Below are 72,089 nucleotides of genomic sequence, written 5' to 3'. Positions count from 1 at the left end.
CTGTCTTCCTATTGTGTGACACAATTTCAGTTTGTCTCTGGCAGGGCCCCTGGCCTACACTCTTTCTTTATGGACACATGCAGTCCTATGCAGACATGAATGCTAAGAATTATGTCTGGCCACATATGTCCTAGACGTGACTGGTAGATGTTTATGTATGCTGGACACCACCTGCTAGATGCGCTTTCTTTGGAATTCAACCTCCTGCTGTGACTTTGACCAGGGTGCCTATGAAGACCCTCTGTGAGGCAGGATGAGGACAGCATGTCAATTACCTCTACTCCCTCCAAAGATCCATTTTTGCTCCTGTAAATAGAGAACTGGTTACTTCTGCTTCTCACCCAGCAGGGCCCATATTGCCAGTGGCATCTTGTCAAAATGAAGGCCTGTCTCTTGTATTACAGATAATGCCAGACAAACTACATTTTCTACTTCCTGACAATACGATTTCCTGAAGATAAGGTCCAGGGAGAGTTCTTGTAGATTTAGCCTGACTTGAATCCTGTTATCAGGAAGATAGATTTTAGAGATTGTTTCTGTTAAGGTAAAGGACAAGAGGAGTGGCATCTTTTATTCAACTGGAAGTACGATAGTGTGTGTGATGTGAAACTGAACTGGGAAACACAAGGAAGACGTGTAGGTATGAAGGCTGCCAACAGAACGAGAGGCTAACCTTAGAAGTTGTGTTCTGCCTGCATCTGTTGTAATTAATTTTTGATAGCTTACCTCTCACTTTACTGTAGGCCATCTTATGTGCATGCCATGCTCTCTCAGCTACCAGACATTCGGACTCTACTGTTAACACTGTATTTTTTTTTTTTTTTTTTTTTTTGCTCCATTGCCTAGTATTTTTCTTTAATTGTCTTTCACTTCTTCTGAGAATAGGTGTCTGAAATCATGAGTGTGATGCATCTGTCATGTATATGAAAGCATGCCAAGTAAGTATATATTTCAGAGTATGGTCCCATTTAGAATTCAGTCTGTCATGGGTACCATTGGGTGATATTCACTAATTCCTAATTTTAAGTCATACGTTTTGGAGAGGAGATGGGTGGATATTAAATTTTTACTAGGAATACTCTATGCATGCACACACATATGCATATATATACACATGACTATATATATTTCTACACCATATTCCTCCTCACATATATGAGAGACAGTGAGAATTTGATAATGGTAAGAAAATAACTCTTGCCTTCACACGTTTTTACTAATTACATAAGTATGTTTTTAGACATTCATTTACTTACACATCCATCCATCCATCTGTCCATCCATCCATCCACCCACCCACCCATTGACCCATCCATCCAACCATCCATCCATGCAACAAATGTGTATTAAATTCTGCTCTGCTAGAGACAAATTACAGTGACGTTTTAGGATCTTCCTGACTTTATGGAGCTCAGAATCTACACTCACAATGTTGTAAATAAAGTACTTCTTCCTGGTTGGAAAAGGCTGAATCAGAAGGGTTGAGGGACACAGGACTTGGTGATTGACCATGCTCAGGATTGTCAGGCCATGAAAGTCAGGGTGCTGGCTTAAATCAGAAAGTAGAAAAGCAAGCAAGCAAACAAACAAACAAACAAACAAAGCCCTCTCCTTTTAGTTCTGTCTTTATATCATACAAAATCATTTACTTCTCAAGGGGTCTAGGACGTTGAATGCTCTCTTTCACCTGGATGGACCTGTTAGGTCTTGGTACAAGTCTTTTTAGTAACTCTTCACAGCTCACATGCTGTTACAGCCATGAAAAAGGCTTGAATTGTCCATCCATAAGATATTTCCCTGTTGCTCCTTCTAAATCTCATTCCTCCTCCTACATTGCTCTTGAGAAAGGCTCATCAAATCAATGCTTTTGTCACATGCTTAAAGAAATACCCATCTAGATAGCTATACAAAGATGTGCATTCAAATTTATTCATTGTAGTACTGTGATCAACAGTTGGCTTTATAAGCCATTCTGGAATTATTGTAATATCTAACTCTTCTATAAGACTATGAATAGAGTGAAGCATGGTAGTATGTATACTTCTGAGTACAGCACTCAGGAGGCTGAGTCAGGACAATTATTAGTTTAATGTAATCTTGGTGTACTAGTAATTTCCTATCTCAATATGAATGTGTGTGTGTGTATATGTGTGTGTGTGTGTGTGTGTGTGTGTGTGTGTGTGTGTGTGTGTATTAACTATGAAGGATCTTCCCAGCACATGAAGTGAAAATCAAAAGCAAGTTCTAGAAGCACATGTGTAATATTGTATTATTTGAATAAAAATGTGAGTTAACATACTCATGCGAACTTTGCCAGCAAGTGGTTCAAGCCATGAAGAAAAGCTGTTGTGTAAGAGGTGGGAAATAAAGGACCCCCAAAGTGATTATATAATACCTCCCATGTTTTGTACATTTTCTGTAATTTTTTATAAGTGGCAAAAACATCCAACAACTCTAAAGACATTCATGAGTAAAGAGGAAAAGGTGAAAGGTTTCACACAGAGGAAGGGTAACTGGATGAGGGTGCAGACCATGGTTTTGCAAATGCATGGGACTGATGCTTGTGTCTTACTACTTAGTGGCTGGGTGAAAGACACACTAGATTTGTCCCCTTCTAATCAATCCCAACAACTTTTGACAAATCCTAGTTTCCAGCCTTGGTGTTGCTATGCAAGAACAATTTCCCTCATCTCACCTTCCACATCTAAGAACCAAATGCCTGCCATGCACCGTTATTCCTTCCTTCATAGTCTTTGCTGTTTGGCAAGCATTGGCTTGGCCCATGCCATGGCCTACTTCCCATCCATTACAGATCTGTACTGGCAGCAGACCCAGCCTCCTAAAGCACAAAAGTGATATTTTTTACAACTTAATTAGAAACCTTAAATGAATATCTTAGTAATGGAATAAATACCGAGTGGGTTGCTATTTGAGTTCTCATGACACTGCACAATGAGGCTTGATTGCTTCTTTTTAAAAAATTTTTTTTATTAATTTATTCTTGTTACATCTCAATAGTTGTCCCATTCCTTGTATCCTCCCATTCTTCCCTCCCTCAGATTTCCCCCTTATTCCCCTCCCCTATGACTGTTCCTGAGGGGGATTACCTCCCCCTGTATATGCTCATAGGGTATCAAGTCTCTTCTTGGTAACCTGCTGTCCTTCCGCTGAGTGCCACCAGGTCTCCCCCTCCAGGGAACGTGGTCAATTGTGAGGCACCAGAGTACGTGAGAAAGTCATATCCCACTCTCCACTCAACTGTGGAGAATGTTCTGCCCATTGGCTAGATCTGGGTAGGGGTTTAAAGTTTACCGCCTGTATTGTCCTTGGATGGTGCCTTATTTTGAGAGGGACCCCCGGGCCCAAATCTGCCTATCATAATGTTCTACTTGTAGGTTTCTAGGACCCTCTGGATCCTTCTACTTTGTTATTCTCCCATGCTTCTCTCCTCTAGAGTCCCAATAGGATGTCCTCCCCTCTGTCCCAGTTTCGTGGTAAGTGAAGGCTTTCGTGGGACATGCCCCTTGGGCTAGTATGCAGATATAAGTGAGTATATGCCATTTGAGTCTTTCTGCTTCTGGGTTAACTCACTCATTATCATAATTTCTTGCTCAATCCATTTATCTACAACTTTCAGGAATTCCTTGTTTTTAATAGCTGAGTAGTATTCCATAGTGTATATGTACCACAGTTTCTTTATCCATTCTTCTACTGATGGACACTTAGGCTGTTTCCATGTTCTGGCTATTATGAATAAGGGTGCTATGAAAATGGTTGAGCACATGTTCTTGTTGTGTGGTAGTGCATCTTCTGGGTATATTCCAAGGAGTGGAATAGCTGGGTCTTGAGGCAGCCCTATTCCCATTTTTCTGAGATAGCACCAGATAGATTTCCAAAGTGGCTGTACTAGTTTGCATTCCCACTAGCAATGAAGGAGTGGTTCTCTCTCCCCACATCCTCGCCAGCATGTGGTGTCGCTTGAATTTTTGATCTTAGCCATTCTGATGGGTGTAAGATGGGATCTCAGAGTTGTTTTGATTTGCATTTCCCTGATGACTAAGGAGGTTGAGCATTTCTTTAAGTGTTTCTCAGCCATTTGATATTCGTCTGTTGAGAATTCTCTGTTTAGTTCCAAGCCCCATTTCTCAATTGGGTTATTTGGTTTGGAGGTGTTTAATTTCTTGAGTTATTTATATATTTTGGATATTAGACCTTTGTCAGATGTAGGGTTGGTGAAGATCTTTTCCCAGTCTACAAGGTGACAAATATGGGTCCAGTTTCATTTTTTTTACACATAGACCTCCAGTTAGACCAGCACACATAGACCTCCAGTTAGACCATGCTATCCTTTTTCCATTGAATGGATTTAGCTTCTTGGTCAAAAATCAAGTGACCATATGTGTGTGGATTCATATCTGGGTCTTCGATTTGATTCCACTGATCAACCAGCCTGTTGCTGTGCCAGTACCATGCTGTTTTAATTACTATTGCTTTATAGTACAGTTTGAGATCAGGTATGGAGATTCCTCCGGAGCACCTTTTATTGCACAAGATTGTTTTAGCTATTCTGGGTTTTTTGTTTTTCCATATGAAGTTCAGAATTGAACTTTCAATGTCTTTTAAAAATTGTGTAGGTATTTTGATAGGGATTGCATTGAATCTGTAGATTACTTTTGGTAGGATGGCCATTTTTACCATGTTAATTCTCCCGATCCATGAGCAGGGAAGATCATTCCATCTTCTCAGGTCATCTTCAATCTCTTTCTTTGGAGTTTTGAAATTTTTTTTCAAACAAGTCCTTCACTTGCTTAGTTAGAGTGACTCCTAAATATTTTATATTGCTTGTGGCTAATGTGAAGGGTATGGTTTTCCTAATTTCTTCCTCTGCAAGCTTGTCATTTGTGTATAGGAAGGCTACAGACTTTTTTGAGTTAATTTTGTATCCAGCTAATTTGCTGAAGTTATTTATCAGCTGTAGGAGTTCTCTGGTGGAATTTTGAGGGTCACTTATGTACACTATCATATCATCTGAAAATAGGGTATTGGATTTTATCAAATGCTTTTCTCTGGATGTAAAGAGATGATCATGTGGTTTTTATTTTCAGTTTGCTTATATGGTGGATTACATTGGATTTCTGTATATTAAACCATCCCTGCATGCCTGGAATGAAGCCTACTTGGTCATGATGAATGATATCTTTGATGTGTTCTTGTGTTCATTTTGCAAGTATTTTATTTAGTATTTTTGCATCGATGTTCATAAGAGAAATTGGTCTGAAATCCTCTTTTGTTGTTGAGTCTTTGTGAGATTTAGGTATCAATGAGACTATGGCCTCATAGAATGAATTTGGTAATGTTCCATCCATTTCTATCTTTTGGAGTAGCTTGACGAGTATCGGTATTAGCTCGCCCTTGAAGGTCTAGTAGAATTCTGCACTGAAACCATCTGGCCCTGGGCTTTTTTTGCTTGGGAGACTACCAATGATTGCTTCTATTTCTGTAGGGGAAATGCGACTATTTAGCTTGTTTATCTGTTCTTCATTCAACTGTGGCAAGTGAAATTGATCAAGAAAATTGTCCATTTCCCTTAGATTTTCAAATTTTGTGGCGTATATGCCTTCAAAGTAGGATCTTATGATTCTTTGTATTTCTTCAGTGTCTGTTCTTATGTCTCCCTTTTCATTTCTGATTTTGTTTATTTCAATTCTGTCTTTCTGCCTTTTAGTTAGTTTGGCTAATGGTCTGTCTATCTTGTTGATTTTCTCAAAGAACCAGCTCTTGGTTTTGTTGATTCTTTGGATTGTTTTCTTAGTTTCTAATTTGTTAATTTCAGACCTGAGTTTGATTATTTCCAGACGTCTACTCCTCTTGGGTGTTTCTGCTTCTTTTTTTTCTAGGGCTTCCAGTTGTGTCGTTAAGATGCTTATGTGGGATGTTTCCAATTTCTTTTTAAAGGCACTTAGTGCTATGAATTTTCTTCTTAGCACTGCTTTCAATGTATCCCACAAATTTGGGTATGTTGTTCTTTCATTTTCATTGAATTTCAGAAACTCCTTGATTTCTTTCTTTATTTCTTCCCTGACCTAAGTGTCATTTAGCAGAGAGTTGTTTAGTTTCCACGTATGTGTAGGCTTTTTGTTTTTTCTGTTGTTGTTGAATTGCAGCCTAAGAGCATGGTGATCTGATAGGACACAAGGTATTATTTCAATCCTCTTGTATCTGTTGAGGCTTGCTTTGTGACCTACGATGTGATCAATTTTGGAGAAGGTTCCATGGGGTACAGAGAAGAAGGTATATTCTTTCTTGTTTGGGTGAAAGGTTCTATAGATATCTGTTAGACCCATTTGACCCATGGCATTGCTTAATGATGTTATTTCTTGGCTTAGTTGCTGTTTCAATGACTTATCCTTCAGTGAGAGTGGGGTGTTGAAGTCTCCCACTATTATTGTGTGGGGATCGATGTGTGGTTTAAGTCTTTTTAGCAGATCTTTTACAAATGTAGGTGCCCTTGTATCGGGAGCATAGATGTTCAGAATTGTGATTTCATCTTGGTTGACTTTACCTTTGATGAGTATGAAGTGTCCTTCCTCATCTCTTTTGATTAATTTTGGTTGAAAGTCTATTTTGTTTGATATTAAAATGGCTATGCCTGCTTGCTTCTTGTGACCATTTGCTTGGAATATTTCTTTCCAACCTTTTACCCTGAGGTAATGCCTATCATTATGGGTGAGATGTGTTTCTTGAATGCAGAAGAATGTTGGATCTGTTTTATGCACCCATTCAGTTAGCCTGTGTCTTTTTATTGGAGAATTGAGACCATTGATGTTGAGAGATATTAATGACCAGTGACTGTTAAGAGTCTTAATTTTGATGTTGTTTCCAGTCGAGCGTTTGTGTAGTTGTGTTTTTGCCATGGGATAGTTACCTTTTTCCTGAGTAGTTTTGGTTGTAGCTTGGCCCTTTGGGATGGAGTTTTCCTTCTAGTACCTTCTGTAAGGCTGGATTTGTGGATAGGTACTGTTTGAATTTGGTTTTGTCATGGAATATTTTGTTTTCTCCATCAATGGTTATTGATAGTTTTGCTGGGTAAAGTAGTGTGGCCTGGCATCTGTGGTCTCCATGGTTTGCAGGATCTCTGTCCAGGCCCTTCTGGCTTTTATGGTCTCTGCTGAGAAGTCGGGTGTAATTCTGATAGGTTTGCCATTAAATGTTATTTGGCCCTTTTCCCTTGCTGCTTTTAATATTTTTTTCTTTGTTCTGTATGTTTTATGTTTTGATTCTTATGTGACAGGCAGTTTTTCTTTTCTGGTCAATTCTATTTGGTGTTCTGTAGGCCTCTTGTATGTTTATAGGCATCACTTTCTTTGGATTGGGGAAATTTTCTTCTATGATTTTGTTGAGAATAGTTTCTGGGCCTTGGAGTCTGATATCTTCGCTTTCTTCAATGCCTATTATCCTCAAATTTCTTCTTTTCATGGTGTCCTTAATTTCTTGGGTGTTTTGTGTCAGAAGTTTTCCACATTTGACATTTTCTTTAATGGTTGCTTCAAGATCTGTGATTGTATCTTCTAGAGCCGAGATTCGTTCTTCCATCTCTTGGATTCTGTTAGAAAAGCTCACCTCTGTGTTGCTCGCCTTCTTCTCTGAGGTCTCACGTTCTCGTTTTTCTTCTGTCTCTGTGTTTATCATTGAATCCATTTTCATATTCAGACCTTGAACTGATTTTTTGATTTCTTTCATCTGATTTTTTGTACATTCCTGAGTTTCTTCCATTGCCACTTTATAGGTCTTCAGAGCTTGAACCATTTTATTCATTTCTTTCATCCGGTTTTTTGCATTTTCCTGCAATTTTTCCAGTTCTACTCTATGTGCTTCTTTTATGTCTCACCTGTTTGGCTGCATCTTCCTGTATTTGATTAAGAATTTTATTTGTTTCCTCCATTGTCATCCTCATTACCAAGGATTTGAGGTCATTTTATTGTATTTCCATTGTATTTGAGTTCTCTGAGTTGTTTTCTTTGGGATAGCTGGAAACTGGAGACGCCATGTTGTTTAGGGGTTTTTTGCATATGCCTTTTCACTGTCCTTTAGACATCTTGCTGTTTTTGTTTTTGTAGCGTAGCTTTTAGGGTTGAATGGAGGGAGTTTGATGATAGATTCACTTGTTTTCTCATGATTTCCCTAGGCTGGAAGCTCTGATGCTTCACTGGTGTGGATGGCAGGAGGTTAGCCCTGTCGTTTTGGGCTCACACTGCCATGGATCCTCAGCTCCTCTGTGCTGTGGGTCCTGCAATCATTCTGGGTCTCTGAATGAGCGTTGGGTCAGGCCAAGGTATCCACAGCCTTCTGGGTCCCCTGCCGAGTCCAGCCAGGGATACTGGGACCGACCCAAGCATCGAGCTCAGCTAGATTCTCAGGGCCTGAACCGTCTGCCGAGCTCAGCTAGGGATTCTGGGCCCAAAATGCACACAGGGTCCAGCCAGAATTTTTGGGCTGGGACCGCGCACCAAGCTCAGCGAGGGGCTTTTGGCCCAAGGTGCATGCTGTGGTCAGTTGTTGACTCAGGACCCGAACTGTCCGCCAAGCTCAGCCAGGAATTCTGTATTCAAACTGCACAGTGTGTCCAACCAGAGTCTTAGAGCTGGGACTGTGCCAAAAGCTCAGCTAGAGTCTCTGGGACCATTTGTCTGCCAAGAACAGTTAGGGACTCTGGCCCCAAACTGCACGCCGACCTCTACCTGAGTCTTCGGGGTGGAATTGTGCACTGAGCTCAGCCAGGGACTCTGGACTCACACTGCGTTCTGAGTTCATCCCGGGACTCCAGGTCTAAACTGTGTGAATAGTGCAACCAGAGTCTTAGGCCCGCCGAGCCTGTGTGCACAGCTCAGCTAGAGTCTCTGGGCCCAATCTTCCCGGCAAGTCCAGCTAGGGCCTCTGGGCTGAATCTGCATGCTGACCTCTGCCTGCGTCAGTGCCCCAGAACTGCCTACTGAGCTGAGCTAGTGTCTCGGGCAGAACTGCTCGCTGAGCTGAGTTAGTGCCTTGGGTGGAACTGAGCGCTCCGCCCAGCCTGTGTCACAGCAGGAGAACTGTGTCTGTGCTGAGCTAGCGCCTCCGGTGGAACTGCGTGCTCCGCCCAGCCTGCATCACAGCGGGGGAGCTGTGGCTGTGCTGAGCTAGTGCCTCGAGCAGAATTGCTTGCTGAGCTGAGCCAGCTTCTCCACAGCACTGTGCACTGAGCTGAACCCGAGTCCAGTTTGGGTCTCAAGGCACCACGTGACCCAAATCCTGTCCAGAGTCCCCTCTTCCACAGCAACTCCCACTGGCCACCACACCAATCACCTCCACCGGAAGGATCTGAGCTGCAAACCTCAGCCACGCTGCTGCTGACGATGGTGCCGCCGCCACTACTGCTGTCTCTGCCGCTGCTGCTCCGATCCGAGAAAATCCGCGCTCCTCTTGTTTACAGGGGTACGCAGGTCCTCCGCACCCTGGTCCCTCCGAACTGTGGAGCACTCCTGCTGCCGTGGTGTGGAGACCTTAGTGTTCCTGGCTCAGAAATCTGTGCAATTTCCCGAATTGTTCACTGGAGCTTCCAAACATGGTCCACACTGCTCGCCGCCATCTTGGATCCCCCGATTGCTTCTTTAAGAACTATCTATGTAGCTTCCTTTCCCTCCTTGAGTCTAGATTTATGCCTTTTCCTCCTGACACTTGTTTCTTATTTTTCCTATAGTATAAGGATGTAAGAGCTATTGTCTTATGTTGTAGCTTTTGTAGTTGAATTGATCTTTATTCATTTAGTACACTATAGCATGGCTTCTGCATGAATGGCACTGAACTACATGTAAAAAGAGGACTCTGTATAGCACAGACCATTGTACAATCCCTTCCAAGGCTTGGCAACTCCCAAGGAGACAAGAACATAATATTATAGAATTGGAGAGGGAGGCTCAGGTGAGAGAAAACTTGGGATCAAGAAGGAGAGTGATGGGCCTGCTGGTGGGGAAGAATCAGGAAAGATAGTAGGCTTGGATAACAAATAACCTGAGGAGGTGATGTTTAAAAGAGCCAGCCAAGGGGTGTGTTCCACCGTGGAAGAATATGACAAGCAGAAACTGTCATAATATAAGGTAAGACTATATTCAGGGACCTCAGAGGCAAAACAATTGCAAACTCAAACAAGTAAAATAAAACAGTCTTCTTGGGTAAGGGTCTGACAGAATTAATTCCCGACAGGAAATTAATTCGAGAAAGTCAGTCGGTGGAGTGGCAGTAGATGATGTTGGAGAAGTCAGGGCTTCAAAAATTAGGATTTCAAAGTTACTTAAATTATTTGGGTTTTATTACATTACAATCCCGTGTGTGTGTGTGTGTGTGTGTGTGTGTGTGTGTGTGTGTGTGTGTAACAGAATGATGAGTCTGTTAATCCAACATTGCAGTTCCCCTTACCATTCCTCTTAGCACCTGGCTGAATGTCCCACTCACAACTGTTTCTGTGTCAGTGTGTGCCACATTATTACCCCCTGTGGCTGTGATTAAGACTTTACCACACTTCAACAGGTATTTTTTCTTGTCGCCCTTATCCACATTTTACACACATAGCAAGCTAGTTAAGTATGGAAAAGGCAAACTTTTAGCAATGTATTTTCAGTTCATTAGTCAAATACTCAATAAAGGCTCTTCAGATATTTTTAATTTTCATTGAAAGGATTATTGAGATTTTCTTCATCAAAAATGTCTATTTTTTTCTGTATATATATATTTAAGCGCTCTTGTTATCCCCAAAGAACTCAATTGTTGGTGTTTCAAAATGTATGACAGTTGCAATTTGTAGATGTGGAAAACAAGACTCTGGAAGTTACATTATTTGGTCAAGGTCACTTATTCAGATGACACTCACTTTCTGGGTCTTTTCTTTGCTTGGATTTATTGTTGCTTTTAGTGTCCCAGGGAATACCTTCCATTTAGGTTTTCACCTAACACACTATCACTGCTGACGAGATGCCTTATAGTAATTTGCTTTATTTTCTTTCAGTGAAAAGTAACTATTTGATTTTTAATTTAAAAAATTCTTTGATAATTTCATAAATGTATATAATAAATTTCAGTCATTTTAAAATCCATAGTAACCTCTTTCCTCTCATTTTTATCTCTTCCACTGAAATGCTTCTTTCTCCCTTAACCCTTGCCCCCGTGCTTTCATTTCTTTCTGTGTATGTGACCCACTGGTTTAATTAGAGATGAGGAAACTGAATGAGAAATTTACTCCTCTTTATTTCTTGGCTTAAAAGCCATGTACTACTTAGAAATCATTGCTACCTGATGAAATCCAAATTTAACTTTAGCAATATTTTGTTTCTCTGTTTGAATCTTAGGAAGTAGGGTTGGCAAGAGGGACTGCAGGGTTTCCAGAACTAATTGCAGAGCTGTGCCCTTATCAGGAAAGGAAACAATCCTTGTTCTGCAGATAGGTAGAGGGATGGTGGCTTATAGTATATGTGTTGAGGGATGGAGGGAGTACAACCCTGAGCAAGTTGTTTCCAGGGTAAGGGAGAGAGAGTGACAGGTAAGCTCTATGAGGCAAGCACACTTCACAAGCAGAGCTCTTAAGGACAGTGATCCTTATAGAAATGTGCATGTAACACTTTTGGTTATTTTCAATATTCTGTTATCTTATCTTCACACACACAAAAAACCTACCAGGTTTCTAGGAGGAGTGTCATGGATGGAGACAAGTAAGTAAAGATGAGAGGATGCAGTTGTGGCATCAGGTTGGTCCAGGGAGAACCAGATTGTGCAGGCAGTGGTAGAATTCCGTAACCCATGACTTGTAACCACATATTGTTTCTAGATCCTCCGTTCTAGCAACTCCTTACCCTCTGTTTTGTGTTGGTGTTTTTTAGAAATCACCCATAGGTGTCCAAAATCAATCCTTCCATGTATAGTAGACAATGAAGATAAGCAGAAAGTTGTGGAGACTGGTTTTCCATTTCTTAGGCAAACTGTAAAAGTCTCCATAGGGCCAGCAAGATAGTGTACCAGGCAAAGGTATTCACCGTACAAGCCTGGAGATTTGAATTCAGGTCCCTGAATCCTCATAAACATGGAAGGGAAGGACTGATTCTAGAAAGATTTCCTCTGACCTCAATATGTGCATCCACATAGTGACACATACATGCTTTGGAGTTGGCACAGTACTTAGCATGGAGGGTCAAAGGTGAATAGGGTGTGGTAATAGTAAAGAGAGACCCCCATTAGTGCAGATATATATTTGCAAAGGGTGGATATATTGATAACTCCTAAGGAAACTGTTATAAGGTGCTATAGGGGAGAAAAAGCAGGGAGCTTCTCTGGGAGTACCTCAAAAAATGGCATAATAAAAGACACTTCTGCATTAAGTCTTAAGTAATACTTATGGTTTAGTGCCTTGTTCTAGGTTTGGGGTTGACTGAACTAAAACAACAAATGGAAGAAGGATTCAGCAATCAGAGAACAGCCTGAGCAGAAGCAGGCAGAAGGCAAAGCAATCACACGACCAGAGCGTAAGATGAAACTGGGGAGGTGGTGGTTGTCAGTTATCTAAAAATGCCAGCGTGAGAGGAATGTGTTCCTTGCCTCTTCACCCCAGTCTCCTTTATTGCTGGTGGGAGTGCAAACTAGTACAGCCACTTTGGAAAGCTATCTGGCGCTATCTCAGAAAACTGGGAATAGGGCTTCCTCAAGACCCAGCTATTCCACTCCTTGGAATATACCCAGAAGAAGCTCCAGCACATAACAGGAACATATGTTCGACTATGTTCATAGCGGCCTTATTCATAGTAGCCAGAACATGGAAACAGCCTAAGTGTCCCTCAGTAGAAGAATGGATAAAGAAACTGTGGTACATTTACACTATGGAATACTACTCAGTTATTAAAACCCAGTCTCAATTAAAGCCTGCAGCATGCCTATGACCATTTGTGTCCTAAATGCTGGATGAAGTTTAGGCACAGATCTTCACAATTCTGCCCTATGTCCTGCCTTCTGATTTTCAGTTTAGAATTCATCTTTCCCTAGACAACAAACATGTCTTCATGCGTTAGGACCTTGGGTTTTCACTTGGTCCACCATCATGGTCCAGTTTTCACTACCTTATGCTTTCAGGAAAAGGTAGCATGGCAGTTTATTGTAGGGCTGCCATGGGGGAGGTATTTTCTTGAATTTTTTTTTTTTTTTTTTTTTGCCATTGCTGCCCATCTGTGTGTTAGTTCTGATTTGGAGGTTAGCAAGGTGTGCTCTACAAACACCCTTTCCTTTCCGGTGTAACTATAGGAGCAGAAGATAACTGGGAGGCCATTTTCCCTTTGTCTCTGCTGTAGACAAATCCTCACAAGCAGAGCTGCTTTCAACAATGTACATAATCCTCTTGCTGGATGTAAGGTGCCTGAAATCACATTTTATCAGCTTGAACTTCAAGTGTTCAAGACTGTCTTTAAATTTTATTTATTTATTTATTCATTCATTCATTTATTTATTTAGTTTTTCTTTGGGGGGTGGGATTGAGACAGGGTTTCCATGTTTGTAGCCTTGGATGTCCTGGACTCACTTTGTAGACCAGACTAGCCTCAAACTCACAGCGATCTGCCTGCCTCTGCCTTCCTGGGTGCTGGGATTACAGGTGTGTGATACTGTGCTCCACTTTTAATTAATTTATTTATTCATTCATTTTGCATTCTGATCGCAGCCCCTCTCTTCCCAGTCCCACTCCCCACATACCGCTTTCCTTATTCTTCTGTATCCTTCCCCTTAGAGAAGGAGGAGGTCCCCAATGGGTATCAGCCCACCCTGGCACATTAAGTAGCTGCAGTGCTAGGCTTATCCTCTACCACTGAGGCCAGACAGTGCATCCAGTTAGGGGAACAAGATCCAAAGGAAGGCTTCAGAGTCAGAGAGGGCCCTTACTCCAGTTGCTGGGGGACCCATATAAAGACCAAGCTGTGAATCTGCTGCATATGTGCAGGGAGACTAGGACCAGTTCATGTATGCTTTTTGGTTGGTGGTTCAGTCTCTGTGAGCCCCCTGAACTCAGGTTAGTTGGCTCTAGGGGTCTTGTTGTGGAGCCCTTGACCTCTCCAGTTCCTGCAATCATTCCCTTAACTCTTCCATATGACTCTCCAAGCTCTGTCTATGTCTCTGTGTCTGTTTCCATCAGGTGCTAGGTGAAGCCTCTCAGAAGACAGTTATGCTAGGCTACTGTCTGTAAACATAGCAAAGTAACATTGTTAGTATCAGAGATTAGTTCTCTCACATGTCCTGAGTCTCAAGTAGGGTCACTCACTCTTTGGTTGTCTATTCCTCAATCTTTTCTCCGTCTTTGTCCCTGCGCATCTTGTAGGCAGGACAAATTTTGGATTGTAGGTTTTGTGCATGGATTGATGTCAAGACTTGTTCTTCATGGACCTTTTGGAATGACATTTTTTTTTCTTTGCGCCTTACTGCATCTAGTGATTCAAGGCCATTCCCATCTCTCCTGCTGTTGCCACATGCCTCTGCCTCTGCCTCTATAATGGAGGAATAATCAGGATCATTAGATGTTCTGGAGCCATCTATCTCCCACCTCATCTCCTAGACCTCATCTTATAAAAGATCCCCTCTGCTGTGTGGGGAAACAGTCACACGTTCACAAGGATTGAATTAAGAGAGTTTCCGGGGGTGGTTGTTCAGTAACACTCCTGTAAATCTTTTCCCAGCTTATAAACCATGAACTTTGGGATCATCTGTTCTCTCAGTGCCTCTCTCATCACATTGGTGCCACGCACATCTCTGGGGTTGATGGTTTGTGCACAGCTTTTCCAGTGTGTACCTAATGGTTCTGAATTTGCCATATAGAAATGTGTCATCAAGACATGCCACGATTTAAGCTTAACAATGTTTGCAAGCATTGTTTAGGAAATACTAAATAGTGAGATTAGTATTTAGAGTGGTCATACCTTAAAGAACATCAGACAAATCAAAGAGACAGAATGACTCATTTCCAATGATGTCATTGTTCATGTTGCCTACTGTATATCGTATATTTAGATGTATATTGTATATTTAGATGATTTGTATACCTGGTCTATCTTCTTGCTGGATTGTAAGCTTTCTGGGGACAGAACCCTTTTCTAATTGTTAGTTTATCTGGTAGAGTACAAAAACTACCTTATATAGATGCATTGCATGTATTAACTTTTAAAAGAGCATTTACAATCCTAAGAGTGAGTTTCATGGCAGATTCAAACCTCAGCCAAAATAAGACAACTAATAAGATACAGTGCTGATGTTCAAACTCTCTGCCTTCTGGGCCCATGCTTTTATCCATCCCATTATGATCATTTTCACTTCTACAGTATGTGCTGAATGAATCATAATTATTGCTTTATAGCTAACACAGCACTTTTACATGCATTATCTTGTTAGATCTCCATTTAAGAAAAGGCAGGCAACCATCACCTGCTTCTCCATTTTAGCAATGAGCAAACAGGTTCAGAATGGCCAAGTGTATTCATTAATTTACCCATTCAGGCTTCATTATGCAGACATTTACTGAGCCTCCATGAGGTGCCAAGCTTGGTTATGCCTTAAGAAACAGTGGTAAGCCAGAACAGTAACTTGTTCCTCTATAAGTCCTATGGCACTGGATTATACATGCTGCGTCTACTCCAAACAAATTGAGGGCTTTATAGAAGCAGATTATGGGAAACTGTCAGTAAAGCTAGACAAAAATTTAGATCAATATGTAATATCAATGCACTTTTGATTCTTAGTAAGAAAATATCTCTTCAGATAGTGAAAAGCATTTCTTATTTATTGACTCACATTGCTAAGACAAACAAGCAAAAATCATTGGCAATAAATGTTTGATTCTAGGGGAAGCCAGGTGAAATCATATGTGTGTGTGTGTGTGTGTGTGTGTGTGTGTGTGTGTGTGTGTATACATATATATATGTATATATATATATATGATTTTCTTAGAACTTGGTTAGATATAGTCTTTATCATTTAGTCCCTTTAGGTTATAAAGATATGCATTAGACAGTGGTTTGCTTTTACTGTTGGACCAAGGGAAATAGAAGACAATTTGATCCTGATAGCTCCAAAAATTATAGTTCCTTAGGAGCTCTTAGTTTGGCTCTGTTTAAATAACATGTCAAAATATCCCTTTACTGGGCCTCAGGATGCTCTGACTAGTAAGACTGTACAGTGTACTTCTTCCCAGCCCCTTCCTGCCTCTGTCACGGAGGAAGCAAGCTCTAGCATTTGACATTGGAAGAACAGATTTCTGAAAAGCAAAATTTCAAGCAGTTAAAACAAGTAGATACTCCCTACAAGTTGAAGCAGTCAGTCATTCTGCAACATGACCTGGGTGTTTTTTAAAAAGTCACCATGCTATGCAAAATGATACATAAAAACCACAGGGCATATGGAGAAAATGAGATTCCAGAGACCACAATCAAACTTTACCAAGTGGTATATGGAGTAAAGCATAGGAACAGTATTAAACACTACTTCAACTGTATCCATGTCTATTTCGGTAAGTACTGTAATCACCCTGAAAAAGAGCTACAGAATGTGCTGGGGGTTGTACAAGGGGAGCGGTCCTGCCTGTGAGTCTCTGGGAACGTCTGGCCAGATGCTTATCAACTTTTGCTTTGCCTTGCAGCCTCCAGGTCCTAGGGTGTGGTTTCCTGCCTTCCAGAAAAGGTCTTTGACGTCATTTGAGTTGATACTTAGTTCATTAGAGTTGAAAATTTAGTCCATGGAAAAGATGCCTTCTTCATTTAATATCTGCTGTTGCCAGAAGTTGTTTCCATAGTTTTTTCATCTGTTCTTGTGGCTTCACCCAGTTGAAGGTTTTAGAAGTTTATGATGATATTTGAAATCTGCAAGCTTACCAGAACTGGGACTGAAAAGAATTCTAGTCTGGGATTTGGCAATTTCTGCCTAAGACCTTCTTATATATGGTGCTTGCTTTTTCATCATGAGGAGTGCTGTTTCTGACTTTTTTTTTTTTCTATTTGATATTCATTCCATATGCTCAGCAGTCTTTCTAACTCTTCTATTTCCATAGGTCTTGGTTCTTATTGAATTCATAACACTTGACATTGTTCCAGGAATAGACATTTATTTTCTCACATTCTCCCTTGTGGTCTGCAGTGTGGATCTCATTATGCCTGTTGCTCAGGAGGGTCACATGGTCTCTTGTTTCTTTAAAAATATGGTTCAGATTTTTTTTCTCAAGACATAAAACTTTTCTTATTTTGCACTTCTTGGCATTTTGAATCCCTATTGTTAGATATGAGTAGTATATTGAGAGAATTTTTTTTCATATAGAAAGGTTCACAGTGTCAAAGATACCAAGACATCACTTTGTAGATGGTTGCATCCAGGTGCCTTGTTTGTTTCTGTTTTGAATCTTCCTACATTTGTGGTTATGGCACAATTTTCTGTTTCTTTGTGTTTCTTATGTATAAAACTGTTCATATGGAAATGCAGAATTCAGCTTGTGCTCAAATTGTTTCCTAATGTCAACTCCATTACAATACATTTTCCATGTCAAAAGAAAAGATAAGAACAGATGACTAAAATAGAAGAGTCAAACCCATCACTTTTGCTTCAGCCAGGTATCCCATACGCAGCAGGACCACTAGAGCTAGCACTGCATGGATATTCAGTGTTTAAAATATTATGAGATGTATTTTAATATATTCCTACATTTTGGGTGTAGAATAATCCCCCAAATCATGGGAGGTAAAATCTTGGTCCCTTGCTTGGTGCTACTGAAATATTGGAACCTTTCAGTAGTATTAAGGCGCTATAGTCATTAGTAGTATGATCTTGAAGGGGACAGTGGGACTCCTGTCTCTTTCTTCCTTCTTTTACCTTATGACTGCTATGAAGAAGGTGGGATCTCTTCCACAATGTGCTCCTGTTGTAACACCCTGTTTTACCACGTACCCCAAAGTAACAAGGCCAAGCAAGCATGAACCAGAATAACCCTTTCTTTGCTGTAAGTTATGTGGGACATCTCATTACAGCCATAGCTGACCAACATGTACAGAGATGGCAGAAGTTAAGCATCTCATATGTTATTATTGCTGCCAGTGATTAAAAAGTAGTCGGAGTAGGCTGGTTCTTACCTTTCTGTCTAGACTCATTAATGACATATTAAAATATCCCTTTTAGATTTTACGATTGAGTTTTTAACAAACTTCTCTATCGTATCGTTACATTTTCATCACACTCTGCTTGATTCTAACATACATTATCAAAACCTCAGGGGGCATTTATGCATCTATTCTGTTACCCTCAAACTAGGAATTCTTGCTTTAAGTGACTATGACAAGCCACGTAAAAATGAAACACATTCTTTAAATATAACATTGCTTATGATTGAGAACTTCTATGGTATTGTAGCAGTGATGGTATAAATAATTTTGAGGTAAAGGTCCCTAAAGCAAATTGAATGTAGTTGAGTAAAAATTTCATTGTAGAAGTTTTGTTGGAATAAACTTTGAGAAATATCATGGGAATTGCCCCTCTAGCCTTATCATTTTATATAATCGCCACATACAAATTTCCAAAACATTATTCCAGGATAAAGAAGCTACAGTGGTCCCAGATGAGTAGGGTTTCCATATTTGAATGTCTTCTTTTGTTTACTAGTGTCTGTGCTGGTGCCTGGTACATAGTGAGTTCCCAAGTTATGGTTGGCCAGATGGCTTGGAGGTATCTTAGAAGTTACTCAATTAAGAGTTCATGTTATGCCTCTTTTATTTGTTTCCATTGCTAATTTACTCTCCGTGTTGTATGTGACATTTTATTAAAAAGGTAGGGCTATATTTAAGAAAAAGATAGGTTTTATATCTCTCCCCCTCTTTTGGATGTCAGTTGCAGATATTTGAGCTTTTCTCACATATCAGTACGTGTCAAATGTCCTTTATTGCTACCGGCAATTTCTGTCCCTTTTATAACTTATTTCTCTTTGGTTTGTTGTTTATCCAAAATGTATGTTCATCCAACTTCCTTTATAAACTTACTCTGAAATACATGATCAGGATCTTTAGGGTTGCTTTTGTTCTTTATGGAGCCTTGGTCTGTAGGGAATGATGTTTTAATTACTTAAACACTTGTGTGCTGCTGATCTTATATGATCCTTTGGGATTTTATTCAACGCTATTTCTGAGATGGGTCTTAGGCTCCTGTTCTAAGCATGCCATTTGTACATTGTGCTCCGTAATGTTTGGTCTCCCCTGTTCTGCCCATTACACTTGTTATCATCATTGTTATAAGAATTATGTTCTATGCTGAAAATTCTGTACATGTCCCCATATAGGCCCCCCTTTTTTTTTTTGGTTTTGAAAATTGTTTTTTTTTTCCTCTTACGTAACATATTCCTGATTATAGTTTTCCTCCCTATATTCATCCACCCAACATTCCTTCCTATCCAGATTCGCATCCTTTCTGTATCTCATTAGAAAACAAACAGGCTTCTGTGGAATAATAATACCACAAAATATAATAAGATAAAACAAAAACTAATACACAGGAATATCATAAAACAAACCATCAGAGGAAAAAGAGTCAAATAAAAGGAGGAAGAAATAGAGACCTACTTGTTTGCACACTCAGGAATTCCATAAAAATACAAAACTGGAAGCCATACTATATATACAAACAGACCTGTAGGGTAAGAAGAGAAAAGAAAAATTATATAAGTACGAAAAAAAAAATAAACTTGAAAAAGGGGGAAATCCCTGACTTGACACTGTGAGACAAGGAACCTCCAGAGATTCTGTTGAATTTGTTTGTTTTATTGGCCATCTAATGCTGGGCATGCAGCCTACCTTTAGGAGTTGTTTCCCCAGTGAGACTCCCTTGAAGAAACAGTTTTCTTTTGCAAGTGGTTATAAATTGGACGTAGCTTCTGGGTAAGGGATGAAGGCATGCATCTCTGTCTTATTTTAGCTGTAAGATCCCATCTAGAGGGGACCTCTGCAGGCCCTGTGCATGCTGCCTCAGTCTCTGTGAGTTCACATGAACTTCAATCCTGTTGACTTAAGGGTCTTGTTTTCTGGTTGTCCTCCATCCCCTCTCACTCCTACACTCCTTTTGCATCTTCTTCTTCAGGACTCCCTGAGCACTGAAGGGAGGGATTTGATGGAAACATCTCCTTTGAGCTGAGTGTTCCAAGTGAGCCATGCTCTGTTTAATGTCTGGCTGTGGGTCTCTGTATTTGTTCCCATCTGCTGCAGGAGGAAGCTTCTCTCTGACAATGGCTCAGCAAGACACTGATAATGTTTATCTTTCTGGGTCAGGATTACCTCACTCGGGATGATTTTTTTCTAGTTCCATTGACTTACCTGTGATATGGTACACTTTACACAATGGAATATTTATTACTCAGTCATTAAAAGAAATGAAATCTGCATAATTTCTATTAAGATATTATGTCTGCCAAATTATCATCTGTGAGACTCCTGTGCCACCCCACATATTTCCATGAAGACTACTAGAATGACTTCTTTAAAAAAGCTGTTACAGCTAAGACTTCCCCATTGGGTCCTGTGGTGCTGTGTTCTGGACAATGCAGGATGTGCTGAGATATTGTTTGCCTTATGGTGTATTAATATGGTAGAATATTAGTGTTTCTCTTTATAGTAATTTTTATTGTTTAAAAATGTTCATTCTGTTTTAACATGGCAGTCTCCACTGTGATGGGGATAATGGCGCTGCATTCTATTGCTAGTCAGCCTGTTGCTTTTATCAGAAAAATTCGTTGGGTCACGGGTTGAATGAGCTGAGAGAACATTTTTCTCAGTGTGGCCATGTGGAAAGTGTGCTTTACCTTTTGACAAAGCCAGTTTTCTTCATAGGAAGAACTTCCGAATGTACAAGACCAGGAAAATCATATAATTGATAGAGTAATGATCCGTGCTCAAGCTCAGAAACCAAAGGTTTTGCAAGGGGCTCAAACATCTGATGAAGAGAAAGATTTCTGAGATGATTAGTCCACTACCCACCAAATAAACATAACAGAGACTTTAAAAAATGTCAAACATGTTTACAGTGCATCTCACTGTATCTATTTTATTTATATCTAACCTTGGAACTCTCCCCTGATACATCTCTTTCCCAACTTCTTCATGTTCTCTTTTGAAATTATAACTTGGGTGCTGCCTCTCTGGAAAGTGTGTGTGTGTGTGTGTGTGTGTGTGTGTGTGTGTGTGTGTGTGTGTATTGTGGTGTGTGTGTGCATGTGCGTGTGTGTGTGTGTCTGTGTGTGTGTGTGTGTGTGTGTGTGTGTGTGTGAGAGAGAGAGAGAGAGAGAGAGAGAGAGAGAGAGAGAGAGAGAGAGAGAGAGAGAGAGAGAGAGAGAGGAGATTGAGAACCTACTGGTGGCCTGTCTCCATCCTCAGGATTCAGCAACTTCTAAGATAGAGATGGAGCCTGAATAGCCCCTCCCCCAGTCATGTGGGGATTTTTCAACTTGCTTGGACTTGAGCAGGGCCTCTGCATATAACTATAGCTGCTGTGAGTTTGTGAGTGCAACAGCCATGCCATGTCCGGTGGGCAGCACTTCATAACAGACTCCCCCACCCTGCTGCTCTTCCATTCCTTTTATCCAGTCCTTTACTTACTCTAAAGTGTTCCTTGAAGTTTGATGAGGGGCAGATTAATATAAATGTCTACAGCTGCGCACTCCCAGATGCTCACTCTCAGCGCTTTGGACAGGCATAAGTCTCTGATGCTCACTCTCAGCGCTTTGGACAGGCATAAGTCTCTGCTTCAACTACCACCTACTGATGTAAGATGCTCTGGCCAAGCTTGGGAGAAGCACTAATCTATGGCTATAAACACAAATATTTAGAAGGCAGTTTGAGTTTATCCAAATGGACAGTTAGTGAAATGAGAACAGTAGGGTTCCCTCCCATAGCCTCTGATCTCATAGCCATAAGTTTTGACTATATTTACAGTTGCAGGCTCATATATTTCCTCCTGTGGAGCTTTGTCTAGAAATTAGGATCCTCCCCTCTCTCGTGTCTAATCATTACTTTAATTTGTGTTCACAAAGACTAAGTCTGACTATTTTCTCATATCTCCTAAATACTCATATCTTCTTTTATTACATTGTTTATATACTTAGGAGCAGTTTTAATCAATTATTTTTAAAGGTTTTATTTTATTTTTAAAATTTTGTGTATGTGTGTATTTATGAATGTATGATGCGTGTGTTAGGGTGGGTATGCATGATACAGTGCATACACGAGAATTTTAGAGGACCACTTTATAGACTTGGTTCTCTCCTTTAACGCTTACATGTGTTATGGGTACTGAACCCAGGTTGCCAGGCTTGTGTGGAAAATTTTAGCAATTGACTTCTCTTACTAGCCTCTGTCCCAGTTTTTCTTTCTTTGTCTTGCCTTCCTTTCTTCCTTTCTTCCTTCCTCCTTCTCTCCCTCTCTCCCTTCCTCCTCCCCCCTCTTTATTTCTGAGACAGGGTTTCTCTGTGTAGCCTTGGCTGTCCTGGACTGGCTTTATAGACAAGGCTGGCCTTGAACTCACAGAGATCCTCCTGCCTCTGCCTCACTGAATGCTGGGATTGCAGGCGTGCACCACCATGCTCAGCCTGTCCAAGTTTTCTATCTGAGCTTTTTGTATTTTAGGGCTCCCTGTTCCTGCATCTGATACAGAGTAGAGATCAAACCACGATACCCGTGTCTTTCCCCTAAACAGTGTGACACTATCAAAAGACACTAGGGAATCTTTGTGGTCCTCAGAGTTGCATCATGTTGCCTTAGATATTGAAGTAAATTTTATGCATTCTGGCAGGAGTTGATTTCAAATGCTTAGAAAACACTCCCTGTGTGGAGCCAATTAAAATAGTGACACGGGCGATGTGTTCTTATTCTTACTCTGTGCTGGAAGTCCTGTCAGAGTTTCTGTATCTTAATTGGCTCTATTTGAAAGGGAATTTTGAAATCCCCTGCTGTAGTATAAATGTACTTATTTATTCCTTGAGTTTCCATCTGGTGCCTCTGCAATGGCTGCTGAGACTTGCTTGTCTTGCTGCTCTTGGGAACTGAGTGCCGTGGCATTTGAATTGATGAGAACAGTTGCACCTTGGATGAAGCGGAATTCTTTAATGATGACAGGTCAACTGCAGGTCCATTAGGTCCAGAGGTGAAAACATAGTCTCTAGAAAAGTATGTTTCAGTATGAATGATCGACTCCTAAATTAGCATTCACTTCTAGGAACAATTTTCAAACTTGCCAGGTGAACGCATTTTTCCAAGCCTCTCCCTTGAAGGGAAATAAAGATCACCAAAGATTCTGATTCAGGTAATATGATATGACCTAATGAGTTTAACATTATCAGGTTAAACTTTGGGGAAGACACCTGCAATTATCACAGTGGTGTCTTGACCCCCTTGATGCAGAGCTGTTCTCTCACTAGTCCCATTCACTTGTCTTCCTATTCAAATATTTGTCTCTCCTTGTTTACCAGCTTGGGTCCATGATTCTTAAGCATGCCAATGGGCTTTATGTGAAGGGTATTGCCTTATCATTAAATTTTCCTCTAGTGTGCATCCAATCATCTGTAACTTACTTATATCTAATATAGTATAAAAGCTGTCTAAATACACTAGCCTAACAGAGATGTCCCCTGAAAGTCTTCACATAGCAGGAGATTGGGATAGATACTGGGACTTCCTATTGGGATTCCAGGTGAGAGAGGTAAGGGAGAAAGGGAGGAATAGAAGGATCAAGAGGGTCCTAGAAACCTATAAGAAGACCATCAAGGCTGTTGGATATGGAGCCAGGGGGGTTTGCTCACACTACTCTACCAACCAAGGACAAAGCATGCAGGAAACCTAGACCCCCTATTCAGATCTGGTCAATGGACAGCACATTTTCCACAGTTGTATGGAGAACAGAGCCTGACTCTGGTATGAAGTCTGGTGCCTGTTATTTGACCACTTCCCCTTGGTGGGGAGACCTGGTGGCACTCAGAGGAAGAGTAAGCAGGCTACCAGGATGAGACTTGATAGGCTGTGATCATATGGTGGGGGAGGAGGTCCCCTTCTGTCACAGACCTAGGGGAGGGGAATAGGGTGAAAGAGGGAGGGAGGGAGGAATGGGAAAATATACGTGAGGGGATAAGAATTGAGATGTAATCTGAATAAATAACTTAAAAAAAGATGTCTAAATAGTATAGTGTATTGTTTAGGGAATAATAGCATACAATTTTAAATATGCAAAGCACAAAACAACATTTTCTTCTTAGAATATTTTCTGTATGCATGGTTGGTTGAATCAGTAAATGTGGAATTTTGGATATGGAAGACCTGCTGCATATTTTATTTTATTTTTTAGTTTGTCTTTTCTTTTCTTTTTTTTTTAGTTCTTTGAGACAGGGTTTCTTTCTCTAACCTTGGCTTTCCTCACTTTGTAGGCCAGGGTGGCCTCAAACTCACAGCGATCTGTCTGTCTCTGTCCCCCCGCCACCGGCCCACCCAAGTTCTGTGATTGCAGGCATATACCACCACACTGGCCTGTATATTTTAAATAAAACCATTGCATGATTTTATCTTCAATTGTGTATTACATTACCCTGAGAGATAAAATTAAATGTATAATACCACCAAAATGATTGAATGTTGTCTTTGAAATAACTGTAGATTCCATGCATTCTAATCTTTTTAAAGTTGGGGATATTGAGGCTCAGAGAAACAAGTCTACTTAGAAGAAAGAAATCCATTTTAATATGTCTCTTAAGTTTTAGAAAAAATATTTGGGAAAAAAAGTATTTGTTTCCTTTGATTTGCTTGGAGATCTTTATGGCAAGTGAGTAACAGAATCCTGCACATCAATGACAACTACCCCCCTCCCCCACACACACACTGCCAAAATCCTTCAGTTGAAAAGATAGGAAAAGACATTAGCTCTTACTGTGATTTATATCCTGTCATGTCTTTATAAACATATTATAAGCCAATACATTTCATAAAGAATTTTAAAAGAATTCTAAACTTTGCGTTTCTCAGGCTATTTCTGCCCAGCTTCCTAGAAAGACTAAGAGAACGTACAGTTGACATCTTATGAAGTCAGTTGACATCTTATGAAGTTTAGGATTCTTTATGGATCTCCTAAACCAAGTATTCCATGGAAGAGAAAAGCAGGGTTCATGGAGGTGTGAATGGCTGGGTGACAGGCTCTAGCTTCTCCAAATCCATGTCAGTCACGTGTGGTTTGTGCTTTTCTTTTTAAAGGTTGCTTATTTAGATTTATTTATTTATTTCATCTTACACACACGAAGGCTTCACCAGAATGTTTGCATGTGTGTCACATGCATGCCTGGGGCCCGTAGAAGTCAGAAGAAGGCATCAGATCCCATGGAATGAGGGTATGAATGGATCCAGCTATCATATGGATGCTGGAAACTGAACCTGGGTCCTCTGTAAGTACAAGTGCCCTTAAGTGCTTTGCCATCTCTCTAGCCCTTTACTATGTGTGGACTTTGGACAAGATTTCCTGCATGAAAAACTGAATGGCTACCAAATAGTTTAACAACAGTCTCTTTGCACTCTCCCGTATAGGGAGCCAAAGAGCTGAAAGAAGACTACTGAATTCCTTTTTAGTAGTGATTTTCATTGTTATTTCAGAGGTGAGCGTGGGCCTGAGCTCTTACACAGATGAGAGTTTTCCACCAGTGTTCTAAAGGACAGAAGCAAAGGCTATCAACCACTTTCAAAAAACACACGTATGGTAAAACAAAGCTCTATTCAAATAAGACTTACCTAAAACAAGAGGCAAGACCACACGTGGGGAGGGAGAAGAATTAATACCCGCATGCACTTTTGTAAAGATTTAGTTTTATCATTTTTGAATCAGTTTGAAAAATTTAAAAATACACTCTATGTACATTGTATAAGTACATGCATTTGTTATATACCAGTGCATGCATTTGTTATAGAGGGGAGTTCCATAATAATAAGGCACTTTGGTGAGGAGTTCATAGTGTTATTCACTGTGCTATCAAAGCAGCAAGGAAGGACAGCCAAGGAAACTTAAACACTGTGTAAAGGAATTACAAATCATAGTTTAGAATTTTATGGACTTTATGTAAACTGAGAGGTGCTGTGATATGCTGTGAGAAAATATTTATAAAAAGCAACCTAAGGGAGAAAGGTCTCATTCTGCCTCACAGTTGAAGGCACAGCCCATCATGTCAGGCAAGCTGTGGCTCTAGGAGCTTGGGGGTAACTAGCTTGATATGACTGGCTCGATTGTGTCTCTGGTCAAGAAGCAGAAAGAGGTGAAGGCTTGCTTTCTCTCTCTTGTTGAGTTCAGGACTGCAGTCCTTGGGATGGTGCTGCATACCTCAAGGGGAGGTCTTCCTTCTTTCTTCAGTTAATCTATCTGGAGAGAAGCTAGCAGACACACAGAGAAGATTGTCTGTAAATACAGACATATTAACAATGGTAACTAACCATCACCGGCAGTTTATGGTTTATTTAAGTTCAAGATGACATCTCCATGTTTACTGTTAGGTGGAACTAGAAAAAAATAATATATATTGTGTACATATGTGTGTATGCACATGTATGTGTATGTGTATTTTTGAAAGTAAAAATATAATTGTATAAGTTTCTCTTCCTCTTTTCTCTCTCCAATCCCCATTCCTTCATCTCTCTCAAATTGAAAGCTTCTACAATTGATTTATATTATGTGTTCAGTTTGTATAATGTTACTTGTATACATATGAGTTCAAAATTACTTGGTATTGAATAACCAATTAGGGGGCTTTTCTCTAAAAAGACTATTTCTTTCACTCTCAGAATTCCTTAGTTCCTTGTAGATTTTTGTCTAGAATTGTGGACACTCCAGGGCTTTTGAGAATATCTGTGTCTTGGGATTGTGTGTGTGTTTTTTTAAAAATACCTGTTTTATTTTTAACTGTATATCTGTGCACATACCCCAGGGAATGATCCCCCTGACACAACTCGAGTGCAGTTCCTTTGGAGGTCAGAAACTGCAGATGCCCTAGAGTTGGAGTCACAGGCAGTTGTGTACCCCCTTCTGGGTGCTGGGAAGTAAATATGGGTCTTCTGCGAGAATAATAAGCACTCTGAACCAGTGAAGCATCTTTCTAGGCCCCTTGGAGCTATTACGATAGAAATCTAGGTGGTATTAAAATCAGTCATTAAAGGTATTCTGTATCTATCACACTAGTAACTATTGAAAGATGAAGAAACTAAATAAACTATATTGGAAAAAAGTATAGTCTCAAATATAGTACTAGCAATTGTTCACCCTGGATTTGATTCATTACATAAAGAACGTTATAACAATAATCAAACATGTCACTCTCCTGACCTTAAATTCCCAGGGAGTAGAAGCCAGGTTAATATATTAGTCTATCCCTGTGTGGAAATGAAGCATGTGAACTATTTTGAATAGGTTTGTTGTAGGAAGTAATTCCTGTATTCATGTATAAAATAATTAATGAAAAAATGTATTAAAATAATTCATGGCTAGAAGTGTAATAGGGAAAACTAAAAGTGGAAAATGCAAAAGAGAAAGAATAAATGTTATCATGATATTTTGGTATTACTTCTTTATATTGTATGTGCTGCACATCTCCCTGTTACATAGTTTATATCATTGGGCTATTTAACAACTGTGAATGCAGGCTCATATTCTTGTAGATGGTTTCAGTCTTTGTACTGAGAAGAGATCATAGGCCTCAAGCTAGCATGGTGGGATCAGTCTAGATGAGGCAGTGAGTACCATGGGTCTTTGGGAACTTTGATTATTCTCCATTCCTTGGAGGGATGGTACTATTGATTTTCCAGGCAGAAGTCGTATGAGGCATGAGGATGGAGCTACCTGAGCAAGTGAAGTATCAGCATTGGACAGGGAGAAAATTTCCTGGTCATGTTTGAAGACCTGGAATTAATGAATGGGAAAAAAAGGAGAGCAGAACTAAAGCTTACTGAATAAAGCTGGACCCTAGAAGAACATCTAGAATTTCAGTGAAAATAGTGAAAGGCGAATCTAGGTACATTAAGGTATTCATTACTTTTATGTTCCTGTGATAAAACACAATGACCAAGGCAACTTATTTTTTAAAAAACATTTAATTGTGCTGATAGTTCCAGAGGGTTAGAGTCCATGACTGTAGAATGAAGGCATAGTTGCAGGAACAGCAGAGAGCTCACATCTTGAACTACAAGCCGGAGGCAGAGAGCACATGGGGAGTCTTTTGAAACCTGAAAGCCTGACCCTAGTGTCATACATCCTTCAACATAGCCACACCTCCTAATCCTTCCTGTAGAGTTCCACAAACCAGGAACCAAATATTCAAACATATGAGCCCATGAAGCTACTATCACTCAAACCACCATTATAAATAAGCATGATGGATTGAAAATATCCATAATGATACAAATGGAGAGTTGCTGGGATATTATACGTGCAGTAGTCAGTCTGTATAGTCAGAATCACTTGGGCTATAGCCATGAAAGACTGAGATGATCATAACCTCATGTCAGAACTTTTGACTCCTCTCTACCCTGGGAGAGGTGATGACACACCTACTACTGTGGCTGGATTTTGGGGGGAATTAGATTGTGATGTTTTGTGCTATATTATTAGCAGTCTATCTTTTCCTCCATCATTTTTTGCATCTCTTTACCTGAATCCTTGTCTCTGCTACCTGAAAAAACAATGTATGTTTAAAATGTAAAATTTTAAAGATACCCAAATACAAGAGTTGGTAGAAAATCAGGGTGAAATTGTGAGATTGCACACAATATTTTAAGTTTTGACATCCCTAGTCTTTGCCTATTGTAGGGTTCATAATATGATGAGAGTACGATTCTATTGTTTCTCAAAAATAGTAAAGGCTGAAATACTGATTGAAATAGAAATTTGTTAATTTGCTTTGTATACCCACTTACTATGACATGGATCACTTGAAACTGCATGTTTACTGACTCCTATACCAAGGTATACTGGTTAATTTTTATTGCGAACTTGATACAACTTGGAGACACCCAGGTTGAGCCTATCACAACTGTAGAATATTCTCCATAATATTAATCTGTGAGCATGTCTTGGGGGCAAACTAATGACTGTTGATTAACATTAGATGACCCAGTCCACTGTGGGCAGCGCCATCCCTAAGTGAATCTGGCCTGTATAAGAGCGGGAACAGGCTAGAAAATGCCATTTCTCTATGGTCACTAATTCTAGTTCCTACTTTGAGTTCCTGTCATGGATTCCCTGGAGTATGGACTGTTACCTGTATGCCAAACAAACCCTTCCCTCACCCAGTTGCTTTTGATCAGTTTTTAATCACAGTAACAAAAAAGCAAAAACAAACACAAAACAAAACAAAAAACTAGAACTGTTTCCTAGAACTAACTCCTGATCTGTACCCTCTGAGAACTACTCATATGGTTGTATAAGAGATGGTTGTAATACTAGGGAGTCCATGGCATTGCTATTTGTCATGTTCTATGAATGATGGATAGAAGTGTACCAAGATGTAATAGGAAAAGTGATGAATAAATTATGATTTATTCACACAATAAAATACTATGGATGCTTTGAAATGCATGCGGTCTTTCTCCTCCTCACCCCTCCTTATTACCTTTTTTACTTTCTCTCTCCATGTCTCTCTTCCCCTAAAAAAGGTTTTAGAAGCATAACTTCAAGCAATAAAGAAAAATCTCAAGAGAATATACTATGATATCATGAATATAAATTACAAAACATGCAAAAATATATTTCACTATGTATCGACATCTACATTGGCAAACTTGCAAATGCCTACATGAGAATAACTGAGGCCATTTTAGCACAAATTATATTAAAATATTTTGATGTCACTTTATTGTATGTAAGTGAAAGGACCAGTTTAACACACAATTTCTAGATCAATAAATAAGGTATCTTGCAGGTAAGAATAACGTTTATGCCATGGGTATTGTTTCTGTGATGGCTGCTGCTTTCTGCTTATTTAGTGCTGACTGGATAGTTACCAATTTCTTTGCTGGATTGCCCAGGAGGGATTTGGCCAAGAAGACTTTGGGGTATATGAAAGCATTATTTGTCATTGATAAAAACATCTGTTTAGAATATATGATCATATTTTCTCACTTTCTAGAACTGTGCTGTTTAAGAAATGTTCAACAGAAACAAAGAAGGTGAATAGTGTATTGTGTCTCAGAACAAAATATATTGTTCAATATGCAGTAATGTTTCATTTTAGTCAGGTAGAATTTTGTTGTCGGTGGCAAACTGAGGTCCTGTGAGTTGTAGACAAATGGAAGATTTACTGGTTTGGGTAACTTGGGTGATGTCCTCGTCATGGCTAGACCCAGAAGCTACTATTCTGTTAATGTCTATCTTCTGTTTGTGCATCAAGTCCTAGGCTTTAGTAGTCCTGCTCCCAGGTTTCTCGATGAGCCTCTCAAGCACTCAGAGGCCATCTTCCCCTGATAGAGGAGTTCTGGGGAGGCCGAGGTTGGATTGACAAGCCTTGGTTGATAAGCCATTATAGAAACAACCGTGGTGATTAGAGTACTTATATTCAGACAGGCAAGCGATATTTGGATTACCTATCAGAATATTTCATTAAAAAGAAAGTGGAGTAATATAATCAGAGGCTAAGCTAAGAGAAGATAGCACAGGCACACAAAATCCTACAGCACTCATGGACCACATTGCTTTTCTTCCTGTCATTCTCCCTTACCACAGGTCTAAATAGGCAGTGTAGAAGACAAACCATAAACATGTAAATTCCTCTGAACTTTATTAAAGCATGGACAGATGAGCTTTACTCAGGTAAGTTTGTCTAATACTCATTGCCAATATTGGCAAAACAGGAATTAGGGAAGTTTCTATAAGAAATGCATGCTTAAAAGTATCTGCTGCCTTGATGGATGTAACATATAAAGCCTATATTTTCTTTATTTGTGAACAGTGATGGGGTCCATTCATTGCCTTAGTCTGTAAGATGCTGATGGAGGACCAGCAGACCCACCTAGGTGAGAACACCATCACTGCATGGAAGAGAGAGTTAGCTCTGTGCAGTCGGCACAGAGGTGACTTGTGTTGACTTGTGTAGATTTGTATCCCTGTGTTACACTGTACCTCACTTTGAGATGCCCATATCACTTCTAAATGAGACACTAAGTGTAATTAAGTATTACCCTCAGTACATCCCTCCTTTAAGGACATTTTTATGCACCATGATTTAGAACATGACAATTGGGTGAGATTAAAGCAGCAAATTGTGCCTATAAAATAAACCCCTGAAAATAGCAAGGGACTATAAAATTTTATAAAGGGAATACTGCACATGCCTTCAATCCGATAAAACTTTTGTGAGCTGGGAGATTAACTGTGAAATAAAAGTAAGCCAATACAGTATGTGCCACATCCAGACTATAAACTGCAGAATATTGTTTAGTGTAACTTTTATGTTCCCTCCCCAAATGACTCCCCAGTATCTGGAGAATATCCCATGCAGCACAGAATTAATTAGCCTTCAAGGAAATTGGCTCAGGAGACAGTGGGCTACTCTGTCAAGTGGAGAAAACTGGGTGATAGTACTGGGATGTGATAGAATTTGTGCTTTGGGGGAGGTTCTGTGGTTCTTGCTTCTGCTAAACTGGCTCCTTTTTTTGGCTTGCCTTGTGTTTATGCTCTGTCTGCTGTAAAGGATGCAACAGATTCCCCTGACTTTGGAAAGCTATCTGCTTCTCATTTAGAGTCACAGGGTTTTACGGCTATATGACATTCGAATTCTCATGGACTCTTGTACCTCCTTAAAAACAGACAAACAAACAACAACAGAAACCACCAAAACAGCACCAACAACAAAGTAAAGAAATAAAAAGTTGAAAGCATTAAGTGGCTTGCTTGCATTCGCATGGCATGATTAGGGTACCAGTCCGCTCTCCTTCAGAGATCATCACATCTCACTGTCTCGTTGTATTCCTCTTCTTACACGTGGAATATTGCAAAGGAACAAATCCCCCTTTGAACTCAGAAGACTTCAAAAAGATAATTTGAAGTAAATCATCTCTAACCTATCCCACAATGTGTAGCCACTTGAAACATATCATATTTCTTTCCTACCTTTGTCTCTGTATATGAAGGAAGTATAGACCCAATGACTTTCCCTAGAAATTAAGGCATTTAACTTTACTAAATTAATACATACATCTACTGGGATTTTTTTTGTCAAGTGATGAAACGCTATTAAAAGTATGATGTTGATTATTTTACAATATATCACTCTTTAAAACACTATTAAAAGTATGATGTTGATTATTTTACAATATATCACTCTTTAAAAATACATTTCATTATCATGCTATTGTTTCGTTCCTTGCCCAGAAACTAAGGTTGTTTTAAGGTGAAAAAATATGAGTTGGAGAGACATGAAAAATGGCAGCAAGCTTGTGGAATGTAAATCTTTTTAATGCTTTATGTCCATAGGCAGTTTTATGTGAGCAGTTGAATCATATTATAGGTAATAATGTGCAATTTCATACCAAGTAAAATTAGATGATATTGTTTCAATATTAGGATAAAGTTATGTTAGCTTTCTTAAAGCTTGAGTTTTCTGTACTCTGAGAAGCATCCTTGTCTTAGATCAATTTGTGTCTTTAAGCGATTGCAGACCTCCAGGTTACCTGGCAGCCATTTATCTATTCTTTTATTCACATGTGTAATTCAGTTCTTTCCATCTAATCATATGGCAACTCCTAGGATATGCAAACAGTAGAATGATAAATATGGTCTTGTATTTGCCTCCCAGGGACTGGTTATTTTCTTGTAGGGGAAAAATAAGTGAACGGCTTCACCCATACCAGAGCAGAACCACAGGAAAACCTAGCTATCTAGCCTCAAGGTCAAAGAGAAGGGCGATTGGTACAAAATAATTGCGGAATCACACAGTAGTTCAAATATCTGCCATGCTCAGAAAACACGAATGTGGTTGGAATGGAGAGTGAAGAACGAGAAAAAGAAATAAGATGTGATAGCACAAAGCAGGGCTTTCTTTTATGAACCTTACTTAAACATGAGGAGATACATGTCTTTGCAACTTCCCACTCCTTACCTGCATCCCGCTGGGATTAACAAGGCTATAGTTGAGGCAGAGATGAGGGAGGAGCTCTGGCCTCTGTGGGTTACTCGCTGCTGTGTATTCACGCTGTTGTGTATCACTTTTCTTTGAGCATACGCTCTATTTCTCTAAAGTCAAATTACAATAACAGAAAAAAAATACCATATGTCCACAACATGCAGATATTATCACTGAAGTGTATAAATAAATGTGTAGTAGAGTTTGTTTAAACTTATTTGACAGAGTCAGACCTCACTCTCTCACAGTCACACAGCTGCATAACATTTGGAGAAATGCTTGTACTAGTAGACTTTAGAATGATTATTGAAAGAGAAATGCGGCTTTATTACTTTCATATACATACTTTGAATTATGCTAATAAAGACTTGCCTAATAGACGCCGTGATGAACCTGCTTTAATGAATACATGAAAAGAATTCTGTAATTAGTATAGTAATTTTGTTCAAATAAAAGCTGATGAAGTTTTTAAGTGGCTGAATATAGTTTATCTTCTACAATAGGACAAAAGTATTTCTTGTAAATAAAAAAAGATACCAATTTTTGAATTTGCATGGAAGCATTTCAGTTTTCAAAGTTAATATTTTACTTTTTAAAATATTTTACTTATTTATTTGCATGTGTGTGTATACGCTTACATGTGTGCAGGTGCTCACAGAAAGGAGGTCAGGAAGGCATCAGATCCTCTGGACCTGGAGTTACAAGTGGTTAGGAGTCATCCAAATGATTACTGAGAACTGAACTCATCCCCTCTGGAAGAGCAGCGAGCGCTGCTAACCACTGGGCCATATCTCAGCCCTTCACAGTTCATATTTTAAAAGACTTGGGTCTCACAATGAGTTCATCATGTATGTTAAGAGTTTTTCACATTCATTGTATAAATAAGAAGTCAAAAGTATTACAGAAATCAAATGAGTGGCCACGTGGTCTATAATTAGTAATTAACAAAAGTACACTTAATACCTAGGTTCCTGGAGTACTGATGTTATTGTTCTATATTGAATTTTATATTATAGTTTTATCAGTATCTCCTGTTTCCCTATTGGTGAGTGGGCAGAAACTCTTTGAAGCCATACCTTTTTTTACTCTAAATAAGTTCAAGGAGAAATAGGATCAGAGGATCTTGAATTATCTTCTCTAAAAATGTTCACAATATTATATTTACCTTTTCATTACCCCCCCCCCAAAAAAAAAGTGAAGAAAGCCAACCAAAGCTGAGTCTTGTAAATATAGTTTTGCTTTTTTTTTTCTTAGTGTTAAGTTGGAAATTTCTGGCTTTCAAAGATACCACCATAGATGTTCAGTTATTATCAATCTGGGAATACTTAATTGCACAAAGAAGGCCATATGTTTGGAGATATAGGAACATCGCCCAAGATAGCATACGCTTCTAAGGAACATACCTCACAAAGGAAATTGCAACTTTCTATCCTCATCCTTCCTTGTCTGCTTCTCTGGATGATGGTAGAAAAGTTAGTATTCCAGAAAGTTGCAGCCATTTATGAATCTTTGTTTAGCTACGAGCATGGAGAGTGACCAGATCTATTGGAAATCACAGCCATAAGAGCACTGGCATGCACGCTAAGGATCTGTGGAAATGACAAATTTTGAATTGAAATAATGTGATAGGTTTTTTTTTTTTTAGAAAAACAAAATAAAAAGACATGAAATGCATAGGTGAAATAAAACTATTCCACCAAATGAGCAACTCAGAACCTCACTACGTCAGCTTCTTATTGTATTGTAGAATTGCTGAGAAGTGAAGGATCCCATCCCCCCTTTATATCTAGGCACACAGTATACAACAGAAAATGACAGGTACATCTTCTGTTCCTCTGTGTCTGTTATATGACAACTGTGACAAGTATACTGACTGCAGCATTACACTGAGGCTGCCATGCTGTGATTTTACCATATTTCTGTTTTTTTTAATTAATTTATTCTTGTTACATCTCAATGTTTATCCCATCCCTTGTATCCTCCCATTCCTTCCTCCCCCCCCCATTTTCCCATTATTCCCCTCCCCTATGACTGTTCCTGAGGGGGATTACCTCCCCCTGTATATTCTCATAGGGTATCAAGTCTCTTCTTGGCTACCTGCTGTCCTTCCTCTGAGTGCCACCAGGTCTCCCCCTCCAGGGAACGTGGTCAAATGTGAGGCACCAGAGTACGTGAGAAAGTTATATCCCACTCTCTACTCAACTGTGGAGAATATTCTGACCATTGGCTAGACCTGGGAAGGGGTTTAAAGTTTACCTCCTGTATTGTCCTTGGCTGGTGCCTTAGTTTGAGCGGGAACCCTGACAGCATCATAAATTCCTTCACACAGAGGAAACATTCTCAGGTACTTAATGTTAAGACTTTCATATCTGTCTTATATGTCAAATATAGAGGAGCTGATAGAGTTTATTACTTTTATTTTACCATGGGCAAAAATATAACGAGGGTCTGAGTAGGAGAGAGTGATTTGTGATGGAGTAATGGCCTTGTTGAAAAAAAGCTGAAAAAATTTGGCGCTTACTTTAAAGTCTGCTTGAATGTGTCACGGTACTTTTTAAGCCATGAAAGTAGGAAGAACTGAAATCTCAGAGTCAGAGCTAAGAAAAGTTGAGTTAATGAGTCCTCCCTCATTATACCTGAGGGATGCTTCTGCTTTTGAGTAGGGAGAGAAGCTAAGAATGGGGTTCTGGCAAGCCAGACAGCAGCTTTAGGGGAAAGAAAATGGAGACACCTTTGTGGCTTAAAAATAAATAAATAAATAAGCAAATATATGGAGGCCAAGATTCTGCTTCCTCACAACGTATTTGCTGATATATAAAATGAGTAACAGATGTGCAGATACAAAGTGGTACCACAGTAGATAAGCTAAATATCTTCTGGACTGAGAAATTGAGAAACCAAAGATTACTGTTCAAGACTAGCGGGGAGAATGAACACACTGGAGGTTCATTTGGAAGCCAGGTAGAACTATGCTGTAGGAAGACCCTTCTAGACATGGGCTTAAGAGATCAACTCTGAGAGCAGAGAAGTGCTCTCAGCAAGAATGAAGTAACCTAGAGTTGTGATGATTATTACAGGGTCTGATGCTCAAAGAAATCATGGCAAATATCACGACGAGAAACTTGTTGATGGCAGATAATGATAGAAAATCTCAAAATTTGTATTATTTGGTCATATGACATGATTGTAAAATGGCTGTGATTGATGTGCTTGAGTAAATATGGAGTGGCTGAGCATGCTGAGCAGCAGTAACCGAGCATCTGAGAAAGAGGGATCATTTTAGTCCTAGGGCCAGTGTGGGTCACATTGTGAGTTATGGCCCAGCCTGAGCTACTGAGTGAGTGAGACCTTGTCTCAAATGTGAAAAAAAAAAAACAAAAACAAAAACAAACAAACAAACAAAAGGAAATAGAAATCAAGTAATATACAACCCTAAATTCATCAGCAAGTATATTTAACAACAGATTGTACCCAGTCAAAAACAAAAGCAAAAACTAGGAGATAGCTGAAGAGAATCTGAACAACTGAGCACAGGAATTAAGCACAAATGGGAAACCAAAAAGGCAAACAGACAAGGTAAATGTCTACCTAGCACTGGACTTTCTCAGCACCAGAGGAAAGTGGGAGATAATGTGACAGATTCAATAGTCAAAGAAAAATGGCTTTAAGTGTGTCTTGCACACATTCTAGAAACTCTTTGCATTGCGTGAAGAATGTATGCAATACTGCATCATTGTAAAATGAATAACAACCAATGGGAATTATATATAAAAGTAGTGAGATGTGTACACAGCAAGATATAAAGAGGATTTATTATTTTCAGTCTAGCAACAGGAGAACCAGGACCTAACATCCTAATAGGAATTATGGAAACTTGAAGATGATGGAAATATGCCTTAAAGCATTTCTTTAACAAGTGAAAACAAAGACTGCATGAGCTCAGTTCAGACAGAATGTGAAGCAGGGCATTCCTGCCACACTCATGCCAAGATACATAGTGAAAGAAGGTGGACTCAGGGAGATGAGGAAGAAATATAGAAATAGGAAAGGAGAAATCTATGACCAAATATAAAATGATGACTTACAAAGGAATTAGAACCAAGTTTTATAGGATTAGGATGTATATATATATATTTAATGTAAAAATTACAGTAGTAACAGTAACACATGAATTCTTCATAGAGTATTAGTTAAATTAAATGTCACATGCTATACTATTGTCAAAAAGTAGAAGCGATGCTGTGCAACATAATTAGTGGAGAGGATATGCACACTTTTGGGTAGCCAAAAAAATACTGATCATTAATCTACTACTAATAACTTAATGGAAGAAATAATAACAAATAATGCCGCATTAATCTAAAAGGGAGGGGATATAGGAACAACTAAGTCAAGTAGAGAATAAATGATAACATTTTATTTTGGGTATAAGTAAGTCATTGATCATAGGCTGAAAAGTATAATTTTATCAAATGAAAGAATAACGAGGCTGGAGAGATGGCTCAGAGGTTAAGAGAGCTTCTGCTGGCTCTTCTTCCAGAGGTCCTGAGTTCAATTCCCAGCAACCACAGTGTGGCTCACAACCATCTGTAATGAGATCTGGTGCCCTCTTCAGGCATGCGGGCATACATGCAGGCAGAGCCCTGTGTATTTAATGAATAATTTTTTAAAAAGAATAATTAAATGACTAAAATTGTCAGAGTCTATTTAAGATAACTCCAAATACATTTAGTATAGCCTCACTTCAAATATACAGGCGTTAAGATATTAAGAAAATGAAAATTGAGCTTTAGAGATAGACAGCAAAAGAAAATTTGGGGGCATTATTAGGATCCGAAAAATAGATTCTAAACTAAGAAAATCATTCAAAACAAAGTTTTGTAACTTATCCATCCATTTGTTTCAGATAAGGCATGAACAACAGAGCAAAGAAACAATTCTACCAAGTCAGTTGTACTGAGCATGTGAGTTTATTGGAATGATGTGAGGGACTATAGGGAGGATCTACATATTGGACCATGGGTGACCCGAAAGCAGCTGCATAGTGGATAAGCCTATCCCAGGATGGGTGACACCCATGAAAGCTCATTCGCCGTACTTCCTAGAATGGCTTCCCAGAAGTCTCTCTCTTGTCCCCATACAATGCTAGGGAGAGTTGTGTGACTGTTACAAGTTTCAGGAACTGTCTGATACTGGTGACTTTCATTTACTTTTTAACTCTTTCTAGTTTCACACAGTTCCTGATTCTGAAGGAGCTTCTCTCGCTTCCAGGAGCAAATGTTTTCACTGGAAGAGATCTCTATACAACAGAGGTGGTACATAAAGCCAAAGAAACCTATGCTGGATCAGGCCAGCACCATTGGCTTAAAACATTTCAAGTATCAAATGAAAATGAGAGAGAGAGAGAGAGAGAGAGAGAGAGAGAGAGAGAGAGAGAGAGAGAGAGACAGAGAGAGAGAGACAGAGAGAGAGAGACAGAGAGAGAGACAGAGAGAGAGACAGAGAGAGAGAGAGAGAGTGAGAGAGAGACAGAGACAGAGACAGAGACACAGAGACACAGAGACACAGAGAGACAGAGAGACAGAGACAGAGACAGAGAGACAGAGACAGAGACATGATCATAGTGAATGACTTAGCCATACCTTCTTAGAACATGCTCTCCATGTCAGGAACTATGTTGAGAATTCTAAAAACATATTTAACACACTTCTGGTAAACACTTTCCAGGACCATCAGAGAGGTGACACCTACATCGAGATTGTCAGCAAAAATGACCATATTAGTTCATAAAGCAAACCTCATCAAATATCAAAAGTTTAAAATTACTCATACAAAGACATAGAAATATAACTCAAATGTTAACTATTAAAAAGTCACAAGTAGCTTAGAAATTGAATATTATTTTCTATATAATGGGTCTCAAAATGGTATCACAATGCTAATTAAAATTCTCTGATCTAGATTTTAATGAAGTTATGACACTGGGACTTGCAGGATACAGCTAAAATAGTGAACAAGGGAAATCTAGGGATTAAAACTCACACTCAAAAGTAGTAACCAATTAAGTAGCACTTATCTTAGCTTACATTTTAAGTAAATGGAAAAACATAAAAAATAGATTCACACGAACTCTGGTGCCCCATTTTTGACCATGTCCCCTGGATGGAGAGACCTGGTGGCACTCAGAGGAAGCATAGCAGGCTACCAAGAAGAGACTTGATACCCTATGAGCATATACAGGGGGAGGAGGTCCCCCTCAGTCACAGTCATAGGGGAGGGGAGTAAGGGGAAAATGGGAGGGAGGGAAGAATGGGAGGATACAAGGGATGGGCTAACAATTGAGATGTAATATGAATAAATTACTAAAATATATTTAAAAAAGAGATTAATCAAGGAAAAAATACAGATACATGGGAAGAATGATATAAGGTCAGGAATTATTTAAAGGGAAAACAAATTTTTGATAGAGAAAACAATAAATACTGAAGTTGTTTTTTATAAATATTCATAAGTTTAATAGCAATACTAATTAGGGAAAATAATTACCAATGTCAAAAGTTTTAAAAAAGGATAGGACAGCTTTGTATATCCTAAAATGATGAAAGATAAAATATACATGAATTAGAAAATCAAGATATTAATACCCAGAGGAACAATGCTTACAAAAAGGAACAGGTGAAAGGAAATCATGATTTGTTCTTTAAAATCTTTCAACAAAGGCAGTTAAAATCTAAATGAATCTTCATAATCCTTTGTGTGAAAGAAATAGGTATCATTCTTCAGTTAAAAATGATTAATTAAAAAGAAAGAACATCAGAATGTTAATTGAATTAGTAACTTAAGCATTATTGTGTGTTATAAAATAAAAATTAAAACAATGTTTATTAGGATAAGGAAATTTAGTTAAATCCACTTTAAATATATACCAGCCTATTCATGGATAATGTATAGAGGAAATTTCTTTATAATTGTTCTTAAATTTCAGTACTTTTTTACACTAGTGGGAAAAGGTTCAGAGAACTACATTTCAATTTTATTCCATTAGTAAAATTTTACTCCATATTTTTTGACAAATATGTGGTGACGAATTGCACATTATTTTGTAGTTCAGATAACTCAGATTCTAATTTGGGCTTCAATTCTCTATGACCTTAAATAAGTAGCCAAATATTTCTGGGCATTAAAAAAATTTCATCTAAGCAAGGAGCAATTGGGCCAAAATATAAGTCTGATGATTTGATGTGATTTCTATTCTGTCTCTGAGATTGATAGACCACCCCTGAAAATAGGAAGACTTGGACGTTATAGAAAGCAATGAGGTCTCATAACTGCCATCAATACAAGGGAAATCATCACTGGAGTGAATAACCAACCATTTCCCTTGTGTTGTGATTCCCATTGGTGGCCTGCAGAAATAGGAGTTAATAATCATCAAGTGGGAAAGCCACCACACCCAACAGTAGGCCACAGACTTAAGGATGCTCCTTACACTCATACCCTTCCCCGTCTCCAGCATCCACAGTTCCCATATTCCACACATCTATCTATCTATCTATCTATCTATCTATCTATCTATCTATCCATCTATCTATCTATCTATCTATCTATCTATCTATCTATCACCTACCTATCTATCTATTTGTTTATTTATTGCTTAAGAATGTATCACGGGGAGGGGAATAGGATGAAAGTTGGAGGGAGGAATGGGAGGATATAAATGATGGGATAACAATTGGGTTGTAATCTGAATAAATTAACAAAATTAAAAAATTTTTAAAAGAGAGAAAAAAGAATGTATCACAGGGCTGTAGAGATGGCTCAGCAGTGGAGAGTTTGTAACGTTCTTGCAGAGGACTTGGGTTTAGTTATCAGCATTTATGCCAGGCGGCTCCCAGGTGCCTGTGGCTCTACTTTCAGTGGCTTCAGTGTCATCTGGCTTATGCAGGCACCTGTAACAATGTGCACCTATCGCCCCCTCCCCACCTACCAGAGAGACATAATTAAACATAAAATAAAAACTTTAAAAATGTATCAAATATCAATTTTTTTTTTGCCTTGAGAATGTCAGAAATAGCAAGTCTCATCAGTTTTCATTTCTCATCAGCAGACACATGTTCTAACCTATATGATCCTACTTAGGAATTTTGTTTTGAATATAGTGACATGAAGTTACTTCTACACTTAAGAAAAAACTGTGTCCGCCCATTTCTCTTTTTGCAAGTTCTACCTAAAAAAATTGATAGAGCATTTAATTTAATGATTTTTTTCATCTTCAAAAAATAAGATTTACCTTCTATTGGTGGCAGTTACCTATGCTACATGGTTTTTTAGGATAGAATTTCCAAACATTCTGTTCTCAGTCTTCTGAGACAGTTGTGACTATGTAATATATATTGTAGCTATTTGCTAAAACCCGGCTCTACAGGAGTTTATCTATATCAAAAGACATTACTACGCTGTCCTTTTTGGGGACACTTCCTGGTGTCAGGGTTAATGTGACCCTTTGATCAGTGAGTTCTGTCTCTGCCTGTGGAAGGAGAGAGACTTGGGAATATCAAGACACAGCTGTGTAGTGGCTGTCATTGAAGGAGTGAAAGAAGTGGCGAGGTTTTGAGACAGTGGTCTGAGTGTGTCCCTTGTTTTCCCCCTGTGCCCACTGCCTGCTGGTTCTGAAAAAAAAAAAAAAATAGACTGTGTCACCAGGGTTCCTGAAACTATTTTGCTCAGATCCCTGGAGGGAATTCATTTTGGACTTAGGCATTAGTTTATTTTTATTTCATTTTCCAGCTTCTTCCTTGAGTGGTAGTTATACTTTATTGCTTATTTGCTATAATTAAAGTAGATAGTATTCGTTAGAGGACAACTCACCAATGCAGGGACAACATATTTTTCCCAGGGTCTGAGTCATGATTCATTGTTTGTACATTTGCTGATATGCAATGTGCCTTTTTTTCTTAAATGTTAAATATCATGTATCTTTATACTAAAAAGATTGAGATTGAGACATGAGCAGTTGTCTCTTTTTTTTTTTTTTTTTTTTTTTTTTTTTTTTTTTTTTTTAAGCAGGGTTTCTTGCTATAGCTTTGACTGACCTGGACTCACTTTCTAGACCTTGAACTCGTAGAGATCAGGCTGCCGCTGCCTCCCTGAATGCTGGGATTACAGGGGTGTGCCACCACACTAGGCTAACAGTTGTCTTCTTCATGGAAAAGTTCTATCGATTTGCTTTATCACAACAGTAATTATTACCAGAGTTTGCAAGCAAATGCCTTGTCTCTGAGGGTCCTTACAGACTAAGTGTGGCCAGTATTTTCATGGCCTCTTGGTAAGGCCAGGACTCTGACTGATCGTTCAGCTTTGGTCTTGCAGATGGTTCTGGTGGCCACTTGGGGAAAGCTCTCTGGTCTGTTCAAAGGGATCCCTTCTGCTCCACGTGGCAGCCTCTGCATCTTGGTGACCGGGTTCATTGTGGGTGGCAATCAGCTTTGGGAAATTCCGTTTGTGTGTGGGTAGTTACCATCTGTGGTTGGTAAGATGTTTGCTGATCATTTCCCATATCCATAGAACCCAAGGAAACTGCAGAAGCAGGTGGCTCGGCATTGGAGGTGGACAAACCTTTAAGGAGAGGAAGTGGTACTGGAGAAGAGAGAACAGATTGAGTTAGGCCAGGGATGGGGGCCTTCTTCATAATCCCCCTTTTATGCTATTTTAACACAATTTTGATGACTAGTATTTTACATTGAGAAAATGTTACAAACAAAATGTTATTTTTACTTATTCCTTTCTCCAACGGACAATGGGCCTAGACTTCTTTTATTTCCCTATTTCCTTCTGCCTTCTATACTACTCCAAATAATTCTTTCCAAATATTACTTTTTTATCATTTCTCTGATTCTACTTCTTATTATTATGTTTTCTGTGATAGTCCAATAAAATTAATCTTCTTTACAGATGTCTGCTGTACTTTCTGAATCCTTTCTTAGCTTAGAGATTACCAGCTCTCTGAGAGTCTGAACTGAGATTCGTGTTTCATGTGGTATCTTTTATCCATCTTTTATTATTTCATCTTCCTCTTTAAAAATTAGTTTAGACATGCTTGTTTTGGGTTCAAAATACTTTAAAAAAACCACTTTGTCACTTTGGACGTACAGAGGGCACGTTCTCCGGCTGACTATAACTTGAGGGTTTGTTTTCTGGCATCCTTATTGACGGCAGAGGTCCTCGCACTGTGGCCCTTCTGTGTATTTTCCTGGAGGTCCTTCGACTTCAGTGTTGGGACTGACTTGCTGGTCCTCACTATCTTCAAGGTATACTTTCTCTTTTGTCTGAATGTTTATAATATTTATGTATTTTCTATATAACAGCTTCAGACATTTTACTAGAACATACCCAGAATTGTGTCTGTCTACATCAATCCTGCTGGATCTCACTGCCCTGTCCAATTATCAGGTTTAGACCTTTAGCTCAGATCAACAAATATTTTTATTTTCTCTGTGATGGCCGATCATACCTATTATTTCTCTGCCCCATCTGTTCTCTTTTCTCCATTATATTGTGTCAAGTTGGCCTCCTTACCTCTTTTTCCTTGGTGACATCTACCATGCTCTTGTGCTTTGCAGTATTTCCTGAAGTGAATATATCATCTTGGACACTTTTTTGTGATTTCATTAGTTAACAGTTTTCTGAGATTCAGTTGCTTTATTAAAATTTCAGCTCTAAGAAACAGATGTTTAAATTCCAGGGTTTTCTCCCCTTGAATTACTGGGAGTCCCGTCATTATTGTCCTTCATCCTCATCCTCTTTGTTCTGCCCGGACTTTAGGTACACTGCCCCCACCTCTGGATTCTTGGCTTTGCAGGAAAGACAGTCTTGGATATCTATTGACTCACCAGGATTCACGTTTGGTTGTTGAAATACTCTCAATAGTATACATCTTGTATTTGTATTTGGAAACGAGAGGCTCCTTACATTGTGGGTAGCAGGCAGAGGGCCAGTCATTAAACTACCTGTCCTCTAACAGTAGGAAGCCACTTTGTAATCTTGTCTTTGTTCTCTTCCTAAGCTAGGAGAGATAAGAGACAAATCTTTGATTAGTTCCTTCCCGGCTCTACAGCTCTCAAAATGATTCAAAAGTCAAGTCGCTTTGCTGGGCCTTATAATATTCAATTAGTATGTTTTACACAAAGCTCTGAAGCTTTCTGCTCTTAAACAAAATTGATTTCATGTTCTGTCCTTAGGTACTTCAGTAGATGCTAAGTTCTACTGGACTCCTAATAGCCTAATAGTCTTTAGAGAGACAGATATTTGAGCTGGTGGAAGAGGACAAATAGTATATGTGGCCATGTTTTTTTTTTAATATATAATATTTGCTCAGTTCTTAAGCACTTTAGAGGTTCTAGTACATAGATTTTATGTCTGTACATGTGTGTGTGTGTGTGTGTGTGTGTGTGTATTTAAATATGGGAACATTGTCGGTGTGGGAGTGCACTCACCTCTGTGTATATATGTCCAGGTTGAAGACTGATGCCCGGTGTTTTAAGGCAGGCTCTCATAGAATCATCAGAGCTCATCAATGGCTAGACTCTGTGGTCAACTCACTGAGGGGACACACCTGTCTTTTCCCTCCTCCCCATTCTCAGGTTAGATATTTGTGCCTCTGTGCCTGGCTTGTATGTGGCACCGGAGAATCCAAATGCAGATCAACATGCTTCTGCAGCTTCCGCTTTACCGTGATGAGATACAGCAGAGGTGCTATGCCCACCACTGAAACCATCTGGTCTTTTATGATTATTTTGCAGATAGGAGCAATCAGTGCAATACTGCTTATAGCCTATGACCCCTTCTTTCCCTACATAAAACCCAAATGACTGGAAGTGGATACCTGACTCATGTCGGGTCAGATAGAGTTGCTGTGCTTAAGGGTGAGAAAGTAAAGATCATTCGCAGCCCTCAGGCTGGTAGGGAATGAGTGCCTGGCTAAGTTAGATGTCAAGGATATGAGACATCTCTACAACCCACAAGGAGAAGCCAGGGACCATTTCCACAAAGGTGAGATCAGCTATATCTGAGGTTAGTAGAGCATCCCCCGATGATGTTCTCTTGTGCTTGGTTCTCATCTTTCCTCTGACACTTGACTGCATTTTCTCTTCCTGGGATTCATGGGCTAGCTTCTATAAGTTGACACATTCAGCCTCTATTTTGTATATTTGCAGTAGTTTATGTGAGTTCCTGTGACTTGAATTTGGAAGATACCTAAGACACTTGTTTGCCTAATTAACAATGTGAAAATGTATAGAAAATGAAAATGGAAGTGTCCTGGAAGCAAAACAGAACCAGACAGATAGATCCTGGAGTATATCTCTAATTTTGATATAGTCTTTCTTTGTGCTTTAGCAGATTTCTATATTAAGCCAGGGCTATTAGTCTTATTCATTCTATTCAAAAATAGAAGCATTTACTTTAGCCATGTATATAGAGAGATACTGGCTACATTTGAGAATCAAAGTATTTCTTATTTCTCCCCTACATTTAGAGTTAGATAAGACATGGAGAAGAAGGACACCAGCTGCAATGCTGGTCATTTGGTGCTTAGCCCCACCTTGGCATCCTCCTATCCAATGATCAGTCTCTTTTATCACAGAAATATGTTACATTTTTGTCATAAAAATGTGTCTCTCACTTATAATTGGGCATTACTCCAAAAGGCATGTCTCATGAAAGTCCTCACTTACCAGGAGATTGGGATAGATGTGAGGGCATTCCACCTGGGACTCTAGATAAGAGAAATATAGGAGATGGAAAAATAGAAGGATCCAGCGGGTCCTAGGAACCTACAAGAAGAACATTGTGATGGGTGGATCAGGGCCCAGGGAGGTCTGTTTAAACTATTACACTAACTAAGGACAATACAAGTAGTAAACATCGAACCCCTACTCTGATCTACCCAAATGGAAAGGACATTTTCCACAGTGATGTGGAGAGTGGGGACTGACTATAACATGAACTCTGGTGCTCCATATTTGACCACCTCCCCTTGGTGGGGAGGTCTGGTGGCACCCAAAGAAAGAATAAGCAGGCTAGCAAGATGAGACTTGATAGCCTATGACCATACACTTGGGGAGGAGGTCCCCCTCGGTCATATACCTAGGGGAGGGGAATAGGGTGAAAGTGGGAGGGAGGGAGGAACGGGAGGATATAAGTGATGGAATAACAATTGAGTTATAATCTGAATAAATTAATTAAATAACAAAATGTGTGTCTCTGGATAAGAAAATGGCTGCTCCTTGAACAGATTCTTCCAAACTTATATTAGCAGGTAGGAGATGCCACAAAAGCATGTTTCCTTCAAAGTCCATATTTTAGGGCCTCATAAACAATGGAAAAAGGCAGATATTCCCCATTTGAATTATTCTGCAGTCATTTGTTGAAGATAAAATTAGGAGAAAAAATTCCTTTTGTGTCTGAGTTTTCACTCAGGAAAATGAATGCCACCCTGTATAGTTCTACAGAAGAGATGACACTATAGTATGTAAGTAACTGGAAAGACGACAAGAGCAGCCATGAGCATGATGTGTGAAGGGATGTGTAGGGTGCTTGGAGAGACTAAGGAGAAGGTGAGGTAGTTATCAAAGTGAACATTCCAGTCACCAGAACAGGATAGAACATAGGAGAGATTGTTCTTCCTCGAAATGGCCTTTGGACAGGGGCATATTTAAGATGCTCCCTCTGACAAGATAAATACTGCACATGATAGTAAGTGAGACAAGTACTTGGATTTTGTCCATATCCAGTATCCTTTGTAGGGTGAGTTGCCCCAGATTCAGTGAGCAGTGGTCCCACTTTTCTAAGATACAGAACAACGTAGGGGCCAGAACAAGTTCTAAGAACAAGCAGAGAAACTCTACTTGAATTAGTTATTGAAACATTGGAGTTTCTTAGTGTTCTCATTATATTTTCCCAAGGAAAGGAGGGAGTTTATCTTGGCTAGTGACTTTTTTAAAAAGCAAATTTTAGTACTATATGTCTTGGGGACCTGGAAAAACAAATGTGTAAGAGCTTATCTCTCTTGTATTATCTTTCTCTGTCTCTCTCATTTATCTGTCTGTCTGTCTATTTATCTATCTACATATCTATGTCTACCTATCTATCTATCTATGCATCTATCTATCTATCTATCTATCTATCATCTACTTATATGTTTTATTGGTCACTTGGTGATGATATGTATGTGCTGTTGGGATCTAGAATGGAATACAGGTGAATGATTAATATCTATAGTCATTATGACCAGCAAATAAAGAATGATATCAGATCCCCCTTTATGTGTCATGACAACTTCAGATTACAGTGGTTTGGATGTATAAGGATACCTCACAGTGTAGAAAGTTTCAGGTCATTAAAGGATTTCTGGCAAAGCATTGGACAATCCTTGGCAAGTTGCAGAGAGGATTCGTGACAATACAATTTTCTATTTAGTGCTGACAAATACTTCACCTTTATTCCTCACAGTAGAGTGCAGCAGTGTGGAAGATAATAGCTTTTGTCATCAGGCAGGAAATTTAAAACACATGCCAACCTGCCCATATTTTATTTGACTTACAAGTGATGGGAGAAGAACTCCCGTTCCCTTGATTCTTAAGTTCTGTCCTTTCATAGCATGCTTTGAGGCCTCTCTGCTCCACTTTCACTATCCCTACTTTGCCTAGGTTTTACGTCTTTCCTCTGGGGTCTACATTATGCATTGTGCCTGCAGAATCTGTATACCTTTCTAACTGTGATTACTGATGACTGGAATGTACAGATATTACATCAAGATAGACTCAGGCAATGGTATTACCATCTGGCATCTAGGAAGTTAATTTCCCGACACACACACACACACACACACACACACACACACACACCTGTCATTTCTCTCAGACCCTTGATTTTTCACTGCTCACTATGACCATGACGTGCAACACACAACCAAGAACCTTTTGTAGTGGCCAATAGTAAAACATGACATTTCAGGGAGTGTTGATTTTAATGTGCATTTATGCCCCATCTAGTTAGAGTCAATAGGATTTAGCACACATGAGTCTCATTATTATATTCATGCATGAGGATATTTATGAAATATTGACTATATAATAGCTGTGTATGTCTATACAGATGTGGTCTCTATCTGTGATGGGGTATAGTGTCTACGTATGCACAGTGTAGCAGAGCTATGGGCATGAACCAGGACTACAACCACTACACAGGTCTACATGTGTAGCTCTTGAATTGTAACTGCTACAACTACAAAATTCAATTTAAATATTATTTAATTTCAATAAACTTGTATATAAATTAAAGTATTATACATGTTAACAGATAAAAATTTGACAGTGTGGGTATAAAGTAAAAATAGAAAACCATGATAAGAGATACGTAGTCACTTAACATATACTGTGTCTGTAGAGGACTAATCAAGTCTCGGTACCATTTGTACTAGATAAGATTTTAGATTCTGGCTATTATGAATAAAGCTGTTATGAACATAGTTGAGCATATGTCCTCGCTGTATGCTGGAGCGAGCATGTTTCAGGTATATGCCCAGGAGTGATATAGCTGGGTCCTGAGGTAGCACTAATCTCAATTTTTTGAGAAATCACCAAATTGATTTCCAAAGTGGTCGTACTAGTTCACACTCCTACAAGCAATAGAGAAGGGTTCCCCTTTCTCCACATGCTTGCCAGTATGTGGTGTCACTTGAGTTTTTGGTCTATGGATAAAGTATTTGTGGTACATTTACACAATGGATAGTAATTTATCTATCAAAAATAATGAAATATTGAAATTTGAAGGCAAACAGATGGCATTAGAAAAGATCATCCTGAGTGAGTTATCCCAGACCCAGAAAGACACGCATGGTATATAGTCACTTGTAAGTGGACATTAGCCCAACATAGATGTTCTCTGAGAGACTCCACCTAGTGGGTGTTTAGGATAGATGGTACTTGCAGCTGGACCTTGGGAGGAGAGCTGAGAGTTGTAGGGAAGGATGGGAGGGGGCAAATGGAGGGGTCAAGAGTTCCCTAGGGAGACCACCAGGGACAGTGGATCTGGACACAGTGGTCATGTACAAACTGATGAGTCAATCAAACAAGGCATGCATGGTAACTGGACCTGCTGTTCAGATGTAGCCTATGAACAGCTCATGTTCCACTTGTATGGAGGGGAAAAAGAAAGGGGACTGCCTCTAACATGAACTTTGGTCCCAGAGATTTGGTTGCTGCCCCTTGCCAGGGTGGTCTTGGGGGCACACGGAGGAAAGGGATGTAGGCTACCTAGATGAGACCTCATAGACTGTGACCAAATGGTGGGGGAGGAGCCCTCATCAGTGTCTGGGGGGTGGGGAATAGGGAAGAAAAGGGAAGGAAGGTGGGAACTGGAGGAATAAGAGCGAGGGGATAACATTTCGGATATAGTGTGAATAAATTATAATAATAGAAAAAAGATTTGAGCTTCAGATGGCTATTTTGGAGCATTATAGTCTTTGCTGTAGATGTCTGTCTTGTGAATTTTTAAGGCTAAGCTCATGTCTGGCATCTAACTACAAACCACCAGCACTCATCCTTATGTGGCAACTAAAGTGTCTCCACTCATTGCAAACGAGTCTGTGGAGATTACAGTAGCCTCTGGGTGAGAATCTACTATGGAGGGAAAAACAGTGAAAACCATAGGTATGATGCATGAAATTGAATTGCTTAAGGGTTGGAGTCTGTGTGGTAGAAAGTTCTTGTGCAGAGTGGGCATATGAATGTGTCCAGATATCTAGGAGGGCCTGGCATGTATGATGCATGGAAGATCATGTAGGCAAGATAGAACTGGTGGGAACTTTTTCAGCAGGATTTTGGAATTGGCCTTATTGATTCCAAACACAAGCTTGAAGTGAGATATCTCCAAGAGCATCCTCAAGGTGAGAAACAAACCAGGGTTTATATATTAACACCATTGAGATGCACACTTACACCTCACCTTATTTCTCTACCTAATCAGTGGAGAAATGCCATGATGATGAAGATGGTTTCCCCAAAGATAAGTTATGCAGTGCACTCGAGATGTGCTGACTCCTATGATCCCCTCAAATATGGGGAACTCCACAGCATAATTTGTGAAAGCATTTGCTTTCTCTCCCATATTTAAAAAAAAAATCTGTATTGCCATGCAAGTGAGAGTGACAAACTGACTTTATTCCCTGGAACCCACATGAAGCTGGAAGGAGAAAATGAACCCCAGAACTTGTCCTCTGACCTCCATACACATGCTGTGACACACATATCTCTGTACATACATGTAGAAGGTATAGCTTATATGTTGTATGGATACAGCACCTGCCAATAAAAAGTTAATGGCCTATAGCCAAGGCAGGAAATAGAAGGTAGGGAATTCAGTAGGTGGAAAGGATTCTGGGATAGAGCCAGGGGCAGGAGATCCAACTGGTAAGATGTGAGGAGAACAGAGGCATGGTGCCTGAGCATAGGTAATCAGCCACGTAGCACAATATAGATTAGTATTATTTGGTTATTTTAAGTTAGGAGCTATTCAGAAAAGAGCACACACACACACACGTGTGTGTGTAAATATATATTTTGTATTTGTAAATATATTGTATATATAATGGTATTTGTAAATATATATTTTGAGTCTCATGAGTAATTATTTCAAGAGCTTGGGGCTGCAACACTTACCCATTATATGTACCCAAAATAATAACAGTTAAAGATAATTCCTAGATATGTCAAGAGTGTGGCAAGCTAGGGTATTGAATTTATATGAAGACTATTGTTCTGAGAGATGCTTCTCACTAAATTGTCAGATTAAAATTATTACCTTATATACATCACCATTTTGCTGCCTTTCTCCTCTTTCTGATGGCTAAATGAATGTATGGTCATGACATTAACATAGACAAATAGAGAAAAAAATGAAAGAAAGCAGTGGATGGTAACAGAGAACTCTAAACAGGGTGAGGAAAAAAGAAAACAGAGAGGAGGAATTGGGGAGCAGAAAATGACTCCTCTCTAGAGCTTTTTCTTATGGGAAAAAAAAGAGCCAAACCAAACTAAACAAACAAACAAACAAACAAAAACCAAACATTCCAGGGGTTGGAAAAGTGAATGGAAAGCTTGAGCTTGAATGAACATCAGCAATGTGAAAGCCTGGTGAAGGCTGCCAGACATGCCAGGATAGCCCTGTAGTCACAGCACCTCAGGAGAGCAAGACAAAAGTCAACATCAAATGCTTTTAAGTCTTTGAAAGTAATTTGGTGCCATAGTGAGTTCCCACCTCAAAGCTAATAAACAAAACAAAAATTGAGTACATATCTGAGTAGATATTTACTGATACTTCATAAACCATATTTGTTTATGCCTAATGCATAAAGCATAACAACAGAAAAGTTCCCTCATTGTCAACCTTCTTGAATGCATAGTCCTGATTGGTCAATGTCATTCCTTGCCTCTGTTTTTTTCTGTAAAATGAAAGCTTGGTTAAAAAAAAAAAAAATAGAGCCACATTGTTACGATTAAACCTTCTGCTAATCTGCCTCTTGGCTTAAATGTTGATCATAGATTGCTTCTATTATAATTAATTCAGGGTTATTACTTTAATTATATGTAAGTAACAAGAAATACATATGCTTTGATATTTTAATTTTCACTGAAGAGAATAAAGATGTTAATTTAAAGTTGTTAAATAGCCAATAAAATTAGCCATCATAAAGTTTAATATTGTTGCCTTAAACTAATTAAGCCATGTGTTTCTGAACTTTATTCATTTTCCCTCCTAGCAGATGGTCTTTCCTCCTGTCTACTTCAAGGAAGCAGCCAATACACCTTTTAATAATGTTTGTTGCTGGTTTGAAGCAAAGCAAAACTTTAACAAGACACCTTGTGTGTGTGGTAGTTTGAATGAAAATGGTCCTGGTCTCTTTTCACAACAACAGAAAACTAAGACACTTTGCTTATACAATAGGATGTGTGTTGTATTTTATTTATGTTTATTTTTCATATATATTCCCAAATGCCAAACTCATTTTAAGAAGCTTCTTAAGAGGACAAATTCTCATCCCTCCCTTTCCCCTTCCCTTTCCTCTATTTCTCCACCCTATCTCTTTCTTCTATTCACATTATGATATTCATTCTCCCCTGCTTCATTGGTGATTATTGCCTTCCAGGTGGTTGCAATTAAGTAACTTCCTATGCCAAGAGGAGACAGAATGAACTAAATGTCGATTAAACATGTCAAACATATTTTTTTCCTTGAAAAACCTTGTAACATGTGAAAAGTAGAAACTTGGAAGATTTTGCAGGGAAGAGTAGAGAAAAAGATATATTCCCCAGATGTCGCTGCTGTAATTTTCTAGGGCAGAGAGTTTCTTCTTAGTGATTCTCCTGCAGTGTGTGCTTTTAACCAACATATCCATTCTGATAGATAGAAGAGGTCTGTTCTTTAGAACCAAAATGAAATGCTGGGTTTTAAAAACACGGGTGGAAATGGGCACTTGTCAAGTATTTGTGAAAGAACCCTGGCTTTTTATAAAGAAAAATGCTTCACAGAGAATAAATCTGCACCCCCAAAAGCATTAACAAATCTTGTATTCTTTGTAAGAGTGCTATAGAGCAATGTCACTCTGACTTCAGCAAAATTTGATACTGAAGGCTTTAAGTGGGCCTTGAACATTTTTTGATTTACTAAAAACATACTGCCACACATTTCTACTATAGAATTATTCCCAATGCTTATTTTTTTTTTCAGAAAAAAAATGTAGTTAACCAAAACCAGATATGTTTGCCAATCCTGCCTTCAACATATCAATGAAAAAATCAAACTAATGAGAATAAGGAGCTGAAAACATTGGAAGTTCACCCCAACACTGAGTATTACCTTGGAACCATTTTTATTATAACATGTGCAATATACATTCAAATGCTTGTGTCCAGGCCACCAAAGCCTATATAACAGTATTTTGCTTATTCACTTTACATTTAATCATAGCCCTTTCCCTCCTCCCCTCCCTGTCCCACCCTCCAGCCTTCTTTCCCCATTCCCTCTCCCCTATTCCTCAGAAAAGGGGAGGCCTACCCATTCACCCCAGCTCATCAAGTTGCATCAGGGCTGAGCACATCCTCTTTTCCTGTGGCTTCCTGAGGCACTGAGGTTGAAGGCAGGGTGAGGGGGTATGGTCAAAAAGCAGACAATTGAGCCCATGTCAGAGAAAGCCTCTGGTCCCCTTACTAGAGGACCTACATGAAGCCTGAGCTTCTCATCTGCTGCATCTGTGTAGGGGGCCTAGGTCCAGTCCGTTCATGGTTCATGGTTGGTGCTTTAGTCTCCTCAAGCTACTCTGTGCCCTGGCTCATTGTCTCTGTTGGCCTTCTTATGGAGCTTCTGTCACTTCTACATCTTCTTTTTCTTCCCCCCATTTTTCTACAGGAGTCCCTAAACTTTGTCCAATGTTTGGCTGACTCTAAGCATCTGTTTCAAACAGCTGCTCCCTGAAACCTCTCAGAGGACAGCTGTACTAGGCTCCTGTCTGTGAGCATAGAAGATAGCATTAATAGTGTCAGGGGTTGGCTCTCTCCCATTGGATAGTTCTCAGATTGGTCCAGGCATTAGTTGTAAATTCCTTCAATCTCTGCTCTATCTTTATCTCTGCATATCTTTTAGGCAGGGTAAATTTGGGTTGAAGTTTTTGTGGGTTGACGTCTTCTCCTCCCTCTACTAGGAGTCCTGTCTAGCTAGAAACTGTCGTCTTTAGCCTCCATGAACCCTGCCACTAGAAATCTCAACTAGAGTCATGTTCATATCCTCCCAGAAGCCTTATCCTGTCCGAGATCTACAGCTGTCTCAGAGATACATCCACATATGGTTTCTCTTCTTTCTGCCGGCCCCCTGTCCTCCCACTCCTGCTCTCTCCAGATGTGATAGCCAACATCATTTCCCTCTGCATTTCCTTTCTTTCCTTGGCACCTTGCTTCAGGCACTTCCACTGTCTATTCTGTTTTTTCTTCTGAGTGAGATTTAATCATCCTCTCTTGGGTCTTCCTTGTTACTTATCTTCTTCTGGTCTGTGAATTATAAAATGTTTATTCTGTGCTGTATGACTAATATCTGCTTATAAGTAAGTTCATACTATGTATGTCTTTCTGGGTATGTCTTTTCTAGTTCCATCTATCTGCCTGCAAATTTCATGATTTCCTTGTTTTTAATAGCTATGCATTCCATTGTGTAAATGTGCTATAGTTTCTTTATCCATTTGTTGGTTTAAGGATATCTCAGTTGTTTCCAGTTTCTGACTATTACTAATAAAGCTGCTCTGAACATAGAAGAGCAAATGTCCTTGTTATATGGTAAAGCATCTCTTGGGTATATATCCAGAAACAGTAGAGTTGGGCCTTGAGGTGAGCTATTCCCATTTTTTTGACACAGCACCAGATTGATTTCCAAGGTGGTTGTATAAGTTTGCATCACTACTACCAATGGAGGAGTGTTCCCTTTTTTCTACATCCTCACAACCATGTGCTGTCACTTGAGTTTTGATCTTAGACATTCTGACAGGTGTAAAATGGTATCTCAGAGTTGTTTTGATTTGCATTTCCCTGATGACTAAAGATGTTGAGCATTTTATTTCTTCTACTTTGTTCATGGCAGCTTTATTCATAATAGCCAGAAACAACCCAGATGTCCCTCAGTCAAAAAATGGACAAAGAAACTATGGCACTTTTACGTAATCAAACAAATAGAGGCCTTTAAGGAGGAATTGAATAAATCACTTAAAGGAATAAAGGAAAAGACAACAGGTGAAGGAAATTGATAAAACAGTTCAAGATCTGAAAATAGAATCAATAAAGAAAATTCAAAATGAGGAAATCCTGGAGATGGAAAACTTAGGGAAGAGAACAGGAACCACAGAATGAAGCATCATGAATAGAATACAAGAGACAGAGAATCTCAGGCATGGAAGACACAATTACAATTGAAGAACTTGATACATCTGTCAAAATGCTAACTAGAAAAAAATTCCTGACACAAAATATCCAAGAAATCAAGGACACCATGACAAGAAAAGAAAAAAACCTAAGAATAATAGGAATAGAAGAAATAGAAGATTCTCTGGCTCCAAGGACCATAAAATATTTTCAACAAAATCATAGAAAAAAATTACCATAACTTAAAGAAAGAGATGCCTTTAAACATACTAGAGGCTTACAAAACACAAAATAGTTTAGACCAGAAAAGAATTCCTCCTGCCACATAATAATCAAAACACTAAATGTACAGCAGAAAGGAAAAATTAAAAGCTGAAATGGGAAAAGGCCAAGTAACATATAAAGGCAGACCTATCATAATACACTTTGACTTTCCCTATGAAAGCCAGAAGGGCCTGGGCAGATGTCATGCATAAACTAAGAGACCACAGATATCACTTCAGAATACTACCTAAAAAAAGCTTTCAACCACAAAACAAGATATTCCATGTCAAAACCAAAGCTAAATAATATCTATGCACAACCCAGCCCTATAGAATATACTAGAAGGAAATCTCCAACCAATTATGTCAACTACACCCAAGAACACAGAGGATATAAAAATCTTCACATCAGCAAAACCAATAAAAGACAGTCATACACACACTATCACCACCAACATCATAGTAAAAGAAACTAACAATGATTGGTCATTGATATATCTCAATATTAATGAGCTCAACTCTCCAATAAAGACACAGGCTAATTGAATGGATGTGTAAAGAAGACCCAACACTCTGCTGCATATAAGAAACATACCTCAGCAACAAAGATGGACATTACTTCAAAGTAATGGGTGGGGAAAAAAAAAAGGGTTTCCAAGCAAATGGACCCAAGAAGCAAGATGTATTATCCATCCTAATATCTAATAAAACAGACATTCAGGCAAAATTAATCAAAAGAGATGGAGAAGGGTTCTTCATTCCCAACAAAAGAAAAGTTCTTCAAGAGGATATATCAATCCTGAACACCTATGCCCCAAATACAGGGTTGCAATTTTTAACTAAGAATAAAGTAGATATCTCTGACTCTGCATTTTGTCTAAGGAAGAAATGAGATCCTGGAATGTTTGGTTAGATTTTTATTTTGGGCTAGAGCCTTCAGGCATTGTGTTTTCTGTTGCCAATGTGGCTGTTTGAAGAAAGAATATAAAAGAGGGTGAAAAGGAAAAAATGGAAACAGGAAACCAGCTGTGTTCAGCATTGCATCTAATAAGCTAAATAATGGCTTCATTATGGTGAACAGCTGGAGAAGAAATGAAAAGGGGTTAGACAAGCATGTTGGCAAGGTAAGAAGTGTAGTGAGCTTAGAGCTCTTTTATTCTGTCGGCAGCAGTGAGCCACTGAAGGTGGAGCAGGGCGGTCTTATGATCAGAGTTTATCTTCAGAGGCTCAAAGAAGAAAGTCAAACTATCAAATGGACTGCAGTAGGGAGGGCAAACCATTGGAAACTGCAAGAGATTTTTGTTTGCATGCATGAGAAGAGTTCTGTACACGCCTGGATTCTGCTGAGAGCAAAAGGCCAGTTGCCAGTTGCAGAATCAAAACAAAACAGCCACAGGTAGGAAAAACATCCTGAGAGCAGGATCTTATGAAAACCCCCAAAATAATCATTTCTTATCATGCTTACAAAGCAGTGTGGGACCATGGCTTTTTCTTCTTCTTCTAGATGTTTTCTATGCTGCTCAGCTCTGGTACCCTTCTGAAGATAATATTCTTTGGCTCTGTAACCTAAGAATGTTTTTTCTTTTTGAAATTTGATTGTATTCTAGGGAGACTCTGTTAGGATCCTCATCTCAGCCAAATTTAAGCTTTAATTAGAAGGAGTCCACCTGTCTGTCAGTCTCTCAATGGATTCCTTCTGATATTGGCTGTCAATGTATCTAGTGGGCAGTATAATTGCTTGTTAGTGTACATGCTACCATGAAAGAGACCCATAACAACAATGAGAAAAATCTTCCTTCCACTGTCCCTAGTAAACCAGAGTTTCAGTAACTTATAATCGTGTTACTGCTTTGCAGGGAGATCAAGACTAAATCAACCTTTCTTTTTATCTCCTCACAAGCATTGAATGCCCATCATGTGACAGGTGTCACTCAAAATGTTGGAACTTTAGGACTATGTGACAGAAAGTTTCACGTGAAATGTGAAGGGACAGGTATTAGAACTAGGGAAAATTATTTTTCTTTCAAAATAATTTAAGTCCATCCAACCTTAGGCTCCACATCTTGACGAGCTGTAGTCTCACCTTGTTCCACACTTTCTTTGGATATGCCAGTCACACTGCTCTCATTTCTGACAGTATGATGCATGTATGAGGTCCTCTACACCTCAGAGTTTTTCTGTTCTCATTTCCAATAGCAACTTGAACATACCTAGATGCCATTGTCCCAGAGTTCCATTTTCCCCTTCTGCATGAATAAATCATCCCTTTATTTGCTCTGGCTTTCCTCCGCTAGCTCCTCAGAATTTCCCTTGGAATGTGATGTCTGTTAAGAAGCCTATTTCATCTTCTAGGATTTGTTAATCTCATTGCTCTCCAATTTTTATCAATCTTAAAACCAAATATCTTCATAATTTTGTTTGCTTCTATTTTCCATTCTAGACTCTAAAGTTCATGGGAATAAGGCTGAGTCATTCAACTGTGGTAACTCTAACACTGCATAACCCATAAATTGCACTTAGTATATAGCTTTATATGATAATTGAATGAATAAACATGATGTGGTAAATACAAGAATTAAAGATGCATTGAGGAAAATAAATAAAGCCCAACATGTCTTTAGGATCAAAAGTTATCAAGCATTAGCTAAATACCATTGATTATAATGGTAACAATCGCTGATTATTAAGAAAATGTTTCAATGAACTACATTCAGAAGAAATTGTTTTGAATGTAAATCTAATTGTGAGAAAATTAAAAGGGAAATTTTTTCCTTTTGTTTTTTTCTTTTCTTTTTTTTACATTTACAATTATATTATTATACATATGTACAATATATTACCTATAGCAAGAAGAACCATGACACAATCAGGAATTATATAAATGTTACATTCTTAGTGTTTTGGCTATTTGTATTTGACAGCCTTGAAGAAGACATCTTTCCTATCTTGGTGCATCTAAATTTCTGAATGTAAATCAATCTCCATCACGTACTGTCATTATCAACTTAAAACACTTATCTAGACCTAAAAACATCTTAACCTCTAAACAACTAAGCTTCATTGTAAAATTAAGCTACTGGTCTTCAACTCCATTAGAGACTTGAGAAGGAATAAACTTGATTACCTGAGTATGCCGGGAGTGCAGGTTAGTAGCTTTCCAAATGAAAAGATGACAGAGACAGTTTTCTACCTGAATAGTTACCCAAAATTCTCTATAATGTTGGAGCATCTTCTTTAGCCTTCTGGCACAAAATATCTGACAGACATATTTATGAGGCAGGAACTATTGAGGACTTGCTTACCCTATCTTGGCAGAGTTTGCCCATTGACTCTGCCTGCACCCAAGCTTGCAGAAATGTGGTAGAAATGAGGACTTTTTGCCCAGTGGCTTGTTTGCCACATTTGAAGCCATCTCCATACGGAGGTTCTTTGATGCTCATCATCCTCTTTGAGATAGGCTCGGTGTTGCCAGGAGTTAACCTGTCTCATTTTCAATGAATCTTTAAAGCAACAAAAACATTTTAAATGCCATATTCTGTATGTCTCTGAGATTTTTGAAGACTTTGTCTACCTAGTCTTCCTTATCTTTCTATAGAGTCATATCTATCTGCTGCACCTAAAATGTATATTATTGTGATAAAAGTAGACTAGCAATTGACATGACCATGACTTAATCTACTAACATTTAATTTGTATAAGTTATTTCTCCTAAACAGCTTGCTATAGCACTTTCAAAGCACTGAAAGTAAACCTTGTATTATAATTGAGTTCCATGGGTACAAAAACTCATATTAGAGTACAAATATATATATATATATATATATATATATATATATATATATATATATATATATATATATATATATGAATAACCTTACATTTGAATTCTATACCACTGTATTAAATTAAACTTATTTTGCATCTATATACAGATTTCTATACCAGTGATTTAAAAATACCTTGTGAGTGACAATTGAGGTATTAAATTGAGGAGTAGACTCATTAATCTACTTTTTGTTCTATCTTTCCTATATATATCTATATTTCCCCTTCTTTATTTTCAACTCCTTTCTTCAAACAGGATGTCAACGTCCAATATGCTGCAAGGAATGCATCCTGTCAGGTCTAATCCAATGTCAGTGTCTGGTTCTTTTGTTCTGAAAGCATATAATTTCTCACAAGCATTATACAGTCCTAAAATTATAAGTGTGTAAGGTGCACATGATGCACAGAACCATTAAGGCTGGATTTCTGCTCTTTGTATGAGCAGAAAAAGAAGACATCTGTAAATCTTCATTCATGCCATATGAAGAATGGCATCTAATAGTAATTCATAGGGGTTCTGTAGTCAACATGAAGCATTGTCTAAGCCTAGACATTCACGTTTCAGTCAGTCTCAGAGCTAGTCCCATATGGTGGGGTTAGCAATGTAAGTTACCTGCTCGTTCTGCAGTTTAAATTCTTCACATCCTGATTGTAACCCCCTCCCTCATTCCCTCCTAATCCCCCTTCCTTCCTTTGTCTCCTTTCCCTCCTTCCCTTAGTACTCACACAGGGGAGTCCCCTTCCCCTAATATCTGACCTCAGCCTATCAAGTCTCCTCTGTATTAGCTGTAACCTCTTCCTCTGTAGCCTGGCAAGGCTGTCTTGCTAGGAGGAAGTGATGTAAGTTCGGTCGCTAGAGTGCATGTCTGAAGTAGTCCGTACTCTCCACATGTGGGACCCACAAGGAGACTGTGCTACTACAACCGAGCAGAGGGTCTAGGTCCACATCATACATGGTCCTTGCTTGATGTTTCTGACTCTAAACAGGAAATTTTTAATTAAAGATAATTAACAAAAAATTAACAAGACAATCTATGGTTGTTTCTTGTTTGACCACCATATATATAATCCTTTCTGATAGGAGTTAACATTACACTACCTTATTAGTAATTTCAACACTTTTCATAATGATAAGAGTTAATATTTACTTCAGTTAGTCTTATTTTTTTTTTTCGGTGTACCTGTTAGAAAGTGTTCACCTCACTTACTTTAAGTCTACCAGCAGGGCTGGGTGTGGTGGCGCACTCCTTTAATCCCACCACTCTGGAGGCAGAGGCAGGCTGATCGCTGTGACTGTGAGGACAGCCTGGTCTAACAAAGTGAGTCTAGGACAGCCAAGGTTACACAGAGAAACCCTGTCTCGAAAAAACATATATAATATGTAATAGAAATATGTAAGGTAAAATGAACCATTTTCTTCCTGAGTTGCTTTTTCTCGTATGTTTATCAAAACTATAGAAACCCTAATGAAGGCAGTAGCTTCCTAGGAATGTTATAATCTAAATCTCTGAAATTGAACTAATTAGCAACCCTCAATATAATTCCAGAACCATAAATTTCTTGGGATTATTGTTTGAACAGTGAATCAAAGCATATACATGGTACAGTGAAATCACAATCAATAGTATTGTTAGCCTTGGTTATCAGAGACAAGTATGTTACTGATAAAAATTGGCAATCAGGCATAAAAAGCATACCAAAGCTACCTCCACTTCCCAAAATACCAAAAAAAAAAAAAAAAACAAAAAAAAAAACAACAACAACAAAAAAAAAAACCCCAAACTGAATACATGTACTTAGGTTGAGAATGTGGGAAAGCATTTTTTGTTGAATGCATTTATATATCATATGATAAATATTGTGAACTTAGGAAGCTTACAATTTGGTCCACTGATCAAATCACACTGGTATTCCTTATATGAGAGTCAGTGTCCGTGATTCAGCTGAGTGTAGAGAGGGTGGTACCTTGGATAGCCGTGGAAGAGAAAACCTGGTTTTGTTCTTTCAAGATTTTATCATTTATTTGAAAGACAGCTACACATGTAACCTATTTTCATTTCATTTATGTTGCTGTAATAAAATACTCTGGACCAACTGCAATTTGGGGAAAGATGTTTATTTTATCATACAATTGAGGTTACTATCCAACGCTGAGAGGAAGTCAAGAAATGAGCTTTACAGCTAGTCATATCATATTCATAGTCAATAATAGAGAAATAAATGCATATATCCTTGCTTGATTGTGTTCAGCTCCATTTTCCTACTCTTCTGGAGTTCATTAACCTGCCTAGTGAATTGCGCCACCCACAGTATGCTAGGTCTTCCCACATCACTTAACTTGAGTAAGACAGTGCTCCACAAACATGTCTAAAGACCAGTCCAGTGTAAATGATCCTTCACGGAGACCCTTTTCCCAGGTAATTATTTATTGTTTCAAGATGACAGGTTTAACTAATAATCATATAACCTAATGCCTAAAATATAGATAAACACATGTCAAATAATACAAATAAACCTGTTATTATGTATATGTGTTATTATGGAGCCCATGAGACTATTAGCACCACTGGAAATCAAACTTTGAGCAGGTGTTGAAGATGTGATTTGCACTGTGGATTTGTACTGGCACTACATTACTACATTACTGTAGTTGTATTGTGTATATCATTTTATATTTTGCACTTCTCACTTAATTCTGCCGTAAATATTTTCTCTGTTTCTGTATCTTACAATAATTTTAGCAACGTAAACGTCCACAATGTTGATCTATTGCCATTACTGAACTATTCATATTTAGAGTGTTTCTTTTATTTTATTCTTAATAGGTGCCAATAAATTAAATTCTGTTAATTCTTCCATCCAACTATTTTTAGAGTACATAGCCACAAAAATAGACTTATTGCAGTTAAGGTAGGCACAGTTCTTGCCACTTTACTATTCTGATGTTGAGATTGTGTAAACATTGGTCTTCTACAGGCAAAGCCAGTAAACATTATCTTTGCCAAGAGTAGGTTTAGCTATTAGAAATGCTTCTTTTTTTTTTTTTTTTTTTTTTTTTTTTTTTTTGTTCAAACATTAGCCTAGTATCGATCTGCCTAGGATTTTTCTCTTATTTGGAAACATTCATTTTCTTAATTTTAACTCAGGTAAAGTATATGTTACTCTCATTTAGTGTTTTTTTGTTTTGTTTTATTTTGTTTTTGAGACAGAATTTCTCTTTGTAGCCCCAACTGTGCTAGAACTTACTTTGTGGACCAATCTAGCCTTACATTGATAGAGTTGTACCTACCTCTGCCTCCTGAGTGCTGGTATTGAATGCAAGTGCCATCACACCCAACTATGTGGCGTTTTAACAGAAACAAAAACAAACTCCACTTTTCCTTCCCAAGTAATCAAAATTATTGAATGGATATGTGACTTTATGTAAGTACCAAGAAAAATAGTAACACAAGATCAAACTAACAGACTGTTTTTGTTCTCTTCATAGAAAACTGAACATACATAAATCAATTAACTTAGTTATCATTTCTATGTCTATCTACCTACCTGTATACCATCTCCTTATCTCTTCACTAACAATCCTTTGTATCAATATTTACACAGCTATCCATATATCATCTATCTCTATTTGCCTATCTATCTATCTATCTATCTATCTATCTATCTATCTATCTATCTATCCATTTATCTATATCAATCAATTCTATTATCTATGTATCTATCCATCTGTCTGTATATCATCTATCATCTGTCTATATATTTTCCTATCCTCCTATCTATATCAATTATCAATAATCTATCTACATACCAATCGTAGTATATACCTATATATCTATTTTCCATCTTCTATCATTTGTCTCTATCTATCTATCTATCTATCTATCTATCTACCTATATATGTTTGTTTGTATGTACGTATGTGTCTAATTGCACTGCTTACTGTTGTGTCAGGTTCTGAAAGTAAGAAGTAGGTCTGTTTATTTGGACTCTTTACTGTTATGGCTGGTGAAGCAAAATAAATTCAATATTCTTTTATACTGAAATATATGTATTTTTGAAAACATAATCCATGACTAATATTTAGTTGATAAGTTGAAGTCAAATATTCTTGAGAATACATGCACTATCTGTATTTTTTAAAATCAGGCACCCAGGATATATATTTCCCTTTCAGGTTAATAAAAATAAAAATAGACATTTTGTAAAGACCACATATTGATTGCTGGAAGGATACTAAATGAATATAGTTGTGATTCAGTCTTGAACAAACTTTCCATGTAGCAGGAGAGGTAAACTATATAGACAAATAACAGCAAGATATTGAGCTATTGGAGAATTCTTTGACAGGGAATAAATAAAATTTGCATATAGAAGGGAAGAGACTTGCTTTACTGGGTTGGGAGGCAAGCAAAGCTTCTTTATCAGTAATGACAGTATTCTACTAGACAGGACTGAAGTTGGGAGGAGGGCATTCCAAGAAGAAAGGACAAGAGACAAGTCACAGTGCCACCATGTATGAGGAGGGGAGAATGAGGAGCAGGCCATAGGTTTGCTTGCATATCTCTCCAGCCATGGTGTCAGGCCCATAGTGGGCACATGAAGGTAAAGAGAGAGATGTGAAAAGTATGGCATATGACTCCTAGTCTTCTTGATATGAGAATAAAGATATTTCAGAAGGTAGCACCAAGGTTGGAGGTACCTCTACTCCATTTTCAGTATGCATTTAAAAGTAGTCAAATTTCCTAATACATCTTCTGCCCTTACACAGTCTCTTCAGATATGTACAATACTCAGAATTGTAGACAGAAAAAAGAACAATGTGTTAAATACTGGAAAGATAAGGAGACTATGCAGCGTGATTCTGGACTATAGCCATGGCACTCTGGGTCCTGGGTGTCAGTAAATCTACGTCTTTGGGGCTCAGCTTCCCCACATGTAAACTGGAAAGGATGGACTCTGTATCCAAAGGTTCTTTCAGTTTGAACATCTGAAAATCTGTGTGCTTTTAGGTACTTTAAGGAATTGTTTTCCTTGTGTGTATGTGTATCTCCCACCCACATGTCTGAAATTTTATTTTTAGAATCTCATTTATTTGCATTGCAGCTTTGAAATCTTCAGCACTTCCCTCCCCAGCTGAAAAAAACCCAAGACTAGTGTAACAAATCCATTGGCTGTCATGAGTTCTATAGGGTTTAATCGTATTAACTGCTACCTCCTCAGTGGATGGCTTTAGTAGTAGGAAACTACCATGTGAAAGGTGATAATTGACAGGAAGGGTTCATAATAAAGAGTAACACAACGGGACACACGTAAGCTGGTATCCCAAGATGGGAGATCCAGCACAGTTCTAATCCCCACATCACAGATAGGGGACTCAGCCATAGAGATCTTGTATCAGCTCTGAGCACAGACAGCAAATTAGTGGCAATGCCGGAGGAAATTACTGAGAAGTCATATGATGTTACCACATGGTACTTTTTGCTCCCTGATCCAGGTGAGGAAATATCTATGAAATTGTATTCTGTCTCTAGGAACACAAAGATTTTTTTCTCCATAGGAAGGAATTGATGAGTGTGGGGAGATCAGCTGGGTCACTGCTGTTCTCCTAACCTCAACATTTTGCTGTGGAATTCTGTGACTCGAAGATCAGTATGGCTGGTCAAATAAGGCTTTTCCTTACCTTGACTGTGTTTGGGAGTGTTGAATAATAGCTATTCTACTGTGATAGTGTTGATTTGTGTTAGGGAGCTCTACAAGCCAATAGATATGGTTGTTATTTAGGACACTGTGGTCATGAAATTCAACATCTTGAGTCATGTTTGGAGCTAGCATTTTGATTCATTTTTTTCAACTCTGAGAAATAAGTTTATACACACACACACACACACACACACACACACACACACCTCTGCATCTCTTTCTGATAGATAACATAGTGTAGTTTTTGAAAAAAATATAAGAAAGACCATCAATAAATGCACTTGATTTGGTAATAAACTAAAGGGCATCTTTAGCTATGCTTTGTGATCTTTAAGCTGTCACACAAAGAAAAGGTGATAGTTGTGTGACTTTAACCTTTGTACTCTAAAGGACTACTGAGTCTGCTATTGAAAATAGCTGATAGATGATCAGGATCAGAAATATAATAGCCCGACCAGGGCTTCAACCAATAGTCCCATTTGTAAAGCTCTATATGTCGTAAACAATGTGGAATTAGCATGCACACTGATCTCTTAAGCTAGCTGCAAATCTTACATGGCTGAACCCAGCTGCACAGTGAGTACCAGGTGAGCCCTTACCTTTTTATATAGGAGTGACTGTGATTGAAATAGAAAAAAAAAAACTTTTCAAAGCAAAAAGTCAGAGAAGCAGCAAAGCAGCTCTAAATAAACTACCCAGCATGTATCCCAAGACTGCATGCATCACTCCACTCCAATGCACACAGAACATACAAGATAAGTTCTGCAAAAAAATTATCTCTCTCATATTTAGAAGCTTATGCTTTTGGATCCATTTCCTTCACATCTTGTATTGTATTCTAAGCTAATTATCTGGGATTAAGGGAAGGCTTATCTATATGAATAGTCATTGAAGTGATGATTACAGAGTCTGAATATCCAGACTGCTAAGAGAATTTTAACACATAGGAGTACCACTTTGATTACGATGGACTGTTATTTGATGGAATACTAAGAAAGTGGCTACAGAAGAATATATAATGATGGGGGCATTTGGTATTTAGTATTGCAACAAAATGTAAGATCAAATTATGATTGTAATACCATTAAAACATAATAAAAATATAAATTATACACCATGGATTTTTATCAGCTAAGGATGAGGATAAAACATTAATGACAATATCAATCTTAGAATAATTTTATGAATATCACAGTATGGAATGCCACATGCCTTATGTATATATTGGCTCCATCCTTGGATGTAGGTTGAATTTTTTTTTTTTTTTTACATTTTATTTATGTTTCATCCTACATTCATTATTCTTTAATGAGATTGTATTGTAGTCAAGGAATTGAGAAAGAATGAGGTTTGAGGAATGATCAAACAGGGCCATCGAGTGAGAGGAAGTCATAGAAGTAAGAAAGAGAAAGCCCTACTGTGTAAATTCCAAAGTTAGCTCCTAAGGCATGAATTACAGTCAGAATAAAAAGGCTTATAACTGTTCAGATGTACTGATGTAGGAATTTCAAAAAGGTGGGGCTTCCTTAGGGAAATGCCTTACTATAAGGTACCTGCTTCTTCCAAGGGAACCAGCTGAGTGGTGGGAGCCAGGCTGGTATGCAGCCCCATTGCCCTCAGCAGAGCATGTTTTATGGTCACGGTCAGGGTGCAGTTTACTTTCTTGTACCCAGAGGCTCTGGAAATACCCTTGAAATGTCCTGAAATTGACCGTGAAGCACAGTAAATAAGAGTCAATGTCTATAACCCCAGACAATAATTATTTCACAGACTGAAGTTTGAAAAATACTGAACTAGATTAAAGACAGAACAAAAGAAAATCCTGTGGGCAGTTGTCTGGGTAATCTCTCTTGTGGAGTGAGAGATGGATGAGGAATGCTAACATGCTTCTGTACAGCTGCAGTTTTCCACATTATATTTTAGAATTGTGTCCATAACTTCATGGGAATTAGTAGCCTTCTTATTAGGAACATCACATTCGAAACTATGTGGAAAAGCACCTTTGCTGAGACTTGTGTGTGGTAGACATTTCCTAAATATTGTTTTAAAATCATTACTTTTCTTGTTCGTACTTACATAGTCATTGTACTTTGTTCATATTTTAAATTTTAATTTTATTACATTTGTTTATTCTATGTGGTGTATGTGTACCCTGAAATAGAAATATATGTGTATGTGAATGTGTGTGTGTGTGTGTGTGCGCGCGCGCGCGCACGCTCACGCACATGCACATGTGTATTAATCTGTTCTATCTTTCAAAGACAGTTATTATAAAGGAGCTGAGTCATGGTTTCGCAACCAAGGTGGCCCATCTTTTTCCTTCTGGAAGATGGAAAACCAGGGATGTATGTAGTGCAATTCAGTCCTAGAGTGGGACATAAAAGATGTCTCAGCTGAAATAGCAAGGCGGACAGAAAAGGCTCAAATCCTCTTTTCTTCCTTTTTTTGTTTGTCTGTTTTGTCTTAGGCTCTTAATGGATTGATGATGCTCACACATAGGGAACCTACTTCACCGAGTCCCCTCATTCAAAATTGAGTTTGGTATGGTAACACCATCACAGGCAAACAAAGAAACGAGATTTAGTCTAGGATCCACACAGACCACTTAAGTAGTGAAAACAGGAACCATGAACTTTAAGAATCATTGGTCCTGTCACAGTAGAGAATCTTCTCTTGAGCTTAATTGTGACTGATGTGGCTCCATGGACACACGGCATATTAGCACAGGGGTCCAGGAAAAACCATAAGGTGCCCAAAGAAAAGCAGAATACTTTCCTATGAGCAGCTGCACGTTCAGTGCTCGACTGTGAACCTAAAAGGTAAGCAGTGGGTCTTAGCATCAGTGTCTCCATTAGTCAGTTGACTGTTCCCCACAATGACTGCCTCTTTCTTACTCTCTCCTTCAGGGATATCAGAACTGCTCAGCTGCAAATGCATTTGTAATGTTGCTGTTCTAATCCCAGATTATCACACATGGGCAGCAGGAGCAGAGCAGGAGAGAGAAGCTCTTACCAGGAGAAAATCATTAGCCTGTCCAGAGTCACCAGGACCTGATGCAAAGTCTGATTAGGAAGGGCTTAAGCTGCTGTGAAAAGTCAACAAAGGCCCTTCAGGTATTCATCTCCAGTAATTCCACTCCACTTTCAGAACCCAGAAAAAGGATTTTAATAGTCAACAGAGACAGGCATGATCAAACAACCATGTTTTCCAGAAGAATAATGGAATTAGAATAGGGATGCATGGACTGTAGTCCTGCATAGTGATTCAGTAGGAACTGGGAAGCAGGGATACTTGGATTCTCATCCTGACATCTCAGCTTGATTAATTACTTCTAGTCTAGACTTCTGTTTCCTCACTTGTAAAATGGAGACCACGATAAATGTCTGTGGCCTACGTATTTTTTTTTTTTTTTTTTTTTACAATGGATGAATTAATACTTAAGTATGACCTGGCAAAGGCTATCTATTCATCGTAAAATGCTGTTGTCACCGTAGTGATTAATAAAAGTTGGCAGGTATTGTGAGCTATATTCATTATCAAAATTTTCGTTATTAAGGCCTATATTATGAAATAAATACTCAAGGAAGTAGTTGTTCTTAAGGGTCAGATTTCTTACAAGGAAAACACATTCAAATATTGTTATATGGACTATAATATGCTTGTTCTTTCTTTCTTTCTTTCTTTCTTTCTTTCTTTCTTTCTTTCTTTCTTTCTTTCTTTCTTTCTTTCTTTCTTACAAATTTGAATTGACATATGATGAGATTTAGAGTATCTAGTGCCTTCACATTTATTAATCTCTCCAAGACCCATGAAGGTACAAGTCTTGGAATTTGCTTTATTTATGAAGGTCTCTGAATGTGCACGTGATTAAGCCTTTAGTCTCTAGTGATGGATCACTGCAACCTAGTAGAGCCACAGCCTGATGTAAGAAAAGTGTATAGATTTTAAAGTTGTTTGAATCTCAGTTTGAGTTGTGAACCCTCACTTCCTGTAGGCTACTGCAGGCAAACTGATATCAGAGTCTCAGTTTTCTTCCCTGTACATATTAGAGAGACTTGTGGGGACGATGGAAAGGGAAACAGAACACGTGTGAGACAAGATCCTGGGTGCACACATATGTTGGCTACTCAAAGAACTTTCTCTATTCCTTTATTTCTCCCCTATTTCTTCTTGATAATGCACAGGTTCTCCATTTTCATAGTGAAATCCTATCAGTAGTTCATTTCAGTGCTTTCTGGACTGTCTGGAGTCCATAGAATTCTATGCCCAGTTGTTCATTGCTGAGGAAGCGGGCAGGAATGAGAGTGCGGAGGAACAGGGGGAAATGCTATTTTCTATAAACTCTGACAAGCTGCAGACTTTACTCACCCCTGAGCAGCAAGAGACAGGCTCCATAACAATGAGGTCATTTTCCTGCTTTCACAAAATAGGTATTTAAGACATAAAAATAGACGCAAGGCAGGAACATGTGTTTAGAGGTAAATTGGCGCTCTGCATTATACCATCCTGTGAGGTTTTCTAATTTATTCAGAATTAACATTTTGATTGTGGAACAAAGGCTTTGTCTAAGAGATGCTCAGATTAGACTCTGTGCTCCAGGTACTATGTTCCCATATGGTGCCGGGGTTGTTTAAGGTGAAACACTAGAAAAAGTTAAAAGTGTGAAAATATGTCACAGGCACAAAACTTTGTCTGTTTATAAAGCAATGGTTATTTTGTGCACTGATTATTATATGGCCAATCCAGGATCAAGGGATGTATGAGATCGAGATTTTTCATACTTGTGAGTTTGTGAGCAACAAAGTAAATTTAAAGGGAACCTTCTGTGCAGAACACGAATCCTTTCTCTGGTGTAAAAGCACCCCATTAGTGAGCGATGTGGCTCTAGTTCTATCTAAGCTCCCAATGTGCCATTTGCTCTTCAACCTCAATATCTGGTACCATGCCTCCATCTTTGTTTTTCATATGATTACAGCCCTGGGCTCCACAGTGCTTTCTTTACAACAAAATTTTCAGTCCCCATCAGTCAGAGTCACCCTTTGAAAACATAAATCCGATCCTCTTATGTCTGTGCTTTAGAATCTCCCAGTAGTTTCCTGTTTCAACTGCACTTAGGATAAAAAATCCAAATTTACTACCCTGGTCTATGGGATGGGACAGAGCTGACATTTTTCCATATGACTTCCCCTCTTTGTGTTCCCACCCTCACACCAGATAGTCTGTGCTCATGAGCTTTCGTTCTGACCCTAGAAGCAGCCAGAGAACCTTCTGGGGCTAATATTTGACTGAGTTATTCCTGTCACAGAGACTTCAGTTTAAATATCACCTTTTCACACAGAAAATTCCCGGCTCTCTTTTAAGGCTATTTATCTGTAGAACCCTAAATACAGGGATGTATTTCCTTTGTGCACTTCTTTAGTGCTTGTATCTCTCTCAACTACAGTGCAAGCTCAGGTGTCATGTCCCTGCTGACATTTCAGATGTTTAGAAGATACTAAAAGACACTTTGCTCATTGAATCAGTGAATATGATTCGGCGTCAATCATTGACTGCACTCAGAGTTCAGGACCCTAAGCTTAGGATCTGGATTTTTGTCCTTGACTCTTCTCTGCTACTTTCAACACAGGTGTTCAGGAAACTCCTGTGCAGCTAAATTCACCCAGAGTATTACTCACTTTCTGACACAGTAAGGCAAGCTGCTCTTATGTCAGGTGAACTTTCCAAATAAGAGTTCAGAATGTGCTTCCAAGAAGCATGCATTCTGGAGGACTGGTCATTAGAGTTTTCCTTGGGATAGTGGAATTGTGAAGACAGAGAAGGTCACTTTAAAGGCTTACCCCATATTTAACATAAAAAATCTACTATATCATTGAGGGTAGTATTTAGCCAATAGTAGTAGAAACCATAAATAGCAGTATCTTGGTACTTTTTTTTATACAAAAGGCAAATTCAAAAATATGTTTATATGGAGATGTAGCATCTCAAAATTCGTTAAGGACCATTTACCCTTATATTCTAGAATCCTTAGCATGTAATTTTTATTGTTAGAATGGCCTCTTATGTGAATATTTACGCTGAAGCTCCCTCAGCCACCATGTCTTTATTTTAGGCAAATAGGTAAATACGACTCAAATGGCATATGCAAGATGTACACTTCTCTGGATATTCAATCCAATTCGTCTCTTTGTACTTTATTGATATTTTTATAGCAAAAGGGGAAGTCTGGATAATGTAGGATAATTTTTTCCTGAGCATGTTGATTTTGATTCATTATAACAAGTTCAATCACTATGAAAAAGCATTGGTAATGAGTAGTACTTATAAGTTCCTACCACATCTGAATTTACCACATATTAGCTGTGAGGCCCTAGCAGGGCTGTCATTTCTCCATGTCTGTTTTTAAATCTCCAATGTATGTATGACACCAACAACCGTAAGAATCATTAATGCCTGCCTATTGCATCTCACTGTTTGTTGTGGATCTATATACACAGTGGTGAAACCCACAATAATTCAATGAGAAATAGATTATTATCCTAACTTGAATGAGAACAATGAAGTTTATAAAATAATAGTAAAATAATAGTGTGGTAGTCAGGGCCATAATTTCTATTTATGGACCAAGACATAGAGGCTCAAATACTTTACTGTCTCAGAGTAAATTCCTTTACTAGCAAGTGACAGAGATGAGATTTAGAATTTTGTCTGTCAGAAATTATAATATATTTGTCTGATAACAGCATCACAAAAATACTACAGTATGTGAGGTATGGATTGAGTCTTTAAATACCATCCCAGTATATGCTGAAGTCTGGGTCTCCAGTTTGACAATGATGGGATCATGAGCTACCAAACATCCTCAAGGGATTGATCAAGGTGTAGATTGCTAGCTTCACCAGCTTGTAGGGGATGGGGAAGCTTTGTTATAAATGTGAACTGTCTCTGCTTGCTTCTACCTGCATGGAAGTGAGCACCTCTGCTTTGCCTTGTGTGTCCCACCATGGTGTTTTATCTTATCACAGACCCAACATGGTGGTGTTGGAAGACTAAACCTGAAGCCTCCAAAACTAGAGTCAAAACCTTTTGTATTCATAGGCTGATGATATTACTTTATTATAGAATCAGAAGGTTAATTAACATTATGAGTGACTC

The 72,089-nt window shown here is 38.7% G+C and overlaps 1 pseudogene; it reads left to right on the top strand.

Moving 5' to 3' along the window:
• Positions 1-20,720: 20,720 nt before the first annotated feature.
• LOC127207883 (SRA stem-loop-interacting RNA-binding protein, mitochondrial-like) lies at positions 20,721-21,023 on the top strand (annotated as a pseudogene).
• The last annotated feature ends 51,066 nt before the right edge of the window (positions 21,024-72,089 follow it).

This window comes from Acomys russatus, chromosome 25 (assembly GCF_903995435.1).
Source record: "Acomys russatus chromosome 25, mAcoRus1.1, whole genome shotgun sequence".
Classification (NCBI taxonomy): Eukaryota; Metazoa; Chordata; class Mammalia; order Rodentia; family Muridae; genus Acomys; species Acomys russatus.
This window is presented reverse-complemented; position numbering and strand designations above follow the sequence as displayed.